At 33.1% G+C, this 59,425-nt stretch overlaps 3 protein-coding genes across 5 annotated transcripts; all 3 read left to right on the forward strand.

Moving 5' to 3' along the window:
• The first annotated feature begins 203 nt into the window (after positions 1–203).
• On the forward strand, positions 204–8,842 carry LOC131603656 (general transcription and DNA repair factor IIH helicase subunit XPB1-like). Of its 2 annotated transcripts, none has more exons than XM_058876062.1 (20): positions 204–402; positions 508–554; positions 641–701; positions 823–979; positions 1,069–1,291; positions 1,400–1,456; positions 2,546–2,686; positions 3,326–3,406; positions 3,922–4,009; positions 4,386–4,723; positions 4,819–4,894; positions 4,980–5,173; positions 5,494–5,657; positions 5,746–5,818; positions 6,130–6,243; positions 6,496–6,576; positions 6,699–6,758; positions 8,001–8,084; positions 8,157–8,299; positions 8,468–8,842. In XM_058876062.1, exons 1-20 carry the CDS (start codon positions 393–395, stop codon positions 8,556–8,558), a joined length of 2,283 nt encoding a protein of 760 aa, XP_058732045.1. In that variant the 5' UTR covers positions 204–392; the 3' UTR covers positions 8,559–8,842. The 2 variants fall into 2 exon arrangements, with proteins under 2 accessions (XP_058732045.1, XP_058732044.1); XM_058876061.1 differs by having other exon boundaries at positions 205–402; positions 820–979.
• A 24,032-nt stretch (positions 8,843–32,874) lies between these two features.
• Positions 32,875–37,054, forward strand: LOC131603657 (probable RNA 3'-terminal phosphate cyclase-like protein). 2 transcript variants are annotated; one of them, XM_058876063.1, is made up of 5 exons: positions 32,875–33,331; positions 33,577–33,665; positions 33,733–33,908; positions 34,042–34,258; positions 36,047–37,054. In XM_058876063.1, the coding sequence occupies exons 1-5, from the start codon at positions 33,295–33,297 to the stop codon at positions 36,254–36,256; spliced, it is 729 nt and encodes a 242-aa protein (XP_058732046.1). In that variant the 5' UTR covers positions 32,875–33,294; the 3' UTR covers positions 36,257–37,054. The 2 variants fall into 2 exon arrangements, with proteins under 2 accessions (XP_058732046.1, XP_058732047.1); XM_058876064.1 differs by having other exon boundaries at positions 32,876–33,331; positions 33,595–33,665.
• Positions 37,055–41,198: 4,144 nt separating this feature from the next.
• On the forward strand, positions 41,199–44,500 carry LOC131608064 (probable RNA 3'-terminal phosphate cyclase-like protein). Its single transcript, XM_058880004.1, has 6 exons — positions 41,199–41,578; positions 41,662–41,814; positions 41,965–42,143; positions 42,214–42,389; positions 42,505–42,721; positions 44,093–44,500. Exons 1-6 carry the CDS (start codon positions 41,368–41,370, stop codon positions 44,300–44,302), a joined length of 1,146 nt encoding a protein of 381 aa, XP_058735987.1. The 5' UTR covers positions 41,199–41,367; the 3' UTR covers positions 44,303–44,500.
• Positions 44,501–59,425: the final 14,925 nt, after the last annotated feature.

Below are 59,425 nucleotides of genomic sequence, written 5' to 3' on the forward strand. Positions count from 1 at the left end.
AGAAACTTCATTAAAAAATCAATGAAAGATCATAAATAACATTTAAAGATATCAAGTGAAGAAGATATAATCTAAAAAAAACAAATAATAAAAAACAGAAATTTTCAAAATCAATAATTTTAAATGTATAGATAATTAGGATAATTTGAGATTAATATATTTTGGGAGGCGGCGTGGGGGTATCAGAGAAATTCCTTAAAAAACAGTCATTGGGCCGGCCTGATTGTTAAAAGAGCATCAACGTACACAACCACCGTCATCTTCTCCCTCCCGAAGTTACTACTTTTATTCAGCATAGCAGCGTCAACAGAAACACCATCATATTTAAAGAAAAATCAAAACAAAAACAAATAAAATAGAAACACCAAACCCTAATCCAATTCATCAAAATCATGGGATACGGTACATCACCATTCCTTCCATAAACTATTATCCCAGTCCATTCATCAAGATCAAGAACAAAATCCAAAATAATTACTGTAACTTTTTTCAATTTCATTTTCGCAGGTGAAAAAGGAAGACCATTCAAAAAGCCAAAAGCCTCATCTAAATTCGTTAGTTCATAATCAATAATCGATTTCTCTTAAGTTTCATATATTGATTTTAGTTCGTTGATTACTTCGTCAATTATTTTTGACAGGAAGATTCGAGAAAAGGATTCGCTGAGGAGGACGAAGAGGATGATGCATACGATGATGACGGTAATTTTGATTTTCAATTAATTTATCATTATTTAATCACGTTATTTAGGATTAGATTATTGATTTTGTTTGAGAATCGAGGATTTAATCGGAAGGATTTAATGACATGCTTAATTAGAAGGAAGAACAAAGGATTTTAGCAAATTAGAGTTGAAACCGGATCACACCAATCGTCCTCTTTGGGCTTGTGACAATGGACGGATATTCCTTGAAACTTTCTCGCCTTTGTACAAGCAAGCTTATGATTTTCTCATTGCCATCGCGGAGCCTGTTTGCAGGTAGAAATGATATATAATGATTTTATTTGGAAATGGTTTGTTATGTGATGTTATTAGTGTGGTAATGATAACGTGTTGATGATGGGTAGGCCGGAGTCTATGCACGAATATAATCTTACTCCGCATTCGCTGTATGCTGCGGTTTCGGTTGGTTTGGAAACTGAAACGATTATATCGGTTTTGAACAAGTTGTCCAAGACCAAGCTTCCTAAAGAGATGATTAAGTTTATACATGATTCTACTGCAAATTATGGGAAAGTGAAACTTGTTCTTAAGAAGAATCGGTACTTTGTGGAATCTCCATTTCCAGAGGTGTGTGATTAATGATGGTTGTAACTATTTACGTGTCTTCTGTTATCCTTACTCCTTACCAATCGTTGCTGGTAAGATTTCATGTGGTTGTCATAACGGATTTTGCAGGTGTTGAAGACACTGCTCAGGGATGATGCTATAGCTCGAGCAAGGATCATTTCTGAGGTTAGTGAGTACATCCTTTGTTTGTGGGATTTTATTTAACATGTTTGAGTTGTGGCTAAGTAACTTAGGTCGACGTTCTTCTGGATGTCTTTTTCTATACCCATAATGATGGGTATAGAAAAATGAATGTCCTGAGTGCATGATCAGTAGTTATTCTTGGCTGCTTCGCAGTCCTTCCTCTTAGTAATTACAAATCCCAGTATTTCCTTGTGAGCTATGAAGGGCATGATTGGATTGGCCTAGATTATTGCCTCTTGATTTTTAATTTGAAATGCGTGTGCATATAAGTTACATATGCTCTTAAAATGTTACTGTTAAAATTTGATTGGAGTGTAACTCAACTCTTCAAAACTACACCCTCATGTCACTATTATAAGCAAATTTGTCTTTTTTGGTACATTTGACAGCTAACGTATCTAGTCCATATATGCAAATTTGACTTTTTTGGTCACTATTATAAGCAAATTTGACCTTTTTTAGTACATTTGACACCCTCGTCTTTATAAACTCTTTTGAGACCTACCTATTTTCGACGTGATATGAGGATTTTTTCCAATACATCCCTCAACGTCCAACACTATTCGGCTTGCTTCATGTATAATATTGTTGGGGTGTCCTTATAGATATGTTTCAACTATCTTAAAATTTGGGCGAGACATCATTCCTACAAAACCGGCTTGTAAGGGTGAGTTAGACCCAATGTTATCAAATAGCAGCGCTATGGCTACTATGGCGGTTATACATGGCGGTTTTGGGGCTCGTTGCAATGATAAGTATCAGTAGATATTCTGGGTTTTTCCGTTACAACGGTGCCGCAAAGTGCCCGATATGGCGGGATTTTGGCTCTCCGCCATCGACAACAGTGACTAGACCTATTCCAAAAACCTAAGTTACCATGTTGTATTGAATTGGTTTTTCATAGGTTTTTTCAGTTACCACCAAAATTTATAGAAAATGGTTGTGAATTGCATTTGCTTACGCTACCGTGAATATTGTAGTTGGTCCTACATTTTGCACTCTCTTGATACTCCATCCCCTATACAAGTGAAATTTAGAATCCCTCTTGCTGTTTTTTCTTTGTTTGTTTAGGGTTCACATGGAGATAAATTTACAATCAGCAAAGCAGCAGGTGAAATTGAAGGCACTCATGACGAGTTGCTAAATGAAGCAGAAGTAGCAGCTGTTGCAGAAGAGAAAGAAACTCATGCATTCGAAGTTGATCCTGCTCAGGTAGTCTAGGTTGAGCTTTTGTATAAAATTGCAGTATATTTCACTGCATTGGCCTTAATCTATTTGCTTTCCATTTAGACCACAAAGTTGAATCAATGATCCATCATTTGTCTTGTCATGAAAGAATGATGATGTTCGAGTGAGTCATTAATGTCTCAGAAAATGGAGGAATTCTATATATTGAATTTAAGAAAAACTAATTTGAATAAATATACTCTGTAATGTTGCATTCTTCTCTGTGATGCATCTCTAATGTTTCTCCATGTACTTTTTAAATGCCAGATGACAAATTTCATTATTTAAGTTGCTTTCTAAGATACATTCCTGTTTCAACTGTCATCTATGACATATTACCAAAAGTATAGTAACCCCTCTTTCCTTTTTTAGGTAAACTTTTGGTCAATTCAGTGGTGCATGGATTATATTGTAGAATTACCAATACTTAATTAATATAGTTAGTGCCAAAACATTCCTCGAGTTTCACAATAAAAAGCTTCTTAGAAGGTTATATTTATGTTGTGGGAAAATTCAACAAGCGTTTCAAAGAGTAGACCAGAGTACTATCCGAAATTACAATAGAGTAGTTGGAATTGCTTTGCATCAAACTTCTCTATTTTAATTTATGTGATTTGATTACAGGTTGAAAATGTAAAGCAACGTTGCTTGCCGAATGCCTTAAATTATCCTATGTTGGAGGAGTATGACTTCAGAAATGATACAGTGAGTAATGCTTTATATACTCGTGGTGCCTAAATCTTTGAGGATTATCTATACCTATATATAATGAGGATGATACTAACTTTTTGAGTTGATTTTTCCTTCCAATTTCACCCTTTATTTAAATTATTTTATTTACAATTGTATCATTCTTTATCGATTCAAATAACTGTTTTTGTTTTTAAATATATATACCTATACATAATTTTTTTTTCCTTTTTGTTAAGGCAAATATGCCTATATATAAAGTTGATACCAGGTTTTTCATGTAGCTTTTTCTTCAAATTTTACCCTTCATTTAAATTATTTTATTTACAATTTTATCCTTATTAGACATTTACATAAAATTTTGTTAACTAGAATTGTTTTTATCAGAAAAAGAGAACGCAGTACCCATCTCAGTCTGTGCTCTAAAATAAAAAAAATTTAAGGATGTTATCATCTTGCAAGTTTATGGTCATGGAGTTTAAACTATTTCTCTATGACTCATTTTGCACTACTCTTTTTAATTGCTACAGGTGAACCCAGACCTTGACATGGAACTAAAGCCTCAAGCACAACCACGGCCATATCAAGAGAAGAGCCTTAGTAAAATGTTTGGAAATGGTAAGTTTGGGAACTTTTGCAAGGTCATGTGTCACTGACATTGACATTGCACTCTTTCGTTGTAAAATTTTGGAGAACCCGTCAAATTTTATTTTAAATAGATTTTTACTTGTTTTTTTTATTTTATTTCCATGTCATTATTGTTTAAAAAAAAATCCTCTTAATTTTGTTGTTATAAATTTAGGACTTTACCTGCTAGTACTGTAAGTTATGTCTAAATTATTTTGTCAACTGGATTCGGATTAGCATAACTTATCGCTGGTATAGTGAAGCTCTGAGCCTTAATGACTTTAGCAACAGTGATTTGTCTACATGTAAATGCGCGTGAAACATTAAGTACTTGTTTTGAGTGCAAGTTTATCCTCTGCCCCCTCAGGTAGAGCAAGATCTGGTATCATAGTTCTACCTTGTGGTGCTGGAAAGTCCCTAGTTGGTGTTTCAGCAGCTTGCCGGGTAAAAAAGAGCTGTCTTTGTTTGGCAACTAATGCTGTCTCCGTAGATCAGTGGGCTTTTCAGTTTAAACTATGGTCAACTATTCGAGAAGAACAAATATGTCGTTTCACATCTGATAGCAAAGAGAGATTCCGAGGTAACGCTGGAGTTGTTGTGACAACATATAATATGGTTGCTTTTGGGGGAAAACGGTCTGAAGAATCTGAAAAGATCATTGAAGAAATACGAAACAGAGAATGGGGATTGCTGCTTATGGACGAGGTAATTATGTGGATTTACTGTAATATTTATATCCTTCTTTCCTGAAATCTTTATTTTTTTTGTTCTTATGCATAGTATCATGGCATGGTAAACAGGTACACGTGGTTCCTGCCCATATGTTTCGAAAAGTCATCAGTATCACTAAATCTCACTGCAAACTTGGGCTCACAGGTATGCCGTTATGCACTGATTTAATAATATCCCGACAATGATCAAAGCCTCTTCTGCTGTGAGTGAAATAGTTTTAAATTTGCAGCCACACTTGTGAGAGAGGACGAGCGAATTACAGATCTTAACTTCCTAATTGGTCCCAAATTGTACGAGGCAAATTGGTTAGATCTTGTAAAAGGTGGATTTATTGCAAATGTACAGTGTGCTGAAGTATGGTGTCCAATGACAAAAGAGTTTTTTACCGAGTATCTAAAGAAAGAGAACTCCAAGAAGAGACAGGTGAAACCTCTGGGAATTCTGTAAATCATTTTAGTAAAAATAGTAAGGAGGAGCGAATGCGGAATCTAGGTTTTTTCATGAACATCTGGTCATTATTTTCCATGAGATTGCATTTTCTGTTTAGGTTGTCTTGATTATTAAAAGCACTAAAATGTCATTGTGAAACATTTTAATTGCTCAAAAAAATTTCACAGTTCACTTGCCTGAATTCTCTCATCTTCACTGATGATCTTTACACTGGCGAAGGGCCCTTTGAGTGATGTGATGGTCTTTACTTGTTTGATTTCACTCTTTTTAATTGATAATCATTACATGTGCAGGCCCTTTATGTGATGAATCCAAATAAATTCAGAGCATGCGAGTTTCTCATAAATTACCATGAAAGGGCACGTGGCGATAAAATTATAGTTTTTGCTGATAATCTTTTTGCTCTTACCGAATATGCCATGAAACTCCGCAAACCAATGATATATGGTGCTACAAGGTGCTGTGGATATATATTGACCTCTATTGAAGCCGTGTTTTGGGGTTTTCTGTTTTGCATATTAAATTCTAATATGCTTTATGTGCAGCCATGTTGAGAGGACAAAAATTCTACATGCATTCAAAACTAGCAAAGATGTAAATACTGTTTTTCTTTCCAAGGTATGTGTTCCTGTTTTCTTTAGTTATATTTTGAGGCTTATTTGCTTTACTTTTTTATTTTTCATGAATGTGTTAAAGCACATACTGGTGTAGCATCTTGTTGAGGATGGCTTATTTAAGTTAGAATGAATATATCCTTATGCGTTTCATTAAGTTAGCTAATGTTCTGTGATGTGTAGTATTTTTTATAACTATCTGCTTTAGTACTTCTTGTTCATACTATTGATAGTGTGAACTAATTCGTATTAATATCTTAATACAAAATGTGACAATTGGTATCTTATTCCTTGCACCATTTCTGTTATTCTCAGGTTGGTGACAACTCCATCGATATTCCTGAAGCAAATGTTATAATTCAGATCTCTTCACATGCTGGTTCAAGGCGTCAAGAAGCTCAACGTCTTGGTCGTATTCTTAGGGCAAAGGTCAGTTTATAAATTCTATGTTATTATTATTATTATTTCCATGCAGTGGGTTTTGGTATTTTATTTTATTAATTTTGAAGTTCTATTTATTGCTATCCACCCACCTTACATATTGTATTCTAAATTTCATTTGTATGTTGTGGAAAGTGAGAATTTCTCTGCAGTCTGCTGCATGATATTTATGTTGTCTGTCAATGATGCTTTGTGCCAGTGGGCTCTTTGACTGATTTAAATTCATGAATTAAATGGCAGGGAAAGCTTCAGGATAGGATGGCCGGTGGCAAAGAGGAGTATAATGCATTTTTTTATTCCCTTGTGTCGACTGATACCCAAGTATACATTTATTTCACGTCGGGCCATATATTATTCTGGATCATGTCGTCACTTCAAAATAATACTTAAACTATCATGCAAGGAATTTATGATGTCACGTATTGTGTGGCTTCTGTTTGCAGGAGATGTATTACTCAACTAAGAGGCAGCAATTTCTAATCGATCAGGGTTACAGCTTTAAGGTATTTGCTTTCAATTTTAGGTTCACTCCCTACTGTACTTGTGGTTATTTACCTCAAGACAAAATTCACATGAATTTGTATATTTACTTAATTGGACCGAAAGTTGTGAACTTATTAGCTGGGTCAAGAATGGTTATTTGTCTTGTTATTTAGAGTAAGTTAGACTAATCCTAGCCAGCAAAACAATTTCAATAGTTATTGCTGCACTGGGATGCCATAATCTACTTAAAAAATCTTCTGCTCTTGAAATATACTGGAAATCAAGTAGTAAGCATTTCTAATGAGGGCAAGTTTTTATTTGGTGCGTGTGACGTTTGCTATAACCAAGTTGCTCGTTTGTTCAAATGACGTACTCTAGGAAGATATGTTTGTTGAAGGAAATCGAAGAAAAAGAAAGGAAACTGGCTAATATGTGTTAGGATCTCAAATGAGAACATGGGCTTAAATGGAGAGCTATCACATCAGCTGCCCAAGCCCATGGTGTGAGGAATTCATGTTAGGAATGATAATATGAGGAATGGAGAGAATGTTGACGTGGCAGAGGGGGGAGGGTGAGAATGTGTTAGAGCTTTAAATGAGGTGGATAAGCCTTCTATTATTCACCTATATTCTAGAAGGGTTAGAAGTGTATAAATAGTGATGGGAAGTGTTGGCGACTCATTCATTAGATTTTCATTTGTTAGTGAACTGCTTTGACAGTTGTAGAAAGGGAAGAGTCCCCCTTTGTGACCAAATACCATTCGATAGCAGAAACTGTTATTCTCTCTGTATTCTTTCTCTGCAACTGTTATTCTCTCTGTATTCTTTCTCTGCAATTATCTTAGCTCTACCAGAATGTGTCTTGGAAAAATCACATTGGTTTTGGCTATAGGCAGAGAACATTGAATTATGTAGGAGCTCAGCTCTGTGGACAGTATGATGATATTCATCCTTCTGTAGTTTGCTTTTACTTTCAGAAATAATATTTTGTTTTTCCATCATTGATCTCATTTCTCTTTAATTGCTACTGTGTGAATCTAATTTGTATCAATTTGGACTCAACTGAAGTCTTGAATACACGGTGTGCCAAATATTGCTTGAAGATAACTTTTTTTGGGTGTTCAAGGGGTTTTAAAACCTGCTGGAACTGTGGTCCAAAATTTCAATTCCATGATTGAGAAATCAAAATGTTTCTTGGCCACTAAAACTATCTGTCAAGGTTCAATCTATATATGCTCATAGTTTTTTTATGACACGTGACAGGTAATTACAAGCTTGCCTCCATCTGATGAAGGATCTCGCTTGAACTATCATCATCTCGAAGATCAATTGGCACTTCTTGGAAAGGTTTTCATCTTAACACCTGTTAACTTGGAATTGAATTGTTGATTGAAAACTAACTGATGTTTTACCTATCAGGTACTGAATGCTGGTGATGATGCAGTTGGGTTAGAGCAACTAGAAGAAGATTCCGATGAACTAGCTCTTAAGAGTGCCCGTCGTTCTCAAGGATCGATGAGTGCAATGTCAGGTGCCAAAGGGATGGTCTATATGGAGTACAGGTACATTATCCTCTTTATTTGCTTGATATAATAAAGTGTGCCTTGTGCTCTGAGCCTCTAATATGTCTCGAACTGTTGGTTTTTATTTGAGTTCTTAATAAGGACTTGATCAGTTAACTAGATACAAATTATACTTCTTTGATGGTGATTGCTTTCTTCCCTATGCAGTAATGGGCGTAAAGGCCAAATGGTCAAGAGCAAGCCGAAAGATCCAGCAAAGAGACACCACTTATTTAAAAGACGATATGGCACAACCTAAAACCTCATCTGTGACTCAGAAGTACTGCACAGTGGTTTCTGTGTAACACTGTAATAATGTGACAATGATCAAGAATGCAGGATTTAAAATGCTACACAACCTCAACATAATCAGCTAATGGATTGTATCAGTCTTATACTCAAATATAATCCCACACGTTCGATTAATTTCTTTTTGTTTTTCAGATTTTAGACAAGTTCTAATAGCAATATCAAAATATACTAGTACATTTTAGTTCCATGTAGCACCAACCAAAATATAGTACAAGCGGTCGATTATCATGATGGTGCAAGATATGTTTTAGTATTAGCTATTTTTGATTTTGAAAAATTTTTAAATTAATTTTTCTTGTTTCTGATTTTTGTCAAGTGTAATAAAAAAAGTATTATTTTAGTGAAATAAAGGAAGGGTCCATTTGTTTCATTTTAAAAAAGAAAAAAAATTTATAGTGTTACATGTTTAAAATTTTTTACAAATAACTCTTTTAAAAATTTCAAATTGGTTTATATATTTTTAAAAATATTATTTATTATATATTTTTTAAATATTAAAATTAAAAAAATCACGAAAATTTAAAACTATTTTAATTAGCTATTAATAAAAATTATTTTTGATACGCAAAGTTGTAATTTTAAACTACTGTATATTTATGATACAAGATATCAAAATTAATCTTAAATTATTAAAAAACAATTTAAAAAATTGTAACAATTTAAAAAACGTGTGTTTTCTAAATATCTTTTTTAAAATTACAAAGAAAGAAAGAAATTACAATAATTTTTAAATATTTTTTATTTTTTTAGGTGATTAATTTTTACACTGCACCATCAACTATAATAATAATAATAATTAATACCAATAAAAAAACTACAATAATAATTAACACATTATTATTATTATAATTAATTAAATTAAATTTTGATGATTGATCGTACTGTAGACAAATGATTTCAAACGGAAAGGGGCTGAATTGTCGTATTTAAAGTTTATTTTATTTTATTTTTATTTGAGTAATTTGTAGCAGAAATAAAGTATTAAATTTTTTTGTAGGAAATTAAAAGAATAAGGGGTTAAGGGGGTAGCTCCCCTTGCAAAGTTGATGGGGCAGCGTCATTTGCAGGGTTGTTGGAGGCAATGTCCTAACACAAAATTTTAATGAAAATTTCATTTTGAAACGACGCTGTTTTCCGTATCAATACTTGATATCTTTAGCAAAATCTAAGACAAATTTTACACCATCACAAATCCGAATCGTATAACTTATGACAACATAACCCTTGCACTGCTATACACCTTAATGCAACATGTTCATACCATCAAAAACATTGAGATTGTTTATATTAAATTATACATCTAATATAATAAAAAGTGAATGATATCTAGCGATACATCACTGCTATCCAAGTCACGAAAAATGTCATGTGATATGACACAACCTTTTAATGATAATGTTCATCTGGATAATTACCCTTTTGCCCTCGTGCCTATATTGAACACAAGTCATATATCGTGTCACCCATGTCTAGTTCTATATTGGACCCTTTGACATATATCTTGTTACACGAGATGAATAAATCCATTTAGGTCACCCATATTCCTAAACATAATTTGTAGAGTACCCTTTAACCATCTTTATGGTCATCTTATTACATATAATATTTGATTAATAATAAAGTACTTAAATCCACATATAGGTACATAGTAGTTTCAAATCGAAGGGTGGTATACACCATTATCACTTCGAGAATAACTTATAACACTTTCAAGAAATTTGAGTTAATCAAGATTGTTTGATAGAGGAGACCAACAATCTTCACATGTAGTCACTGGAATGGAAGCATGAATTGTTTTCAATCACACACATGTGATTAACTCAACCCAATATACTAATATAAAGAGAGTTACAACACCACTGAGTAACATCATATTTTTAATCATTTCGCCCTTAAGTCTCGTGCTTGAGGGATGTGGACCGTCATATTTTTTAAATCACTTCGCATTTACAGATTCATGTTTAGGGGAATGGATTGTGGATCGTCAGAAATGTTGTAGCGTAGACCCATATGATATCATTGACCTTGGTCAAATGTATTACAACCACATGAGGTGCACATATGTTAGGTGTCAAATATGTGTATATTTCCATATCAAACTGATATTTTCAAGTCCTTTTTATTGCATTTCATGATTCAATTTTCCTATGTTTGCTTGATAATAGTGTTTATGTACATAATTGTGGTATTTGTAATATGTTTGTTGATTTTGAAGCAAAAGCAAGCAAAGTGTCACAAGCATGTCCAAGGGAAGAAGTTTGGAAGCTAAGCAAATGAGTGTTGTTTCTACACATTCGCCAGCCGAGTGGTGGCGAGCAAGTCGGTCGAGGCTCCAGGCGAGCAAATGGCGAGCGAGGGGTGTAACACCCCATATTTTCTAATTTTAATTTAATCGGAAATTAAATTATTATTTGGAATTATTCGGTATTTTGTGGAATTATTTAGAAAGAATTATGAGATGGGCTATTGGGCCAAGTGTGGTGTTAGTAAAGAGGGGGTGCTATGTTAGTAAAGCCCTTTACTAATTAAAATGTTATTTTTCATAAATAATAAGGAAAATTGGGAGAAAGGAAAAAGGAACGTGAAAAGCAGAGCAGGGGAGATGAGAGATTGGAAAGCTGGTACGTGAAGAGGAACAAAGAGGAAAAGAACCAATCAAGAATCTTTGGCTAAGGTAAGGGGGACTCTCTGGTTATCATCTATTATCGTGTTCTTAGATAATAATATTGATTAGGGATGTTGTTGAGTCAATTGGATTATATGTTAGGTTTGGGGAGGTTATGAATTGATGAAAATTGCATGGATTATTGATTGATTTATGTGTTGTTTTGCTGTGTGATGATGAATAATGATGCAATTGATGATTAACTGCCTGTATATGATGTTTGGAGTTAGTTTTGGACTCAAATTGGGCGAGATCGCAGGATCTGACGCAGACCCGAAAGTTTGTGAAATTGCCAGTTCGCGCCGCGTCCCAGTGTTGGCGCCGCGAAGGCGTACTTATTTTCTCGTTTCGCGTCGCGTGCATATGTTGCACCGCGAACTCGTTTGTATGGTTCAGGTCGCGTCGTGAACCTTGGTTGCGCCGCGTGCTGTAGCGATGGTTGTTTTCTTGGAAAAGTTAAATGATGTGTAACTTTCGAACCGTAGGTCTGTTTTTAGTGTCGTTTCGAGCACGATGAATCTTACGAGATGGTCTACGTGTTTAAATGATGGAATGAGGTGTGAATCCAAATATTTTTAAATATGATTTTTATTTCTTGGTGAATGATGTATTGTACATATATGTGATGAGATATGTTAAATACATGCTATGTTGAAATATTAATCATGTGACGATTTGTTTAATTGGATGATGTATTGTTGACATATATGATGAAATGTGACAATATAAGATGTTGTTTTGAAAAACATTATGATGTGATGATTTGTTGAGAATTATATGATGATGATTGATTGTTGTAGAATGATGTGGATACATGTGTGCTCTTCTTATTGATGATGATGATTGATGTGGACACATGTATGTTCTTTAATGATGATGATGATTGATTGTATTTGAATTATTCTAATGTATATAAACATACTTTGATGATGATGATGATGTTGATGATGATGATGAAATGAGTATTTGACGATGTTACTCATTAGACTTGACGATGGTATAAGTATGTTCATGTATGTTTGCATTCATTCATTTTCATTGATGATACTGTATCCATAAGGGTGTGTTGGATCAGTGAAGGGCATGATTCCCATTGTGTGGAATCTGTGCTGGCAGGGCCGTATCTTGATGATGTTGGATCGGTGATGGGTTATTCCCATTTGATGAGGTTGGTACCACATGCATAGTGTCAGTTCATACATATGCATACCTTTATAACATGATTGGAAGTATTCCAGTATTATAAATATTGATGATGTGTTGGTTGTGTGTTTTGTTGAATTAATGTTGAGTATGATTGCCTATTTGAAAGATGTGTTCTGTTGCCATTTGTGTAAATGATGGACGTTCCTGATAATCTGAATATGATGAAATTGGGTGAATGATATAACTATGATGTGTTGTTATTTAAGATGCAATAACATTTGTTAACTGTGATGAGACTCACCCTTACTGTTGACATTTTCAGATTGAGGATAGCTGCTTTCGACTTGGTGAGGATTAGCTCATAAGTCAGTGTATTAGTGTAGCGTCAGGTGTCATGCTCTGATATTGTAACACTGGGGGAACGCTAGTTTAGATTTTATGATGATACTCTATCGTGTTGTTATTGTATTAATTCTGTCGGATATTGCATAGATGATGTTATGCTTATTCGTATGATGAATTTTCCGCTGTGTTAACATGAGATGTTTATGTATTATGATGAATTGTTCCTTAGTGAAAGCATGACAATGAAGTTATGATAAATTTGTTTTAATTGGAATTGTGGCACCCTTGTTTTCATGTTTTACTTTGAATTATTTTATTAATTTCCGCGGGGTTTAGAAGGGTGTTACAATAGTGGTATCAGAGCAGGTCGGTCCGTCCGGCCAATTGTCGAGTCAGTTGAGTTGCGCGACAGTTGTATACTGTCGGCGTTTTATCCCTTGGTACACGACATGTGAGTGAATCACTGTCGATACTTGTTTGTTTTGTTGCAGGTGTTAGATTGAAACATGTGAGTGAATCACTGTCGGTACTTGTTCAGTTGTAAGATGATTGATTCAGTAGGCTATTGTTGGCAACAGTGCAAGCATTGTTGGAGTTTGTTGTTTCCTGAATTGAAGGTGACTTGGAATTAAGATTTGACTGGTAATTGAGTTGGAACATCTTGAAAGAAGATGATTAGAAGTATTTCGTGATTAATTGTAGGAGAGGAAAATTAAAAAGTTGCGATGTGTCAGCTCTGCTGGTGTGCTGCGAAGTTGTCAGTTGAGTAGCCTTGCGTCTCGGAAGAGGTTCAGTTACGAGTTGCAAGGAGGATTGCTGTCGTGATGTTTCAGAAAGCGGACTTCGGCGGGGGAATGTGTCGCTTAAGTTATAAGAATGTTTGGAAGTGAAGAGATACGATGAGGGTCTGTTTGGAATGTGATCGAGTTGAAGAGAATGAGTTTTCGAGTGAGATTTTCGTAAGCAAAACGCAGGAAAATTGCTGAATAGCTGCAGAACTTCGAAAATTCATAACTGGAGTTCTGGACATCCGAATTGAGTTCCGTTTGAAGCATCGGAAAGCTAACGAGATGAACTTTGTTATAAATATAGTTGCAGAAGCTGTAACGTATTTAGTTGCGATAGAATGACGTCGCAAAGAGGTGAAGTTACAGTTACTCTTGTTCTTATAACTAGACTTGTTTATTGGTACTGCACGGGATGTCAGTGTTAGTGCTGAACGGATTGAAGGAATAATTAGAAGGTTTGTTGAGAAGTAATTTTAAGAATTGGATGTACCATTTGAAGAGTTTGGGGAATACCGTATAGAGCGTCGCTGCATGATGTCGATGTTGCATTTCGGATAACGATGGAAAATTCATATCTTGGGTTCCGAGTGTCAGATTGACGTGTCGTTTGAACCTACGAAGAGGAGATATTATGTTATACCTTATGGGAGAGTTATAAATACAGTATATTGATCCTATAAGGAGATATTGTGAAGTCGGTTAAGGAAGCGTGAAACTTGTTGAATAGGAATGCCTACTACCGTGATTGTTTGAAACATAATTGAGTGGAACATGTTGTTGATGAGATGTTCGGTAATAAAGATGGTTTGAGGGCCGATGGATTTTAGTGAGAAGTGAATTAGTAGTAAAGATGGGATAAACTTTAGAACTCTTGGAATCGTATTTGTGATGGCAAAGTAACGATAAGTATAAAAGAAGAATTTTAGAGGATTTCTGACACCTATTGATGTGAGGAAGACTTCGTTGAGATTCCGAGTGGAATGATATTTGGACGTGAAGAATGTCATGGAATTTGGATTAAAACCACGAGTTATGAATGTGGTCTTGGTCTTGCAGGTTAGTTGTATGGTTCAGGATTCGAAGTGTTTAGTGATCATAAGAGTTGAAGTACCTCTTTGGTCAGAAAGGGGCTTAATATGAGGCAGCAGAGATGGTTAGAGTATATTTTTTTTGGATTAAGATTTTGGTTTGAATTACCATCCTGGTAAGAAAAATGTTGAGCTATTGTGTTGCGTAGGATGTCTTTAAATTTGTCGGTGCTAATGGTGAAGGAGTTGGATTTAATTGGACAATTTAGAGACTTGAGTTGGTATGTGAAGGTGATCCTAATAGTGTTAGTTTGGGTATGCTATGGTTGACTAGTGGTATTCTTGACGAGATTAGAGAAGGTCAGAAAGATGATGTTGAGTTAATCGATAGGTTGACTTTGAATTACCAAGGTAAAGGCGGTGAATTCAGAATCGACGGGAATAATATAATGAGGTTGAGTGATTGTGTAATACGGTGAACTGACTTTTTATCGAAATGTCGCGGTAAGCAAGAGTCGCCACCGACTTTTATTTTATCCAAATTAATCAGAAAGGCTAAAAGAACAGGAAAAACCTTTTTAAAAGAAACTGAGTACGGGGGGTAATTTATGCAAAAGGAAGGTGTAAGGCACCCTTTGCATTCATGGTTTTCCATGGGCTCTTAATTGCTTTGCTCTTTGATTTCAGAAATGTAGAAGAAGTGAATACAGACTTTAGCTCCTAAATGAGCATAGCCATTTTGAAGGTTTATGAGAAAGAATATGAAAATGTTTTTTAGCCAGAGCAAGGCAATTAGGGGCAATTACCTTAATAATGTATAAAATCAGTTCTTTTAGCCTTTCAGGTGAAAGGGTCTATCCATGCCATAAGAGGACAGGAAGCCTTTCATTTGGAGGTTGAAGGGTCGTCGCAATGTCGATCGCCATAAGACTGTCCCATGCCATAGAGAGGCAGGTAGTCTAAGGGAAGGACCAGAATAGCCTTTCGTTTAGGCAACCAGAGGATACTTCAGCCTTTCGTAGGCAACTTCCGAGGGACGAGATCATATTAGTGTATCGAAGGCAGCATCATTAGGGACTTATGATCTTTGCATTAATAGAGGCAACATGGCTGAGGTATCCTCGTATTCGAGGGGCATCGCTATTCTGCAAAAAATACAAGGCAACAAGGCAATAAGGCAGCAGCAGGCAACATGCAGCAAAGAGGTTACCCCAAAAGTGTGCGTGGGTGCAACAATCATGTGATTAAATTCAGATATTTATCTTGTAAAATTAAGTGATTCTAATTTAATTCAGAGTTGCACTCCCTAAATTTACTAACCACATCAATTAATAAACAAACATAATTAAAGCAATACGGGGAAGGGGAAAAAGAAACCAGCGGAGGAAAGGGGAGATGAAACCAGCGTGTAATAATAAATAAATAAATAAAAGCAGAAGAATAAAGGAGATTAAAATTTAGGGTTACCGACAATTCGAGCTCTGACGGTTGGCAAACCCTAACAAGGTAAGAAAAATAGCAAGCAAAAGTAGAGTGAGTGCATTATTAGTTCAGAGGCAGACATAGCTAACCTTAATAAAAAATAAAAGGATAAAAGAAATTAAAATAAATAGATAAACACTTAGCTTTGAATTTGATCTGGTATGGTTCGTAGTCGGGGGTTGACCTAGAAAATATTTGGGAAAGGCAGAAGAAGAGGGAAGAAAGTGAATGTAGGCAAGATTTTATTTTAAAGACAAACCCTAATTAAAAGGAAACAAAATAGACTTTTTAAAATAATAATTAAATTGAATACTTAGCTTCGGATCTTGATCAGGCGCGAAGTCGGACGGTCTTTGGAAAGTCAACCCTGAAAAAAGGCACAGAAAAGAAATATTTTCAGTGTAGGGTTAATTCTCGTAAACCCTAATTCGGGCGTAAATTAAGTAAAGTGACAAATCGATTTAATTAATTATTGGTTTCGCAACCTAATTAATTGAATCGGAGAACGAAAATAAAAGCAGGCACAAAAACAAATTTTATGAATTTTAGGAATTAAAATAAAGCATATATGAATTTTTTGAAAATATATGAATAATAAATATAATTTAAAATAAATAAATATACTATTAAATAAAATAAATATCATTAACTATAAATAAATAAATAAATAAGAAAAGAAAATAAATATAAGAAAATCAATTAAGTAATATCAATAAAAGAATAAGTAAAAGAAAAGATAAATATTAAATATTAATATGAAAAGAAAATAATTAAAATAAAATAATTATTATTATTATAAAAAAAAGTTTTTTGAAACTAATATATAAAGTTTTTATAAAATAAAAAGAAAAAAAGGAAACAATTAAAGCAACATATATATATATATATATATATATATATATATATATTGATAAAAAATAAAAGGATTATGTAATTAATAAAAAAAATTAGCTATAATCCAGTGTGGCGCGCGAGGAGGGTGTATGATACACATGCAGGCTGTACGCGTTGGATTGGGAGATCCAGGTATCTGATGGTTGTGATGGCAAGGCGCATCATACGCACGTGGGCCGCGAAGCACATGATCCATCTGTTTAAAAAATTTCGCGCGCGCTGGAACTGACGAACGGGAGGGTGACACGTTATCATCTCCTACCTTGGGAAATTTCAGAAAACCTTTTTACAGCGCCTTTTTTGGAAAGCTATAAAAAGCCTTCATCTTTTACACCTGCGAAATCATAGAACACACGAAACGCGACAAAAATTTGTCGCGACCATACAAATACGATCGTCCAGAGCCCTTGAATCCATTGGTACCTGTTTCTTGACCTAATTTTATGTATTCTAAGAAACCCCAATTTTTAAGAACATGAACCCTAATATGGTGTTTGGTTAAAACACGCAAGGATACTAAATTAATTCTCCAGAAACCATCAACACAACATTATAAACACGAATATGCAAACGAAATTCAATTAAAATGCATGAATCATGGGAATCGAACTTGGTTTTGAAGTGAACAAACCGTAGTAAATTAGGCACGTTTCTGAGAGCTCTGGCTTTGGAGAACGATGGGAAAACCTTCAGCAATCTTCAGGGGACCTATTGGAATTACTCACACGCCTTGAATTTGCCTGTAGACTGAATTCGATTTTGAGATTTTTTTGCTCTTTTTGAAACTCGGGTTAGGGGTTCTTGAGGGCAGAATTTTATGAACTAGGGGTCTGAGTTTGTTGTGTTTATATAATTGAGTGAATTATGTCAACAAATTTGATCAAAATCCAATCCAATCATTCTTTGCAACTTGAAAAAAAATTTGATTCATATATGTTTCTATTTTAGACCAAATTCAATCTCTTTCAATCCAATTTCATTTATCACTAATTTAGAACTGAATATTGAGTATTTTCTCAATTAATGATAATTGAAATTGAAGAGAAATCAAATCTTTTCAATTTTCTTTCTAAACATTTGATTAAATCATGATTTAATTGAAGATTAATTCATATAAAATCAATTTTTTAATCAAAAATTCGTGGCCTTCTGATTAGAGCTTCTAGATGACTAGTGTAGCAAGATTGGATCAGAAGAATATGGGCCCCTTTGCAAAAATATTCAAGTTTCTTCACATTTTTCCCTCCAAAATAGCCCAAATTTGACAAGGTCTATCTCTCTCAATTTTTGAGGTATGGAAGTGTTCTAGGACTTTTTAGAATCCTTAGAGAGTTCTCTAACCAATGTCTTTGGTCTCATATCAAAATAATTTTCCATGCTCCTTATATGTCCTTTTGAAAAAAGTGACTTCTTGTTGACTTTTGAAAAAGACCTATAATGTTTTGGTCCATATCTCCCAAATGAAGCATTTTTAGACTTGGCATGTAAGAGACAAATTTGTAGAGAATTCAATTTCCTTCAAAATGAGCATTGGATGGAAAATTGATGATGTTCCATGTGAGAGTTATGGCTGGTCAAAGTTCAGTTGACTTTCTCCTATACAAACCCTAATTTAGAAACTTTTTGATTTGTTGATTTTTGGTCTTTCCTTGATGAACCATGATCAATTCTTGATCAAATGGTGAATGATGCTTCAATATGAGGATTTTGACAAAAAAATCAGTAGTTTTAACTGTGTTTTGACCACTGTTGACTTTTAGGTCAACCCAGTCGACTGTTGACTTTTTGAACAATTGAGTGACCAATCCTTTGAGCTGAGACTTGATAATTGTCATAGAGGTCATGTGAGATATATTGAGCCATATGGGATGCCTTAGAGCCATTGATTCATTGATTTTCCTTTGAACAAACCAAACCCTAGTTTCTGAGCCTTGTTTAGGAGAGGGTGTCTTTGAGCTTTGTACCTTGATTTGAATTTGAATAGGAGAAAAAGCATGGGCAAATTTTGGGGTATGAGAGATTGGATTTGTGTTTCTGATGTTTTGAGCTTCGGAAGAATATTCTAGAAGAAGGACACCGTAGGGGATTATTGAACTATGACGATGTTAATGAGTTTGGGTGCAAACTCGGAAATGGACACTATTATGTAGTAACGACGGTTTATGCTTAAATATGATTTTCAACTATATATTGACAAATTTAGGACTTGATCACCCTAAATCTCTTGTTGGTAGTAGATGGAATCATATAGATGAGATGAGCTTGTTTTGTTGCCTTAATGGTATAAGATGTGATGAATGTGAAGCCGTGGGAATAATCACTCACTATGTTGTGTGAATTTATGAAGAGGTGAATATGAAAGAGTGCAACATGATGGACAAATGACTTAAGACGGGTAATCAGGGTCGCACAGCGAAAGTGTGATGTGGAGTAGTGTTATGAGTACTACTCGTGGGAAGTGAGGAATTAATATGTCAGGAGCTTACATAGAGAATATGTGTTGATCTATATGTTGGATTTAGAATCCAGTGGATGTAAGGATGTCGTGTCGAAGAATTATAACTCTTTTGAATAATTGCCGAGATGATGAATATGTTATTACGGTTGTACGTAGTTAACGAGTATGTATTCGGCGAAATTAAAACGAAAAATTGATACTATATGATGCTGTAATAATTTTGTGTTGTTATTAAGGTGATATTGTAGATTCCAGATATAATGAGTAATTACACTCTATGAAGGACGAAGTGGATTTAATTCTTAAAAGAGAGTGGGACTCAGTTGGGCTATTTTGTAAGCAATGGTATATTGATGCTAATGAGTGTGACTATAATTACTTGTGTGTACTTATTCTGATGGTTAGGATGTTTAAATAGAGGAAGTAAATCAGGAATTGGTTTTCGTTGGATGCGAGTAAGGATTGCTAAGTGGAAGATTAGTACCATGAATGATGAGGAATGATTCTTGGACGAATGAGTAAAGAGAGTCGGAATCGGGTGAAACTCAGAAATCTATTTGGTATAGATGATTGTGATGAGTAATCAGAGTAGTGCGGAAAAAGCGGAATGTAACGTGTTGGATAATTGCTGGTGTGACTTAAGAGGAGTCAGATAATTGGAATTCAATGGTATAGGAATATGAGTATTGAGTTTCTTGAAGGAAGCGGTTGGTGAAAAATGTAAGTATTACCTTATCACTCAAATGGAAAAGTGTGTCTGAGGATGATAAGTTCGGTAGATGGTATGCATCCATGCAGTGTTGATCAATGTGATCACACTATGGATTGTGTAATTGTATTACTCAGTTGTTAAGCGTATTATATAGGTTGTACCTCAATGTTCTATTGTTGTTAACCTTTTGGAGATATAGCGAGTGGTATCCTTTTGGATGGTCAAATGCGACGTAAGAACTGGGATTTGAATGTATGAAACATGTTTCCTGTTGGTTATGTCAGATGGATTTTTGAGGATTGACTGATGGTAATGTTAATTGAGAGCTGGAGAGTCAGGTGAAGGACTCTTATACGAGCTAGTTACTTGAGGTATGTTTACGAGGATGAAAACTCTTTTAGTGGGGGAGAGTTGTAACACCCCATATTTTCTAATTTTAATTTAATCGGAAATTAAATTATTGTTTAGAATTATTCAGTATTTTGTGGAATTATTTAGAAAGAATTATGAGATGGTCTATTGGGCCAAGTGTGGTGTTAGTAAAGAGGGGGTTCTATGTTAGTAAAGCCCTTTACTAATTAAAATGTTATTTTTCATAAATAATAAGGAAAATTGGGAGAAAGGAAAAAGGAACGTGAAAAGCAGAGCAGAGGAGATGAGAGATTGGAAAGCTGGTACGTGAAGAGGAACAAAGAGGAAAAGAACCAATCAAGAATCTTTGGCTAAGGTAAGGGGGGACTCTCTGGTTATCATCTATTATCCCAGTGTTGGCGCCGCGAAGGCGTACTTATTTTCTCGTTTCGCGTCGCGTGCATATGTTGCACCGCGAACTCGTTTGTATGGTTCAGGTCGCGCCGCGAACCTTGGTTGCGCCGCGTGCTGTAGCGATGGTTGTTTTCTTGGAAAAGTTAAATGATGTGTAACTTTCGAACCGTAGGTCTGTTTTTAGTGTCGTTTCGAGCACGATGAATCTTACGAGATGGTCTACGTGTTTAAATGATGGAATGAGGTGTGAATCCAAATATTTTTAAATATGATTTTTATTTCTTGGTGAATGATGTATTGTACATATATGTGATGAGATGTGTTAAATACATGCTATGTTGAAATATTAATCATGTGACGATTTGTTTAATTGGATGATGTATTGTTGACATATATGATGAAATGTGACAATATAAGATGTTGTTTTGAAAAACATTATGATGTGATGATTTGTTGAGAATTATATGATGATGATTGATTGTTGTAGAATGATGTGGATACATGTGTGCTCTTCTTATTGATGATGATGATTGATGTGGACACATGTATGTTCTTTAATGATGATGATGATTGATTGTATTTGAATTATTCTAATGTATATAAACATACTTTGATGATGATGATGATGTTGATGATGATGATGAAATGAGTATTTGACGATGTTACTCATTAGACTTGACGATGGTATAAGTATGTTCATGTATGTTTGCATTCATTCATGTTCATTGATGATACTGTATCCATAAGGGTGTGTTGGATCAGTGAAGGGCATGATTCCCATTGTGTGGAATCTGTGTTGGCAGGGCCGTATCTTGATGATGTTGGATCGGTGATGGGTTATTCCCATTTGATGAGGTTGGTACCACATGCATAGTGTCAGTTCATACATATGCATACCTTTATAACATGATTGGAAGTATTCCAGTGTTATAAATATTGATGATGTGTTGGTTGCGTGTTTTGTTGAATTAATGTTGAGTATGATTGTCTATTTGAAAGATGTGTTCTGTTGGCATTTGTGTAAATGATGGACGTTCCTGATAATCTGAATATGATGAAATTGGGTGAATGATATAACTATGATGTGTTGTTATTTAAGATGCAATAACATTTGTTAACTGTGATGAGACTCACCCTTACTGTTGAGATTTTCAGATTGAGGATAGCTGCTTTCGACTTGGTGAGGATTAGCTCATAAGTCAGTGTATTAGTGTAGCGTCAGGTGTCATGCTCTGATATTGTAACACTAGGGGAACGCTAGTTTAGAGTTTAAGATGATACTCTATCGTGTTGTTATTGTATTAATTCTGTGGGATATTGCATAGATGATGTTATGCTTACCCGTATGATGAATTTTCCGTTGTGTTAACATGAGATGTTTATGTATTATGATGAATTGTTCCTTAGTGAAAGCATGACAATGAATTTATAATAAATTTGTTTTAATTGGAATTGTGGCACCCTTGTTTTCATGTTTTACTCTGAATTATTTTATTAATTTTCGCGGGGTTTAGAAGGGTGTTACAAGGGGCGAGATGAAAAGATAAAATTCCAGTAGCTACTAACTTAGGATGAATTGTGCTCGCGAGGCATTCGCCAGGCAAGTAGGTAGCGAGGAGGTTTTCCAGGTGAGTTCATGCAGCCTCAAGGCGAACATAGATATTTTGGGCTAGAATGAAGAGTCTGAGCAGCTGTCACATGGGCTTAAAATGTACTTTTGCCAGGCGACTCTGCAGGAGCGCCGTGCGATTTTGTCTGGGCATAACTTGTGTATTTAGAGTCTTTGTTAGATATGTTGCATTACATTCCATCTTTTACACTTTTATGACCTAGAAAACTTTTGGAGAGAAGAACAAAGCACAAAATTTAATCGGTTAATTGGAGCTGGATTCGTATTCTCGATTGTGCAAACATATTGGATGTTCATCCATCTCTCTTTCATTACTTGTTGAGCAAGCTAGCATTGTTATGGATAGCTAAACCTCTTTTGTATCAATATTATATGTAATCAATCTTAACTTGTATGTATTTCCTTTAATCTTTTGTGTGAGAACAACTTGATAATCAATATATATGATATTATTTGCTTTTATTGAATATTTATGATTTATAAGATTGTGAGATACATCTTTTATGTCTTAACCTAATTTTATCATCCATCAAAAACCAAGTTTAGACATGGAAGTGGAATTTAATATTCACTTTTTATCGGCTCAGAAATATTATTTGTGTTATTTAATAGGTTGAGATATCGTCGATTAAATAATACGGTAAAAATCACAATACCGTCCTAGACATAAGCGGTATAGATGAGTGATATGTGGTTGTATTGAATATTAATGAGTTCACATGCTTGATTAATCGAATACATGTAAAATAGGTTGATGAAATCTAGTCTTGATATGCCTTTTTAGAACATTAATCTTTCTAAATTTTACTCATTGCTACAAAATTTCTTGAATATTACTTTTACCAAACCAAAACCAATCGAAATCCTCACTTAAAACATAGTAAATTGTAGAACGGCAGTAATATCACTTTAATTCATGTGGATACGATAAAACAAATATCTACCGAAAATTATTCTCAACAACGCAAGACCTTAATATATGGCTCAAAGGATTTAGTTAGGAGCTCAACACGTGGCAAAGTCGTCACTTGTAAGATTTTCTCAGAAGTGAGTCACCCACCATAAATTCTAATGGAACAAGCTCAATTTAACCAAATTCGAAGAAATAATTTCCACTAGGTTAAGAATGACTATCTATACCTACTAGAATGATTAGGCTGAAGGATAATCTTCTTTACAAATCATTGATTAAAGACCCATTACTTAACACATTACAAACACTCTCACAACTATTGTAATATAAAGTACACTTTTGAATACTTTAAGACTAAATTAATCAGTCTTATATATTTTTATAAGAGAAATGCTCCTTTAACACTCAAATTTACATTTACACTGTATTTTATACCATAATGATATATTTTTCATTTTTAAAATTTTTTTTAACACTTTGAATTTATGCAAAGCTATACTTATTAAACACTTTGAATTTAAAATGGCGTATTCAACTTTTTAAATTCCAATGTTATACTTATTTAATAACTAATTTTCCCTTTTGAATTTTTTAATTGAAGACGTTCTTGTATAATTTAATGATTAATATATTTCATTTATTTATTTATTTATTATTTTTACTATTTTTATCTTTATTTTTTTTATCTTTTATAATTTAATGGTTAGCATAATTATTCATTTACTGTCTTGTTTTTTTTTTATCGAACATTTTTTGTTGCTAAAAAATGAAAAAAAAATTAATAAGGCTCTGTTTGATAAAAATAGTAGTTAAATGATAAGATAGTTGATAGTTTATAGCTTATGACTAATGACTGATGACTGATAGCTTATAATTTATGACTGATGACTTATAACTCATAAGCTAATTAGAGAGTTTGATAAAATTATCGATTCAATTTGTTAATAAATTAAAGTGGCATAAAAGATATTTAATTTATAATTATATTTTTTAAATTAAAATAAATTTTAAAGCACATTATTTGATAACATTTGAAAAAGTGGAAGAAAAAGGTTAAAAGTGGAAGAAAAAGTGATAAGCTATAAGTTAAAACATTATTTGAAATAACATTTGAAAAATAAACTTTAAACTAGTAAAATAAACTATAAATCCGTGAAGAAAAGACTGTTATCACATATGTATTTTACTGTCATATGAATTTACAAGTTATAAGTTATAAACTATAAGTTCAAAAAGTATCTTGTCAAACAGAGCCTAAATAATAGCGGGAAGACTCATTTTGGTCCTTCATAAAAACTAAATAACTCAAATTAATCCACATTAAAAATCTGATTTAATCTCTTACAAAATTTAACAGGGCATATTAGTCCTTATGTTAATATTTTTCTCAAATCAATTTTTTTTAGAAGAAATCAAAACCCAATAACCTTTAAGCTATAGATCCTACGCCCTAGCCACTAAGCCAACGTACATTGTTGATAGATAATTCTCACGATTTATAATAATAGTATTAACCAATTCTGAATTTAAAACAAAACAAAAATACTCCAATATACATTGGTGATAGATAATTCTCGTGATTTATAGTAAAATTAAAAAATTATGAATTTTAAACAAAAAATACAAAATTCATAACCATGGGTCTCGAACCCAAGTCCCTTAGGGTCCGTTTGGTTCAACGGAAGGGTGGGGAGAGAATTTAATAGAGGAGAGGGAATGGAGGGGAGATAACTTAACTAAATATATGTTTGGTTTAAAGAAGAGGAGGGGAGAGGATGTATTTTTAACAACATGTATGTTTGGTTCACAAGGAAAGGGGAGCAATTTTAAAATTAAATTACTTTTTTATCCTTATAAATATTGTTATTTGTATTTAGAAAAAATAATTTTAAATAAAAATAGCGGGTAAATTTGACCAAATAAAAACGTGTTCATTCCTAAACTATACTACAATACAATTTTCTCTTTCGAGATATTCAGACACAACAGTAAACAACAACACACATTAGTTGAATTATAGATATCTTTGATACAAATCAAACCATTATCTAATCTCGATGATTCATCTAACCCAATAAAACAATTTCTATAATTAAAAATAGATAAAATAATGTTAGAATGTTAAAAAAAAATTGGACAAATAATATTAGATTTAAAATTTTTATTTATAACGTATACATACTACATTTGCATATTGTTGTTATTATTGATATTATAATAAAAAAACCTTATTAGTATTATATATATTATAAATAATGAGTTTTTGATATAAGTATGTTATTATTATAAAAAACTTTATTATTATTATTATATATTAAAATTAAGTTATAATAGGAATATATAATTTATGTTTTTAAAAGTAAACTTTATATGTGTTACGACTTGAATTGAAGCAATAGCATACAATATTGCCAACAATGTTAAATAGCTTGATAATTAAGTATTAACAAAAATTCACTTATGACAACCATAGAATTCACTTATCATAATAATTAAATGTTAATTTACGTATAGCAACCGCATAATAGAAGAAAAATGAAACTCACTTATTATAATAATTAAATGTTAATTTACATATAGCAACCGCACAATAGAAAAAAAATGAAACGTGAATTAACATAGAGAAAAAACCTAGTCTTTAATAATTCAATAAGGGCAATCTTGGAATAAAAAAAATAATTGAGGATAAATTAAGAAAAATAATAAAATTTTAATCAATGAATTCTTTCTCCAAGAGGGATTTTACTCCCCTCCATAGGGATGACAACAGGTCGAGTCGGATGCGAGTTTCACACTACTCAAATCCACATCCGAAATCGGCACCCGAACCAAAACCCAAATGTTGTTCGGGCGAGAAAATAACACACACGCCCACACCCGTGCATTGCACGAATATGTCATATTAAATTATTATTTTATTAACATATTATTAATAATTATTGTAATGTAAACAAATAATTTAACATTAACTATTAAATTTTATAGTATAATACAAAAAATGAATTAATTCTGTCTCATAATAGGTGTTTTTTATTTGTTTTAAATTAATTATTTATTAACTAATTAATAATATTATTAATTAAATAATATTATTTTTAATGAATTAGATATTAATTAATTAATAATATTATTATTAATTTTGGGAGGAAATTTAATAGTCAAGATTATAAAACAATTTTATTAACATTCATATGTAGTTTTAATAAGATTATAATGAATTATCAAATATAGATAACATGCAAAAACACATCATAGTTGCAGAAATGGCTTAATCTTTCTCAATCATGGACATTTATTTTTAGCACAAAGAGAACCTTGTGATATTTCAACAAACAAAATCAAACACTTTACAGAAGCAAAAATTGTAGCCCAAAAAGATGGAGCAACGTGTGATTAAAGCACCCGTCAAAAAAAAGTTATTAAAGCATAATAGAGAAACAACACTCTATTAAAAGCGGTTTTGTCGGCACTTTCGGTATATTTCTTCTCTTTCTTCAAGGCTCCGTCAGGTATCATCCTAAAACTCGAATCACTTTTTAAACGGTTCTTGTGGGGAGGGAGTGAGGATGAGCGGAAAATTTGTTGGGTGAAATGGGAACAGGTGTGCAAACCTTTAAATGAGGGAGGGTTGGGCTTAAAAAACTTGAGGGCTTTTAATCTTGCACTGTTAGGTAAATGGAGCTGGAAAGTGAAACATTTAAGAAGTGGATTGTGGTATAGATCTTTAGTAAATAGATATGGATATAGAAATGGTGAGATTAGAAGAAGCGGAAACGACTGCTCTGAATGGTGGAAGGATATCTGCCAAATTGATTTGGACAGTTTAACTTCACAAAACGAGTATTCAGTGAAAGAGGCGTATAGAAATTTAGCCTCGGCTGGTCAGTCAGGATCTATCTACTCTTGGGAGAAGGTGTGGAATAAGGCAATCCCATCTAACGTGTCGTGTATGGTGTGGAGGATGCTACAAAATAGAATTCCCACAAAGGATAACTTAGTTAGGAGGGGTGTTTTATCTCAGAGCCAGATTAGGTGCATCGGTGGGTGCGGATGCGAGGAGTCCGTCTTTCATATATTCTTTGAGTGTCCTTTTTTTGCAGATACTTGGAAACTCTTGTGCAGATGGCTGGGAGTGCAGTCTGCCCTTATCAATGAAGGCTGGCAGCATTGGAATCAATTTGCTAATCTGCTGGACAACGGTAATTCTCGAATTCTGAAGATGTCGATTATCTGGTGTGCTTGTCTCTGGAATATATGGAAACATAGGAATGCTAAAGTGTTCCAAAATAAGGAAATAGAGATTGAGAACATTGCTGAAGCGGTAAAGATCTCGGCGTGGAAGTGGCTCAGACTTAAAGCTAATTTGATATCGGACGACATAACTGCTTGGTGGTCTAACCCTCTAGCTTGCCTAGGCATTAAAGGAGCGAGTTAAATGTCGAGTTACTGCTGCAGAATCCTCGGCTCAATGCCGGATTACAAATATCAGGAAATTGTCAAAGTAAATCTGAATTGAGGCGGTGAAGTATACATTCGTTTTACACTGGTCTATTTGGTGTAATTATGATAACAGTGGTTAAGGAGGTGTGGAAGCAAATCTGGAAAGCCAATCAGGAAACAACGATGCAGTCTGCATAATTTTGCCACTGGTTTATTGCTGTGTTAGGTTTAAGGAATTCAATCTGCTTTGAAAAAGAAATTTATCTACTATGGAGTACTCTGTAATAATGGGGTGGGCCTTCATGAGGGAGATCCATTATTATGTGGTGGCAAATCTTAACTTTAGTCCTGTATTGAGAAGGAATAGGTGATGTAATGTTATTGTTTTTCCATGTGCACATCTTGTGCCTGGCTTTTTTTATTAAATATAATTTTGCTTATTAAAAAAAAAACACTCTAATTTCCCTCCTACTGATATTATCTCCTGCCATAAATGCAAGCGTTGGACTACTCCGGGATATTTGAAGCAGACCACCTACAAAAATCAAACAACTATATTTATAAATATTTCTTGTCTTCCCATCCATCTGTTCCCAACTAAACGGACCTTTAAAATTAAATGGTAGTCTTATTGTTAATATTTCTAATAATAAACACTTAACTTAATAATTATGGATAAACATTTATTTTTTATTTATTTATTTCAAATAACACACATTTAAAAATAAAATTAATAAAATAATAATTCAAAAAAATAAAAATAAATTAATTTAATAGTAATTCTATTAAATATTAATTAATTGATTTCTATTTGATTAATTATATTTATATTTAATCAATTGGGATGAGGAGCTCCCTTGGATCCTTAGCATGTGTAAAGGTAAAGGTTGGAGGGTGATACTGTTCAATTTGCCATTAGAGCTTGGTACCATAGGAATAGAATTGCTTTTGGGAACACTAGTGATCATACTCAAATTATTGATGGGATCATTGAGAAAATAGTTTATAGAGGTTGGTTTTGTAAGGTTTTAAAAGCCCGCATTGCTTCCCTTATGTAGTCTTGTTGTTTTTGTTTCTTTGCTTGCTGGATCTTTTGATTGCTTTTGTTCTTCATTGTTTTTTGATCAATAAAAGTTTTTTCTTCCAAAAAAAATGATGTTTATATTTTATATTTTATTAATTTTAGTTTTATATTTGTGTATTATTTAAATTAAGTAAACAAATAAATAAATATTTATTTATTCTGAATTATTAAATTAATGATTCATTATCAAAATTATTAACAAAAGAAACTGGTTGGTCTAATTGTAAAGTAAATACCATTTAATCTAAAGAAATTTATAATATATTTTTATTTTACATTTTAAAATTGTTTAGTATTACTTCAAATTATGAGAACTATTCGTCACCATCTTACATTGGTCTAGTCATATGATATGTTTTAAAGGTCTTTTATTTGATTACTTTTAGAAAATAAAACTGAAATTAAAAATTAAAATAATTTTAGTATTTAGAAAATAAAATTCAACATGACAGTCACAATTTAAAAATATTAAAAAAAATTAATATAACTCGGTTAAATTTTATAAAAAACTAAATCATATTTTTTTTATTGTAGGATATTAATTTGGGTTCTGTATTTTTGTAAAAGAACAAAAATATATCTTCACTTTTCTAATTAATAATTCACCAATAAAAGAAATGTGCACTAACATAAAATATTTTTATACAGTGAAATATTGATTTGCACTGCACTACCTTTAAATTTTTGATATTTTACACAGGACTGTATAATCGGTCAGTTTGAATCGATATCAGACTCAAAACTTAAATCTGATGCAAATTGCGGTTTCATTTTAAAGGCCCAATTCAGATCGATAAAATTTCAGTTTTTGAAGGATTCAGTTAGATCAGATAATTTAATCAATTTAATATTTATTAAATTAAATCCATAAAAATTATTTCTTAAAAATTCAATAACATTTATTTTTTAATTAAACAAAATCATCAAAATTTTAGAATAGCACAACATAAGATTATATTTTCATTATTGAAAAAAATTAGAAAATTTCTTTGCCAACCTCCCTACCTTCTAGTCCACCTCTGGTGAAAACCCCATACTACCCCTGACTTCGAAAATGCATTTCCGAAAATGCAAGAAAAAGGTATTTTCGGAGATGCATCTCCGAAAACGCCTTTTTTCTTGAAAAAATTGTCTTATTTCGGAAGTTCATTTCCGAAAACAGTATTTCGGAAGTTCATTTCCGAAATGCTGCGCGTTATGCAGATTTATCAAAACACTCCCCCTCCCCCATTCATTTACCCTAACTCAAATCAAAAACAAGCAAAGGCGAAAATTTGTGTAAACACACTTCCAAGGCTGCATCAAGGCTCCAATCACATTGCTATACAACATTCAAAAGCCCACAAATCACTCAATTTGTAAGTTTTAAATTTGTTAGATTCATTATTCAAATGCATGTTATTTAGGGTTTCAATTGCATAAATGATATATGGACTGGTTGTTAGTAGTATTTAGGTTGTTTAGAAGCTTTTTGAATTGGTTTTATGTTTGATTTTGGGGTCTGCCATGGAAGTTGCAGAAAACTCCATCGCAGGGGTGTTTTGGAAGTTCATTTCCGAAAACACCTCCATCCCAGTTTTCGGAAATGAACTTCCGAATTGTATCGGAAGTTCAAATTTTTTAGTTTTTTATTTTGTCTCGCATATTAATCGATTTCAATTGTTTACAGGAACATGTCAGACAACCAACCAGCACGCATCAGACAGGGTAGGGAGTCCTAGACTGCGTCGGCTAGAGAGGGTAGGGAGTGTCCGTTTTAATTTGCAAGTACTTTATTTTTAACGCCTTTGTTTATTGTGCCTGTTTCTTTGAAGTTTATGTGCATGCGTTCTGACTTCTTTGACGGCGTGTCGCTGGTTTCCAACGTCTTTGTTCTTTAATGACTTGTCTGTTTCCCAAACGTTTTTGTCCCCTTTCTTCTTTTATAAAAGGAGGTCTCATGGACCTTTCTTTCTTTATTTTTACGCAGGAATGGGTGGCGCTAAGGGAAGAAAGGGTTCTTCAACCTCGTGCTCTCGCGGAGTGAATGAGGTGAAGGAGAAGAAGAAGGTTTTAACTGGTTCTTCTTCTCGTCCCCTGGGGGTCCATGGCTCGGACGTGCAGGCTCAGTCTTCAGGCGTGAGAGTCATGATCAACGCTGATGGTTCTGAGACTGAGTGGGATGAGGATTGGTATAATTATCTTCATTCAGAGGAGTTCGCTCGTCGGGCAGAATAACGTGTTTTTGTTTTGTTTGATGTGTATTTTGTAACGCTCGTCGGACAGAATAACGTGTTTTTGTTTTGTTTGACGTGTTTTGTTTTGTTTTGTTTTGATTTCGAATTGTATCTTTCGCACAGTGTTTTTGGATTGGATTTATCATCTTAGTATTTTCAGTTTATCTGTTGCTTATTTTTATTTGGCGTTTGCGTTTAATTAAAATGCGAGACAATTTAAGAAAAAACATAAAAAAAACACAGTTTCTCCATAATTCGGAAGTTCATTTCCGAATTCACCCCCATGAGGTGTTTTCGGAAGTTCATCTCCGAAGACACCCCCCATGAGGTGTTTTCGGGATGCACTTCCGAATTATGGAAATTTTTTTAAAAAAAAAAGCGCTTCGGAAGTTCATTTCCGAAGCAGGGGTATTTTGGGATTTTCGCTGGGGGTGACCCCCATAAGGAGGTGGCTAAAGAAATTTTCAAAAATTATCATTAGATGATAGTATTTTCAATATTATTTGACATTAATTTGATTATTGTCATGCTTTAAAATTTAAACGACAAAAAAAAAATAACAATCAAAATTTTATATTGCATTTTCTTGTATTCTTGTGAATAAACAATGCCATTATTATTTATAAAAATGATAATATCATAACAACATTATTGAACTCTATTTTTAAAATGGATCAATAAATAATAATAAAAATTAAATATTAGTTGTGTACAGTGGGATTCGGTTTCGGACAAATCCAAAATAATCTTTTGAGTCCGATTGACAAATCAACCATATATTATCCAAATTAATCAAATGACTCAACCGAATACCCGTTACAATCCTAACCGTTTAGACAAATTTTTGTCCACCCTTAATTTTACATAGTATACTTTCTTCCTCGCATTTTTTACTAATACAAAATAAGTTTTTAAAATTTTTTTAAAAAAATTTACTATGCTCTACCTTGAAACATAGACCTTAATTTGGAAAAAAAAAACCCCAAACTTCACCTCCCCGCGCGTGGCCACTATTCTTCCATTAATAGCAACAACTTTTGAATAATGGATGAGTTTTCACATGAAGTCCTTTGTTTTCGCCGCTTTCACGCTGCTGCCGTTAGTCAAGCTACCAAATGAAGGTGTGTCCAAGCCTCCTAAATCGTCGTTCTAGGATATTCTCACTAAAGGCCAAATAGCCACTGCTGTGAAAGAGAGTGTAGACCTAGTTGAAAGGAGAAATACAATGAAAAATTACTCAAGAAATACGATGAACAAAAAATGTACAAAATTCAAAAAACACAGATAAAATGAAATTCACTTAAACTCAAGGAAGAATCGAAAGTTTGAAATTAAGAATAAATTTTTAAATACTTTTAGTAGTATAATATTTGACATTTTTAACTAGCACAATTAGAATTTATCAAAAAATGAAATTTGACAAATATGACTAATATTATTTTGTCATATGATAAAAAATATATATAATATTCATATTCACACATTTAATATATTAATTCAATCAAAAGATACATATACATATAAATTGAACAGAAAGTGTTGCACTATTTCTGCAATGATTCAACACTTAGCTATGTTCACAATAATAACGATGTATGTTAAATGACTGGAAGTCTGGAAGGAAACTATACCATTCTTAATGAAATAAAAAACTGGTACATTTGTTTTGTATTTTATTTTATCAATTACCACTATACATCAACAAGTCGTTGTAGTATAGTGGTAAGTATTCCCGCCTGTCACGCGGGTGACCCGGGTTCGATCCCCGGCAACGGTGATTTTTTTCACGCGATTTTTCTTCCTCTGAACCAAACCCATTTTGATTTTTTTCTTCTTTCGTTTCTCGAAAATTAGGGTTTTTTTTCTAAATTTCACGCGATTTTTCTTCCTCTGAACCAAACCCATTTTGATTTTTTTTTCTTTCGTTTCTCGAAAATTAGGGTTTTCATTTCTGAATGATGGAACGTTGCAACTTGTTCGATGTTACGGTTCCAGTTTCCAATCCGGAACTTCACAAAACCCCTGAGTTACTTTGATTCAGACTCTGTTTTGATTAATTCAGGTGGGATTTGAGATGGTTGATGCTATAGCTGAAGCCTGAAGCTGAAGGGATATCCATGAGTAGTGTTTCCTTCAAAGCTCTATTTGGAAAAGGTTCAAACTTTCATAATTAATTTGGGTTTTTGGTTTTTGTGTTTTTTATTTGATTATTACGTGTAATCAAGGTTAAGATGTTTGAATTTTGATTGTTAAGATGGTATTAGAGAAGTCAGTTTTTCATATCAATATCTATTAGAGTAGTTTAACACTTCATTAGGGTTTTGAAATAAACCTTAATCTTGTTGTGTGAAACTGGGGATTGATTTTGTCAGGATTTTAAACTATTCAATATTTTATAGCCTTGATTCTTAAAACAGAGAGTTGTGGACTGCCTCCTAATGGTGGTGGCCAAGTTATTTTGTCACTTTCTATTGTTCAGAGCCTAACTGTAAGTTTCTGAATTTTATATGCTTCATTTCATTTTATTTTGGTAGCTTATATATTCTTCCGAGCAGGCAGTTAATTGGATCGATGAGGGATTTGTTAAGAGGATACGAGGAGATACGTTTTCAAACAAAGTATCTGATCAATTTGAAAATAGTATGATTACAGCTGCGCGTGGAGTCATCAATAAACTAGTTTGTGATGTGTCCATTTCTACTGATCACAGAACGGGTCCACTGGCTGGAAAGTATGCTCTTTCTTTTGGTAGATGTTTTGGAATTTTCATTTGATTTTTTGAATGTATATTTGATTGAAGCCCAGAAAATCATATTGCGTAAAGCCATACTAACTTTTATTTAACTGGTTGTTTGCTGGCACAGCTCTCCCGGATATGGAATTTTACTAGTTGCAGAGACTACTTCTGGTTGCTACATCTCTGTCGATACTGTCGCTTCTCATGGGAGGAATGAAGATACTTCCGGCCTTGTAGATGATGTGAAAAAGGATCTGATGCCTCCAGAGGATATTGGTAAGGGGATTGCTAATGCTTTACTAGAGGAGATAGGACAATCTGGAGTGGTAGATTCAACATATCAGGTTAGTAAGTTGATAGGTTTAGCCTGCTCTAATCTTTGTTTATCTAATGATAGATACTGCTATCAAACAAGTAGAATGATTTCTACTTGTTTGATATTTAGAAGGGGATAATGATTTCTACTTTGTTAATCTATTATTCTATATTTTTACTAATTTCTACTTCTTTTTTCGTTTTAGTTAGAATGATTTCCCTGGTTACCCTTTATTGTCCTTTCTATGCTGTGCACTCCACATTTCTGGGTGTGCATGTTTTGGATTTTCTTAAAACCTAATCATATTCAAATTTAAATCAATAATCAATAATATAAGTTAAATTTCTAAACCAAACCAAAATTCCCCCAAACCTGGTTTCAAAAAAGGTTTTCAACTTCAAAAATCTATTTACAAAACCACTTCTGCTTCAAAGTTAGTTTTAGTTGAAGCCTATTCAAAACCTGTTGCAGTTCCAATTCTGTAGCCAGATTTTTGAAATAAATGGAGCACAAGTGCCACAATTTTATAAACCCACATCAAAGTACTACCCAAGTGCATCATAAACCATCAAATTCAAGTTGGGTGGCTGAAATGGAGGAGGGCCTTCATGGGTTTTATGTGACGTAAAGGTATCGCTCAAGCCGAAGGGGGAAATTTTATCGGATTGCGGTAAAACCTGCGATGTTGTACGAGACAGAATGTTGAACGGTTAAGAATCAACACGAGAATAAAGTAAGTGTAACAAAGATGAGGATGTTGCGTTGGATGAGTGGTAAGACTAGACATGATAGGATTAGAAATGAAAAAAATTAGAGAGTAGACATGATGGGATTAGAAATGAAAATGTTAGTGTTGCCGTAGCACCTATAGTAGAGAAGATGGGAGAAAATAGACTTAGTGATTTGGGCATGTAGAGAGAAGACCGATAGATTTTGTAGTAAAGATAGTAGATCAAATGGAGAGAAGTCAAACAACTAGAGGAAGAGGAATACCTTGAAAAACTATGAGTGTATATACTAAGAAAGATCTTGAGATTATCGATTTGTGTAGAAGCATGGTCTTGGATAGAACATTAGGTGAAAGTTGATCCATGTCGCGAACCCCACATAGTGGGATACGACTTGGTTGTTGTCTCTCTAATTTATCTGAAACTAAGAATTTCTTAATCAACTGTTGCATGGATGGAGTTATCCATCCAATACTTAATCCTTCAGAGAATGTGATAGCACTCATTTCAGAATGCATAAAACATTATTGATATTGCCTTTGGTCTGTGTCATTTTTCTAATACATTGTTAATAAAAAAGTTAATCATCACATTCTCAAAAAAATCTTAGTTGCATAAAGCAGCTATGTTTCTGTTCCTATAAATATCAATATTCAAATGCATTTTCAACCTTGTAATTGAAACAGAAATTAGATAGAAGAATAGAGAGAGGGGGAGAGAACTGCATTTCTAACTGTTTATATTTCTGTTATGCAACGTGTCTTTTCTCACTTAACTAACCAAGATATATTCTGATTACAATTTTTACTTAACAAATAAATCGACTTAACTACACAAGGTTGGAGTTCCCACCGTCTCCCCAATATTTAATTTAAAAACACCACAATCAAACCTTTGTAGGCACAAACAAACAATACTCTTATCTTTTTATGAGTTACCTAATTTTGGGTTGTATCCTTTTGCACTTCATTGTCAATTACCAACACATGTTCAATTTGGTATGCTTAAAGATTGTGCATAGCAAGAAATTTGTTTCTATTTTAAGGGAGATATCTAATTTTTCTTTTCTATATTTCTGGTTTATAAAGGGTCTGCTATTTCTTCTTTGTGCTCTATGTCCTCAAGATGTTTCCAAGGTTCGCGTTGGAAAGCTTTCCCAAGACGGGGTTAAAACTCTTAGAAACATAAGGGATCTTCTTGATGTGAAGTTTATTATCAAACCAGATCCGGATACACAGTCAGTTATCCTCAAATGTGTTGGCTGTGGCATGAGGAACCTTTCTCGAAAGATCTCATGAAGACAGTGTAGTCTAGTGAATTGAGTTTTCGCTTGCCAATTTTGTTAGTTATTATGTATAGTTTTGAGCAATATTTCAATATTTTTCTTTGTTTAATACGTAGAGCTTTCTTCTATATGTTACTCACTCTGATTCTTCTATTTATAATAAAAAGTTTATATTTTAGGTTTATTAAATAAACATTGTATATGATCTATAGATTGTCTAGGTCCATTGTATATGATCTTTCTTCATCATGTTTTTTCCCAAGTAAAAGGTTTTAAAAGTTGAATGCATACTGCTTTCATAATAATATAAGAGAAAACTAGTCTCTAATTTTTTTCTTGGAGTAAGAATATACCAAAAACAGTTACAAGCAAGTGATCTAACTGATCCAGGATCCAGCTACACAAGGACTAATTAACTCCTAGCAACCTTAAACAATTAAGGAAGCATAAGTTTACCTACATGACTCCTAAGTTTGGGTTTCTACCAACACCTGTACACAATGTTGTCAATTTTTTAGTGCTGATAATGTCACTCTTCGTATTCTTCCCAAAACACTTCTTACTACGGTAGCTCCAGGTTTCATAGACCGTTTCTCCAACATCAGAATCATAATAAAGAATCTAAAAAGAACCGGTAGACTATAAAGAATCTCATAAGATATTTAGTTGATTATCTTATGATTTGTGTTACAATACCACCTTTCCTAATGCCTTATTTTCAACTACAAGGCCTTCACCTTCTAGAGTGATATTTACTTTTCTACACATCTCACAATGGAGTTAAGTGATATTTACTTTTCTACACATCTCACAATGGAGCTAAGTGATATTTACTTTTCTGCAATGGGATTTCCTCTTCTAACTTCCATCCTATTTTTATATGTTTACATTTATAGTTCCATGGACTTTTGTGATTGAAATCCAGTTTGGAACTTGGTAAATAAGATTGTACATAATTTGTGGGGTGTAGTAAAGTTAAAAAGATATGGGCTTTAAGTTCATAAAAATACTTTTAAAATTTATATTAAATAATTTCAAAATATATTAACAAAAAAATTAAATAATAAAATAGACACTTGAATTTGTTTATATTAAATAATTTCAAAATATATTAACAAAACAATTAAATGATAAAATAGACACCTGAATTTGTTTAATTGCTTAAATTTAAATTAAAAAAATTCCATGCCAGCAACGTTACAATTAAGATAAATGATCAAATCGTTACAATTAAATAACTTAAAGGACCCTAAAGATAATTTAGCCATTATCCCTTTGTTCTAAATTATGAGACGTTTTGACCATCTTACGAAAATTAAGAAATATTATTAATGTTGTATAGGAAAGATAAATTATGAATGACTTACATTATCTTTCATCTTTTACATATGAAAGAGAAATTTAAAGTATAAATAATAATAATGATAGAAGGTATATTGTGAAAGATATCACGTTGTCTTGAAATTGTAAGGTTAATTATAATTTGGGATAAATTTTTCTTACAATGTAACTTATAATTTGGGACAAAAAGAGTATTATCTGATTCTGGATTTGAGAACTCCAACTTCTACCAATAAATTTAAATAAGCTTATAACTACTTATATTAATAAATAAGATTTCATAATTAGTTCTATTAATCTTCATGTCAAACAATCGCTCTATCAAATGCCAAAATTATAATAACTCCCAAATAAACTGGTTTTGTTCCGGGACGAAATATTCATGAAAACATCATAATTACGCAAGAAATGATCCACAACATGGAAAAGTGAAACTAGAAAGAGCTTTTTTGCCATTAAAGTGGATTTATCGAAAGCCTACGATAAACTAAATTGGAACTTTATATGGCGTATCCTTATGGAAGTCCAAATTTCTGAAGAGATGATCAAGTTTATTATACATTTCGTGACAAGTGTGGAGACCAATGTTAAATGAAATGGTGCGAGAGGAAAGTTCATTCGTCCTCAACGAGGCATTCGACAGGGAGATCCAATATCTCCATATTTATTTGTCATGTGCATTGGTAAGCTCTCTCATTTAATTCGGGACGTTGTTGCTAAAGGCACGTGGAAGGCTCTAAAAGTTGGAAGGAATGGTCTGACTGTCTCCCATCTAATGCTTGCAGACGATTTGTTAATTTTTGGTGAAACCACGGAAAATCAAATGACTTGTGTTACTGGAATCTTGAACACTTTTTGTGAGATATCGGGACAACAAGTGAGCAACGACAAAACCAGTATTATGTTTTCCCCTAAAACGGATAGAAGGACTACAGACAAGCTTACTAGAATGTCTGGCTACAAAGAAACAAATAGCTTAGGCAGATACTTGGGGATTCCTTTAACGGGGAAAACTCCAAAGAAGAATGCATAAAACATTCCTTAGCGGCATACTTGAAGCTATTCCCACTTATCCTATGATGACAAATCTCATTCCTAAGCGGTGTATTGATGAGATTCATCGTATTCAACGTCGTTTTATTTGAGGGGATACTGAGCAAAGACACATATATCATGCTGTGGGGTGGGACACGGTTTCCAGACCACGAAAGAATGGAGGTCTTGGTATTACAAGACTGAAAGAGATGAATGAAGCTTGTATTCTAAAGATTGGTAGGAACCTCCAAGTGGGCACTAAGGATTTGTGGTGCGAAGTGCTGGGAGGGAAATACAACTGTGATACTACGGCGGCTGTGATCGAAGCAAAGACGACAGGTTCACATCTTTGGAAATCTGTTGTTAAGTTGTGGCCTATTCTTCAGGAGTGCAGTTGGTGGAGTGTTAGAAATGGGCGGAAGACAAATTTGTGCAAGGATGCATGGATTGCTGAAGGATTGAGGCTGGTGGATTGTAACATTCAAATTCTGGATCAGATGATAAATGCTAAGGCGTGAGAGGTTGTAAATGATGAAGGGAACTAGAATTGGCCTTTGTTGGCAAAATTGGATCCCGATGGATATCCTCACTAGGATTGTTGTGATTATTCCCCCTGCGGAAGAGAATGAGCCAGATGCTTTAATATGTAAATATAATAAAGAGGGAGATTTCTCTATTGCAGCCATGTACCATGAGTTATGTGGTTACAATGATGAGAAGAATGATGAGGTTTGGCACGAAATTTGGAAACTCCATGTTAGAGAATGTTACAATGGTTGAGGATGTAATTCAGGTGAACAATAAGAATCATCAAGCTGTTTTACAGGTTGGTAGGCAAACTCCAAAGGAGGGGTGGGTGTGCTTAAATGTGGATGAAGCTTGTAGGGATGGTGTCATTGGGTGTGGCGGCGTTATTAGAGGTAGTGAGGGAGAGTGGTTAACGGGGTTTTTGAAGCTTGTGGGCAAAGTAGATGCGCAGGAGGCGGAGTTGTGGGCGCTACTAGAAGGTCTCAGTTTGGCTCGAAGGTTGAATTTTTCCAAAGTGGATGTGCGTACAGATTTCTTGGAAGTTATGCAGGATATTGTTAACAGGGTGTGTGGTTTGCGCGGTAGGACCATTATGGAAAAAATCTGAAGGCTTATGGATCAGGACTGAAAAGTTGTAGTGACTCATTCGTATCGGGAAGCTAATCGTGTGGCAGACGCTCTTGCGCATCATTGCTACTCCATGAATGAAGCAAGTGTTTCCTTGTTGATGGCCCAATAAATTATAAGAAGTTTTTAGATATGGATGTTATGGGGATTGTTAGTTTGTTACCCCTAAGTTTGTTGCGGTGTAGTTTTTGGTCGGACGTTTTCGCCCTCTCAGTAAAAAAAAGTCAAAATTATAAAGTATACATGTAAATAAAAAATAAATGGTATGCAGTTTCTACATCATTATTGTAAAGAGCACTTCGAAACGATACACATTTTCTTTCAAATTAAATTGTCTTTTTATTCTAATAATAACATTGTGCATTACTTTCCAATAATTTACTAATGACTTAATATGAAATATGTGTAGGGATGCCCAAATGATTTTTTTTCCAAAGAAGGTTAAATGTGATCTCCATGATACAATTTTTTGCTGTTAAAACATATTATCCGTACACTAATACAAAATAATTTAAGAGCGAAGACCCATTTTGGTCCTTCACAAAAATCACATAATCTAAATTAGTCCCTCACAAAAAAATGACTCAATTTAATCCCTTACAAAATTTAACCGTACCATATTAGTCCTTCTGTTAATATTTTTTTTTAAATCGGTTTTTTTCATACTTTTAAACCGTGACTGAACTACTACGTTGCTTTTATTTTTTATTTTTCATTTTTTAAATACTAATTATAATTTCATTTTTAAACAATTCAGAATTAATAATATAAAAAAAAGCTAAAATTATTTTTTATATGAAATTGAACCAATGACCTTTAACCAATTTCTGAAGTCCTTACCACTAATTCAATGTACATCCATGACAAATAATTCCTATAATTTTTAGAAATATTAAATGATTCTGAATTTAAAAAAAAAAATTAAGACTTGTACCAACGAGGTATTATTTGAAATTAGTAAATCAATGAGGTTCGAAACCCCATTGATATAAATTTTATAATTTTTGTTGTAAATTCATAATTATTTAATATTGAAAATCTTAGAAATTATTTGTCGTGAATGCATATTGGCCTAGTGGTAAAGACTTAGATATTGTTTAAAAGTCTTGAATTAATTTTTTAAATTATTGGCCTAGTGGTAAAGACTTAGATATTGTTTAAAAGTCTTGAATTAATTTAGTATTTAAAAAATGAAAAATAAAAAATAAAAGCCAACGTGGTAGTTCACTCACGGTTTAAAAGTATGAAAAAACCGATTTGATAAAAATATTAACAGGGACTAATAAGATCCGATAAAATTTTGTATTTAGCATTTAAAAAATGAAAAATAAACCCTAATTTAATTTGAATTGTGTGATTTTTGTGAGGGACCAAAATGAGTCTTGGTCGTAATTTAAAAAAAAATTATTCTAGGAAGCATTACCCCGAAACATAAACCCTAATTTAATTTGTACCAAAAAACCTAAACCCCAACTTCATCTCCCCAACCCGCGGCCACCGTCCCCTCCCTCCGCTCTTCTCTCAACTCCACTCTCCCTATCCACTCCGCCCAGTCCTGCTCAGTCACTTTTGTTGCACTTCAGTTCCATCATAATGGTGAAAACGGAAAAAACCTACAAGAGACTCAAAGGAAGCCAAAGCTTCAGACAAAGGTTACTTCTCTCCACACTCTCTTCCACTCCCATTATCATTGAAGACATACGCACCAACGAAACATGGCCCGGTCTTCTCAGCCACGAGATTTCACTTCTCCGATTATTCGAAACCGTCTCCGATGACTGCCGTGTCGTTATCAACCAAACCGGTAACTTATTTTATTTTATTTTATTTCTTCTGGTTATACTTTTTATTGAAATTTTATAACTATATTGTGTTTGCGTTTTGCAGGTACCAAATTGAAGTATGAACCGGGAACTATTATGGGTGGCAGAATTAACCGTCCCCACGATTGCGGTCTTTCGCGGTCCATTGGTTATTTTCTTGAACCACTGGTTGTGTTATGTTTGTTTGCCAAGGAGCCCCTCACCATTACCCTCAAAGGTTCTACATTTTTGCTTAAATTTAATTAAGCGCGCTTATAGACTAAACATTTACTATCATTTAAGTGCTTATGAAGAAGAGAAGGACTATTAAGTAGATATTTTATTGGTGTTGATCGGGAGTTGAAATGGTTGGATGTATTGTTTTCAGGGATTACAAATGATTCTAAAGACCCATCGGTTGATACCTTTAAGTCCGCTGCTTTTCACATACTAAAGCGGTTTGGAGTGGACTTTGAAGCCTTGAGTCTTAAAATAGAGAGTCGTGGACTGCCTCCTAATGGTGGTGGCGAAGTTATTTTGTCACTTCCTATTGTTCAGAGCCTGAATGTAAGTTTGGTCATTTTTATATGCTTCGTTTCATTTTATTTTGGTAGTTTATATATATTCTTCATAGCAGGCTGTTAATTGGATCGATGAGGGATTTGTTAAGAAGATACGAGGAGTAACGTTTTCTACTAAAGTATCTTCTCAATTTGAAAATAGTATGATTAGAGCTGCGCGTGGGATCATCAATCCACTAGTTTCTGATGTGCACATTTTTACCGATCACAGAACGGGTCCACCGGCTGGAAAGTATGATCTCTTTCTTTTGGTTGATATTTTGAATGTATATGTGATAGAAACCAAGAAAATCATATGGCATAAAGCCATAATTCCTTTTTATTTAACTGGTTGTTTGCTGGCACAGCTCTCCCGGATATGGAATTTTACTAGTTGCAGAGACGACTACTGGTTGCTACATCTCTATCGACACTGCCGCTTCTCATGGTAGGGATGAAGATACTCCGGACCTTGCAGATGATGTGAAGAAGGATCTGATGCCTCCAGAGGATATTGGTGAGGGGATTGCTAATGCTTTACTAGAGGAGATAGGTCAATCTGGAGTGGTAGATTCATCATATCAGGTTAGCAAGTTGAATCATTGTTTAACTAATGGTAGGCTTATTATTTTACCTATTTGAATACCTAGCACAAGAATGAAGAGGGAAAAATAGTGTTCAATGTTTAAAAATCCTAAAAGTAGTAAAATAAAAGAGAACCCAATAAATTTATGATTTGTATGCTTCTGCAATGCCAATATTGCCTTTGGTCGTCTGTGTCATTTTTCATATACATTGTTAGTAATGAAGTTAGCTATAGAGGAATGGTAATCAACACATTCTCAAAGAAAATCTTAGCTGCATAAAACAGCCATGTTTCTTTTCATATAAATATCAGTCTTCAAAGGCATTTTCAATCTTGTAATAGAAACAGAGAAATTGAAGAAGAAGAGGAGAGAATGAGAGAGAACTGCATTTCTAACTGTTTATAATACTGTTATGCAAAGTTGGTTACAAGGAGGTGAGAGCTGAGTATTTATAGCTCAGCTTGACTGTGCTGACTCTGCACAGTCAGTTAGATGTTTGTTATTCATAAGGTTTTTTTGTTTGTTTTTGTAATCGAAAGTTTAAATGAGTTGGATTCCGGTAGTTTATTAGGGTTAGGGCAGACCTTATAGTTCAAAGAGCGTTGATATACATACTTACAAATCACCCACCAACAAGGTCCTTATGTTTAGGGCAGACCTTAGTTCAAAGAGCGTTGATATACGTACTTACAAATCACCCACCAACGCGGTCCTAATGTTTAGGGAAGACCTCACTTCAAAGAGCGTTGACATATGTACTTACAAATCGCCCACCAACAAGGTCCCTACGTTTAGGGTAAACCTCAGTTCAAAGAGCGTTGACATACATACTTACAAATCACCCACCAAGGTCCTTTCATCAGCAACGAGAGTTGAATCCATGCCCTTGTGTGCTTTGAGTCAACTTACCAACTAAGCCAACATGTTTTGATTTATGTGAGAACTCAAAGCTTTGCATTGATTGCCATTCTCACTTAACTAACCTAGATAGATTCTGGTAACAATTTTTAGTTAATAAATCAACAAAAGTAACTACACAAGTTTAGATTTCACACCATTTTCCCAATATTTTGTTCAAAAACACCACAATCAAACCCTTGTAGGCACAAATTTGAAACAACACTCTTCTCTTTTTATGAGTTACCTAATTTTAGATTGTATCATTTTGTACTTCATTGTCAATTACCAACATATGTTGGATTTTGAATGCACAAAGGTTATTATTTGAAAGATTGTGCATACCATGACATTTGTTTCTATTTTTTATAAGGGAGATATCTAATTTTTCTTTTCTATATCATGACATATGTTTCTATTTTTTATAAGGGAGATATCTAATTTTTCTTTTCTATATTTCTGGTTTATACAGGGTCTGCTATTTCTTCTTTGTGCTCTATGTCCTCAAGATTTTTCCAAGGTTCGTGTTGGAAAGCTTACCCAATATGGGGTTAAAACTCTTAGAAACATCAGGGATCTTCTTGATGTGAAGTTTATTATCAAACCAGATCCGGATACACAGTCAGTTGTCCTCAAATGTATTGGCTGTGGCATGAAGAACCTTTCTCGAAAGATCTCATGAAGACGGTTTAGTCTAGTGAATTGAGTTTTTGTTCGCCAATTTTGTTAGTTATAATGTATAATTTTGAGCATTATTTCAATATTTTTCTTTGTGTAATTGTTCTTTGGATTGTCTTTAACATGTTTTTTTTTCCCAATCAAAAGCTTTAAAAGATGAACGCATACTGATTTATCAATATAAGTGGAAACTAGTCTCTAATTTTTCTCTTTACAAGAATTTTCAATATCTTTTAAACTTTGATTTGTGTAGAATCTATCATTTTGTTATTGTTAGTTTTTTATCATTTTTTTTTTTTTTGGATTACTTGTAAAGTTGGATAACAAACTGTCATAAGGGAATTGAATTCACAATTTTATATTACAAAAAATAAAATTAAAATTAAGTACAACAAAACAAAGTAAAGAGGGTTTATGAGATAAATAAAGTTTGCAAATGTCTCTACGGTTTAATTGTGAGTTAAAATAATTTGAACAAATAGCAAGATATACTCTTTACTAAATTTTGAGTAAAAGAGGTATTATACATCGATAGATTTATGTAGTTGTCCTAAATAATTTTGTTATAACACCATTTTGTTATGTTTTAAAAATATTTATTTGCTCAAGGGGTTGGTGAAGGGTGTGCATGTAAAACATAAACACAATGGGGGGTATAGAGTAGGGGTGGCAAAACGGGCCGCCCGCCCCGCCTTATGCCCGCCAAAAAACGAGCGGGGCGGGCATGCCCGCCAAGTAAAATGGGCATAAAAGTCATGCCCGCCCCGCCAAGATGCCGTGTTGGCGGGCGGCGGGCTTACCCGCCTATTCTTATTTATATTTTTTTAATAGATTAATAGACTTTTTTTTACCTTTTAATTAAATTTTTTACTTATTTTTTAAAATAATTTTTTATAAAAGCAACTTTTTAACAAATTTACTTAAAAAAAATATTACATATATTTATAAATAAATGTATAAAATAAACCATCAAGAATTAAAATTATTAGAATTAACTAAAAAAAGAGTGAATTTTGGAGGAGAGGCGGGTTTTGGCGGGGCGGGTATGGCGGGCGGCGGGTTTTTGCGGAGCGAGCTTTGGCGAGCGGCGGGCCTAAAATCCCAACCCAACCCGCCATTTTTTGGCGGGTGGCGGGCCGGCCCCGCGGGCCACGACCCGTTTTGCCACCCCTAGTATAAAGTACAATTCTCGGAAATAAATAGGGTTTTTTTTAAACAAAAAAAATTCCATTTTTGAACAAAAGATTAATTAATTATGAATAATTGGATCCATATTTGCTCAATTGATTACATAAAGTTACAAGTCTAGTCGTTAGTGAGTCGTTCAATATACTCTATGACTTACTCACTTGGGAATTTGAATTTTAAAATTTAGATGCATTAAAAACACAATAAACTCTCTTTGAAACATGCCAAATAAAATGTTAAAAATAATTCAAATATTAAAATCTAGGCTATACTATGGAGATTGGACTCCGAAGACGCCTCAATAGTCAAGACATCTATCCCAATATCAGAATTATGCAAACACATTAAAAAAAATTGAATTTCAATGCCCAAAATTCATATAGAGATTGAAATTCGAACACTTCTATTTAAGTGTTCACATCTCTCTCTCTCTCTCTCTCTCTCTCTCTCTCTCTCTCTCTCTCTCTCTCTCTCTCTCTCTCTCTCTCTCTCTCTCTCTCTCTCTCTCTCTCTCTCTCTCATTTCAGCAGATTGAGCAAACATACAAAATAGGGAACGCGAGCTTACTCTTGTTCAAGCATTTTTCAAGCTTCCTTGAAATTTATACTCTATTACATTCAAGCTTAACACATATATGAAGTTCTACTCCCCTACAGTCAATCCAAGATCAAACATCTGGCTTGCTTTGAAATTTTGAATCTTTGTATGCCCTATTAGATTACTCAAGAATCAATAGACTTGATGCACTGAACATGATGGTTATATATTTTGGAGATAACCCGAGTAAAGTCCAATAGGAGATAAATGACATTAGAGGATGTCATGCTAGATTTTCATTTCTGCTGAAGTTGTATGAAGACCACCTGGCTGCATTTGTAGATGTCGCAGATGATGATGTACAAGTTGCATACCATAAAGCATATGCATTGAGGTTATAGTTTATGGTTTTGGTCGGCACATGCATATTTGTGGATAAGAGTATGACCCATGTCAACATTGTTTAAATTAGATAATTTTTTTATTTGAAGGGGATTCATGAGTACATTTTAGGGGTAACTTCTTTGATTTACCTATACTCCAAGTTAGTAAAAGGTATTCATTGGAAGACGAGATAGATGACAACAATCAACTGTCTATTTACGATGATTTTTATCAACCTTACTGATATTAATTACATAATACTTGTGTTGCACTCTTAATGATATTTCATCTGAACTATTTTTGACATGGATCCATAAACATTTTCCACGTCTCTCCATTTAGGAATATTTTAAAGACTTCTTTGAGGAATTTCCACATACTTGCTCAACTATCCTACTTAAGGGGAATCTGGAGACCCAGCTGTTCTGAGTTTCTCTTGGCCGCATCATGTTAGATAATATCTATTTTACACCGTACGGTGAGAACTGTGAGACACGACATTTAAAGGTGTTAGTCTTGTACTATGGGTGGTTGACTTGTAGGTATCAACTTTATGTACCATATCTACATGAGCGAGTACTGAGGCAGTTAGAGTATTTGTAGGGTATATCATGAAACTCCTCAATTACTGCTATGTCATTGTCCTCCGTATAGATGTTGATGAGATATTTGTGTAGTACTATGAATATATAGTCCCAGAGGATGTACATAGTGTCCCAGTTTCTCGTCCATAGAGTACGATATACAATTACATCTAATTACTATAGAGCGTCACATACTTACATAACACCAAATGCAGAAGAAGATATCCTAAGACTAACTCATTAGGAAATCCTATAAGAGGAGCATGCAAGGGTGGACCATGTTATGGACGTGTTGCTAATATGTTATCATATTATAGCTATTTGGAGAGAAGCCTTAACTAGGGACGAGTTTCAGGAAGGCAATTTTGAGAGGGTCACTCTACATGCCATCTTAGTAGAGGCATGACACAATAGTTATCTTTTACTTTGTATTTTGATATTAACATTTATACTTGTATTATATAAAAAATGATGCATATTTTACCAACATTTTTGTTTAAATATTTGATCTTATCATAAAATGAAAAAATGTGTATGGTTTATTATAGGATTGGTTTATAAATGACTTATAATGTAAGGTTCATTAATAAATGTAAAATTTATTCTAACTTACTGGCTATGTGTGAAAAATTTGTCATGGATTATTCTTATCGATAGAAAAAAAACACAGGAAACAAACTCTATTATAAGGAAACACATGAAATACGCAGGTAAGCTTAATCCAAAGGTTAAATTTCAGACTTTTTTTTTTTTTGACAAAAATGGGGGTGCCTATTTGATTAAGTGAGTTGATGTATTATAGGAGCGTCAGTGTTTTGAAATTCGGACAATATGAAGGACATTTGGAGTTTTCATAGGGTGTAGTGAATATACCATACTTTTATTAGGGTAAAAGATGACCATTTTGGCCATCAAATGGGTTGGAATATTAAAAGTGGTTGCTTATTACACCATATATTTCTCACAAACCTTTCAAACTTTCAAACATTTTAGGGGCCTTTGTAGTCAAGGAACAGCTTGCCGATCCTGATAGGTGTTACACCTGTTTATGTACCATATCTCCTTCTTTATCTTCCCTGATACTTATTATGAGTTATATCTCTTTGTTGTTCCCTATTTTGCTGCAAACTCCTGAATCAGGGTCAATTCTCAAACTTCACCAAGCAGATTGGCGACACACTTAAAACATATCGAATTCTCTTCCTCATTGTAGTGTTCACGTTACCATATGGGCGTGTGGATTTCCACATGTAGCATGACATCAATGTCATATACCATTTTGAAAGGGCTTTCATTGGTGGAAGAATGTGGTCTCGTGTGGTATGACCATAAAACATGTAAATGTTATGGCCATAATTTTATTGGCTTGTTGAACTTCTTTTTGATTCATTAGAGAATAATATTCGCAAATTCATCTTGATCATTGACTTGGAGATTCTCCACCAAGATAAATTTAGTTTGTATTCCTATATGTTGGCAGAATTCGACCACTCTAAAATTGGAAAATTGAGTACTATTGTCAGAGACAACGCATTTAGAAGTCTAAATATGAAAATTATCATCTTCCAATAAAAAAGTATTTCTCTTTCTGCTATATCCTTGACATTAATCTTGTGACGCTACTGTTGTATACACCATCCAATCACTATTATAAACAAATTTTACTTTTTATGATACATTTGACTGTTAATATATCTAGTCCATACATAGACTAGATACATTAACAGTAAAATATAAAAAAAATTGCTTTATAACAGTGACATGTACTATTTTGATTCTTTCGATGTTGAGTATTACAATGCATTTGTTGATGCGAGTAGTTTCTATCTTGTCCACTTCAATAATTTTTGCTCTTTCAAAGAAAAACTTAAGTGCAAAGAGGTAGGGTTACAAACGCAGTAAAACATCACTATCTCTGAGTGTGTGTGACTTTCTGAAATTTGGTTAGAGCCCACATGCACACTTTTGAGAGGAAACGAATTGATAGTTGCCTTTTGTGGAGACTTTTTTAAACGTAAGTAAAGGAATCTCCTGCTGTGGACACCTAAAGAGATCTCCTACCATTTGACTACTACTTTTTTGGGATATTCTCTTTGCTTAAGCATATATTGTATTTGATTAATACTACTAATTACTTTGAATAATGTGAATCTTATTCCAAATATAAGCACTCATTACACCTATGCTATGCATAAAATATAGGAAAAAATGGAGGCCAACTTTCCTCACCATTTTTTCCTAACCGTTGCATTATTGGTTTCTTGATGCTTGAAACATACATGGTTACATGAATTATTTATTGCAGAATGTTTATACACACAAAATGACAAAACTAAGGTAAGGTTCTTGGATTCATTTTAATTATGAAATTACACATCCAAACATAGAAAATATAACGATGATATTTACAAAAGTCTTTTAAACCACGCCCTTCTCCTACAAATAAGAGTTTTTTTAATTTCACCTAAGAAAAATAATCCACAAATAATAGTGAGAGATATAGTTCTAATAATTATTTTTGAGAGTTGAGCTAAATTTGAATCACATAGAAATATGGTATATCATTTAGTTTTAGGGTGGGGTCTTCTGAGTTGATGGTCTCTCATCTTCGATATGCGGATGAGTCTTTAATCTTGTTCGGGCCTTTCGTTGAGCTCGATATTTGTGAATTTAGCTAATAATTTTCTCCATTGCAAGCTCGAAACTCTTATTTAGGTATTATGGTTTTCCTGTGGGAGGTAACCCCTGTCTTGAGTCTATGTAGGATTTGCTAGCTAATCTATTATCTAAATGGTAACTTTCATAAAAAAATATGTATGTTAGCCTGGAGGTAGGGTGATTTTACTCAACTCGGTACTTAATGATATACCTATTTTCTTCTTGTATTTCTTAAAAGTGCCTATTAAGGTTTGAAAGAAGATAATTAATAGTCAAAGAATGTTCTTTTAGTGTCGTCTGAAGGGTGCTCATTTCAGGAGAATCCGAACCAAACCATGGTGTTTGGGTTGGACATTGTTTTAGTTTGAGAAAAAATTGAACCAAACCAATGAAATTCAATTTAATTGATTTGTGCAATAGATTTCTAAAACTCTACTCGAACCAACCATAATTAATTCGTATAATTACCACTATCATGAAAATTAGTATAAATTATTCAACTTCAAGAAGAAAAAAAAATGAAACTCTATTTGTTACATTCACAACCTATATTGAGAAACGAAAAAAATTAGAGATATTATATATCATGGAAAATTAGTTGATGTAAGTTACATCTTTTTAAAAATATTTTTGCACAATTGTTTCTAATATATCCGATGAATCTAACCCAAACCAATTAGTTGTTTCTCGGTTTGGTTCGGAACTTTATCACAAAAATGTTCAAATCCAATTCAAACCAATCTATATATTTTTGATCGATTTGGACATTGAATTTTCGTAAAACCGAACCAATCCGGCCTACGAACACCCTTATGTGTGGATGCAATTTGTAAGTTAGATGGTGGTGGTATGGAATCTGAGATTGAGGATGCAATGGACGAGGATTTTTTTATAGCCTCGACTTATTTTTCCTTTTTTGATCTTAACAATCATATTGCCCAGTCTCCCTACTACGTGGTCTTGATCCTACAACTTATTTGGGTTTGTTGGGCTCTTTCTAAACTGGTGGCTTTTTATTGGAAACTTCTGTAAAATAAGATCCTTACTAAAGAGAATTTTCTTAAACATATGACTTTACTTAATCCAAATGAGATTTCTTGTCCTTTATGTAGGAGAGATGGAGCAGGGGGTTAAGAGCAGTCGATTTCTAATTTGTTTGTAACGTGTGAGGTGGCTTCACTGGTGTAGTAGATGATATTTAAGTGGTTAGTTTGGGTGTTCGTTTTACCTAGAGATCTTCTGCCCCTTCATACGTTATTTATTTTCTAGTTGGTAGGTCTAGGATTAGATATGGGCTTGCCAAGATTTGACATAATGTTGTTTGGTTAATTTAGACTTCTCGAAATAATATAATATTTTTGGATGCATCTACGAATGTGAAGGACGTGGAAGAAAAGAATAATTTTAAATCTAAAAATTATATCTGGGTAGGTCTATGGGCCTCTTTTATACTTTTTCTGTCAGTCTTGAAAATTCTATTCTGTGTCTAAATCAATAATGAGTTGAGAGTCTTTGTATTTTTTCTTATTGTTGAAATCAATAATTTTTGTTCTATTCTATGTCTAAAATATATGTAATTTTTCTCTTTAATTATGTTCTTATTGATGAGTCTTGAGAATCCTATTGCTTGTCTAAATCAATAATTTTGAAATATATTATTTTGTATTAAAAAGAATAATAATATTTTTTTAACTAAATATATTTTAATAGATTGAGTTATGTAGTTTTTCTCTTTTAACATTTAGAGAACTTTTTACATAAAAATTCATAGTATACTCTTTTACTATTTTTTTCTTTTTATTTTTATTTCCACTTAATGCAAAATTTAATAAGATAAGATATTGTTGTTAATGCAACATTTGAAATTTACAGCAGCGAAAAATTATGGTCTCCCAACCATAACCTTGCTTGATTTCTCCACTCAAACCACAAAGGTCCTCAAAGCTTTCAGAGTTTTACCAGTCTTACCAGAGACAAAAGTTCCATGACCAATAACATGTGCACTTTTCTTGTCTGCCAGATCACATAAATTATTAATTATTCCTTAGAACAATTCTCATGTCTAATAAAAGCTTCATTCGTGTGCAAAGCAAAACAATAAAACTATTTATAGTACTATTTTTTTTTATTTTAATAATCCATCAAATCCTTATAAAAATATTCCAAAGGACATGGACCGAACAATGGAATCTATTGTGAAATGAAACCAATCAAAAGTATGTTATTGGATTAAACAAAAATACAAATCATATTGTGGTCAACTTTCCATCTCAAGCACCCATCATCCCTATGAAGAAAATTCTCTCTAAAGTTTCAATGCGAATAAGCCTAGGCTAAGGGAACAAGAGGCTAATCATCTTATAATAATATATAGGATTGCAATCATAGAATGTTGAACTAAGTTTTTTAATATCCATTCTTGCCATGTAGTAATTTTTTGGTCAAAAGTGGAGGTTTGGAATCATTTGGGTGCTTAACATAAATTTTATTTAACAAATTTTTTTCCTTTACTGCTTTCTCCATTAAGAGCATTGTCTCCCTCTATCTTTTAACACAATCTTATCGTAATAATAAGAAGTTAGTTAGTTTATGATTTATTTTTTACAAGGCAAAGACAAATAAAAAAGAGAAAAAAAAAACTAAAATCTTTTAAAAAAAAGTTTTTGAAGCATCGCTGGTTAGGAGGTGTTTAATGCATATATATGAGACAAGAAATGTAGGTTAAGAGGTTTTGATTAGAGGATGCATGAAAATTGCACATTAATTTCATTTGCAGTGAGTGCGGGCGATTATGAATTAACCGGTCTCCTGTAACATGTCTCTAATATATTGAATCAAAGCAATATACTTGTGACGCTTGTTAGTAAAGTCTCTATAAGAGTGATACAAATAGATGAATAAGTGTAGAAAACAAGATCATTGAAGCATATATCCTTCATAATGAAAAAGCCTCAATGAATGGCATTGAGCTCCGCCTGAAGCATAAAGTTCCTCTTCCAAGCATCATAAGAGTTATAGATGATTGCATTTTAACTTGCACGAGTAGGGGTTATGAGGAAACTTCCATCAACATTTATGATAATGCAAGGAAGCTTGAGGGGTTTCCACTTGATGTATCTCTTGTTTGTACGCCCGTGGTGGGTTTGTTGAAGTACAAGGAGAATGATTCTAGCATGTTACGAACAACTAAGGTAAGGAGTATAAAGAGATATTTTCATGAGTGATGCGAGAAAAATTTATATTCCTCCACACCCACTAGATTCTTGCAGATAAAAAGATGTATCGAGTGTTGACATGCTATTTTTAACCCAATGTTATTATCCTAGGTTGTGAAAAAACTGCATTAGAAAATCCAAGATTATGCCACATGTTTTGGAGTCAATGTAGTCTAAAAAATATTAGAGAAAGATCTTATCTTCTAAAATGCAACAGTTGCACAAATCTAGGGTGCCCTTATTGTGAAGGCGGGGCAAGAAAAAAGTAGGGATCGAGTTGTGGCTGGTGAGGCAAAACAAAAACTTGATCTTTTGTGGAAACTTGAGTTTCCAAGTCAAAAACCAACAATAGGGAGGAGCAATGTAAGGATTAATGGGACCCTATTTTTTTGTTAAGGAGCTATACTTAGCCCATTTTAATGGTGTAGTTTCCGTCGGACAAATGACTTCAAGAGCACAAGGAAGGGGGTGAATTATGGTATTCAAAATTCGCAATTAAATTTAAGTTTCTGTTACTTAAAAGGAAAATTGCGTTAGTATTAAGATTAGAGTGAAAATGCAGCGAAAAGTAAATGTAGTAAAATAAACGACAAAAGATAAAAGATAAGGGTTAGAGAGATGTCACCAGTGATTTATCCAAGTCCGGTCGAACCTTGGAATACTCCTTTCCTAAGAGATCTTCTTGAGATTTTAACTAAACTTGAGCTTTAACAGGTTATGCCCTCGAACCTTCAATACAAACAAATCTAGAGATTTTACAATGGCTTATTCCCAACCAAAAGAAAGCTTTTTCACGGACTAAGTGTAGCAACCGGCTTGAAATTTTATAAAACAGAGTCGCCATCTTAATTTTATTTTAAAGGGAAAATAAAGGGAAAAACCATTTACGGGTGAAATTCGGGCCAATAGGTAAATTAGGCAAAAGGAAGGTGTTAGACACCCTTTGCCTCTCTTGTACTCAAAGGGACCCATTTAGCCTTTAGGTTTTAAAATGAGGTTTTAGGGTAACTTTGGCGTTGTTCGTACGAACAACTACCTATGAAGGGTGATTCAAATATTATTGACTAATAGATTTTAAAAAAGGGGAAAAGGTCTCATGTAGCATCATTGGCCCCAAAAAGGTTTGAAAGCAACACCAATAAAAAAATAAAAGAAATGTTTGAAAAAGGTTTGTGAGAAAGTGCGAAGTTGCAAAATCGTGGATTTTTTTGGATGATTGTTGGTCTCCAAACTCTCAAAATAGAGTGTTATTTATAAAGTTAAAAAATAGGTTAAAGGGCAAAAGTGAAATTAATTTAACAACTCATATCTTCCTTGGTCAATAAGCTGACCAATCAGAAGCTGAGTATGACTCATACTGACACTAATTAACCAAAAGAGAAATATTTTTTTTGTATTTATTATGATTTTTGCACTATTTGTTTGATAAAAAGTGCATAAAATCAAATAAATTCTTATTTTTAAAAATACATTAATTAAAAATACGAAAATTCAAATTAAAATAGTAAAAATGTAATTTTGTGATTTTTGAAAATAAATTCAAAAGGAAAAGAAAGTTAGTAACTAATAACAGAAAAATATCCAAAAAATGTAACGTGTGAGATTCAAAGCCATGATCTTATATATACAAGCTTTTACTCCTTACCAATTATGCTATGCTTATTTATTCAAAATAGGGAGCAAGTTGAAAGTGTATAAGGAGGAGCAAACATTATTTTAAAATATAAATAATTTTAAATAAACTATCATATTTTTAAATAGACTTGAAAAAATGAATATTTATAAAACCCAAGATGTCATATGTAAATAAACCAAAGAAGAAAAAAAAACCAAAATATTAGTGTAAAAAACTCAATGTAAATAAACCAAAGAATTTTATAAAACTCAATTTTAAGATTTTTTTTGAAAGGGGTGGGCAAATTTGGAGTATGACACTAAGATAACCAACCGATTAGAGATTTTTGATGCTGATCTCAATAATCAAACATAACATTTTCAGGCTAAGTTATTCATCCAAATAAAGATTTTAAGATTGATTAATCTCAAGAACTAAACTCTATTCTTCAAGAGTATTGCACTCTTGAAAGTATCACAATTACACAATACCAATACAACTTCTTCCTCACAAGTAATTTTCACTCATAAGGCATTAAGGAAACTTTGATGAAAAGAAAATATTTTAGAGAGAGAAATAAGGGAGATAAATTCCAAAGAAATAGATAAATTTGGAATTCTTGTGTGTAATGAAGAGGAGAGACGTATATTTTATTTAGGATAAGAATTGGCTAAAAAAGAAAACGATTCAGGGGCCAATTTAATCATCTAATTGATTATGTCCTAATCATAATCAATTAGATATCTCAAATAATCGATTATTTGAGACCATTTTGGAAAGTTTGGGTAGAGATTCATTACCAATCATTAATATATTGTCATAATCGATTATATAGTTGATTTGATTCTTCTAATAGATTAGCTTTAGAATCTAATCAATTAAATAGTTTTAAAAATTGCATTTAATGAAGCCAATAGTTTCCTAATCAATTGACTAAGGCTTATAAACATTTTTAAGTGTTTTGATAGGTAAAAAAAGTTTCAAAAGATCTTTTAAGTGCGTGTGTGAGTTGCCTTAGTATCTTGGGAGTTACTCTCCTACTTTCCCAAGACTCTGATCACTTAGACATACATGACCATCCAAGCTTTCATACATTCTATCTTACATAACTTTGAAGAATTCAAGTTCCTTTGCTAGATACACCTTCTATATAAGAACTTTAATGGAACCTTGAGTCTCCGTCTTGATGAGGACTGAGGTCAATTTAATCACCATCAGCAAGGAGTTGGAAATATGTTATCACTGACTTGAACAATTATTAGTGTTGTAGCCATTGAAATACTTCTGAGGGTTGTCAACATAGATCCACATTCTAAAGGTGAAAAAAATATACAAGAAAGGGGGATTGAATTGTGTATAGTGAATTATTTTTCACTTCTGAAAACCAACTTCAAAATCTTAACAAGTTTAGAATCCGAACTCAGAGTTATTACTAGTGGAATGAATAAAATTCAGAAGCAAGATGTAAAACAACACACAGAGTTATCTTGGTTCCTCTCACAAACTGAGAGTAGTCCAGTCCTCTTGTCCAACAAGATATTTTCACTATAATCAAACAGATTAAAATTTGCTCAAGCAAACAACAAAAGACTTCAACTGCTCAATCACACTAGAAAGAGACTTCTGCTCAAGCACACATGAAAGAAGTTTCCACTAATCAAGCAAACTAGCAAGAGCCTTCTACTGCTCAAGCAAACTAGCAAAATACTTCCTATAATCTAAACAAATATTTTAGGAGAATAGATAACAGCTATACTTAATGTAAAATTAGAAGTATAGAGGTGATACAACACATAAACAAAGATTCTTAACCATTTAAGATTTCTAAGATATACAAAGATAAGAAATATCAATAACTTGTGCAGTAAACAGATATAACGACTTTAGCTCAATGTCGTGTTCAATATTGTTCTTATTGGATGGTTAGTTATTTTCCTTCAAATCTTCAACTCCTTGTATAGAAGCGGAAAAGAGATATTGTAAGATAACTTGCACAAGTGAACATTGTTGAGAAGCAGTTTCAAAAGAGACGTTGGAAGTTGATCCTGTTAATATCTTCAACCTCTGTTTAATAACTTTATTCAAGGTGTATTTCTAATACTAGGTATCTACCAAGATGTTGGAGCAGACTTAAGAAGTCATGTCAAATTTTCTTGAGCCTTGCACTAAGGAACTCTAGTTGACTTTCTCCATAATATGTTTTTGACAAGATAGATTTGCTTTGGAGACAGAGTACAGATCAAAAGCTGAGTACCTTTAGCCTAGGTCTTTAGAGTGTGAGCTATCTCCAGAAGTTGAGATACCAACTTTCGAGTCATCAGATTCTGATCCTTCAGAATCTTAGTCCTTTAGCTTCTCTTCATATGCTCTTAACAAGGTCAGAACCAAGTTAATTTTTAAGCTTATGATCACGCATACTTAAAAATATGTTAGTATAACCATTTGTTCTTTAAGTTCTTTGTTATCATTAAAATCCAAGGGATATGAACAATTTTGTTGCAACACATTCTCTCATATTTTCATAATGAAAACACATCTCTCAGGGAGGTGGTTAGAAAAAAACTGGTAGATAAAAATTGGTGTTTAAACCCCCTCTCATATGAATATGATAACTTGGTATATGTTAAATTTATTTACAACTATTATACTATATGTTTCATGATATATAATCAATTTGTTTTTAGGACTATCTTTTTCAGTATGTTTTTAAAGAAGTCTTTGACTATTATTTTCTAAACATGGAGATCTCTAATATAGATCTTGTTAATGAAGACGATCAAGACATTTACCACAATTGCAAAATCATTTGCACATCAAATGATTATCACAAATTCATGAGAGAATGCAACTTGAAAGTTGGTGATCAACTTAATTTTGCAGTTGATGAATCTGAGTGTTTATATATATTAATGTAAAAGATTACCGAAAATAATTTTATTTTATTTATATTCTTCTTTAATAATTTTATTATCTACAACTATATTTTATTCAATAAAAAAATTGTTTTATAATAATTTATATTATAATTACAAAAGTGCGTATCAGATCAGAACTCGTGCGTAGGCTCTGATATCCTACTAGTTTTTGTTAAAATTATAAGACAATCCTTTAACCACTCATCTAACATCTCATAATTTTTAATACGCGAACTCAATGTAAATTGTTTCAACTTAGATTTTTTCTTTCAATTTTTTCACTCCAATTATTTGTTTTGCAATTTTATCTCAATTGCTCTCACATTTCCTCATCTAATTTTTATAATTTTGTCTTAATTTCACTTATTCTATTATGCTTCTTTTAATTGAAGAAGAAGGAAGGATAAAAGAAAAGGATCCATGGTCCATTTTTTATTTCTTTTCCTCAAAAGAATGTGATGATCATTTAATGAAAATCGTACAAGAAAAGTTGAAAAGCTTGATGAAGGTTGAGCTATGAAAATGAATAGTTTAACAAAGAAACATGTTGTAAGCTTTATAATCAAAGGCATCTCTACTTTAATTATTTATAGAAATATTATTTTATAAAGGAATACCATTCTCCATGTCCTCACTGTATTGTTCTGTCTTCACAATGTCTTTTCTTATAAGTGATACTTTGTTAAGGCATAAAGTATATATTGGAGATTTTTCCTTCCATTTTTTCACATATATATTTGTTTGTCTCTGTTTGGGAGTATTGCTGCCAAAGTGGCAGCTTAACACTTGTTACTTATCTCACTTTAATTATGCCAGCATTAGGCATATAATTCGAAGATTAAAAATTTAAGCATTTTTAGTTGGCAATCAATTTGTGTCTTTATGCAAGAATGCAAATCTTTATGCTTTTCAAATTCAAAACTAAAGAAATTAAAAGACAAGATTTGTACCTTTTAATTGAATAATTAGTTATTTTAATTTCATACACCATTTGGTTTACGATACAAAAACATTTCCAGTGAGATACATAGTAAGAATAAGTAAGCAATTCGAAATTGTCATACATGATACATTATCTATTATCAATTTAGCATAAAATAAGTAGGGAATATTAAGATGATGGATAAAGTTAGAAGTATTATTATTCTATGTTTTGGGGAAAAAGTATTGAGAAAAGTTACAATAGAGGAAGACTAGAGTGGAAATACGGTTGAAGTTCAAATTGTTGTATATGATCAAATTATTGATTTATAGATTATGCTTGAAATCAACAACTCTACTTACTTATTTATGATCGCGGAGTAAAAGTCCATTGTGAAACAAATAACAAATTTTAACAACATTACTTGCAAAACATTGAAGTAAAGTTTGATGACAAGGACAACTCGGACATTAAAGTAAAGTTTGATGATGAGGACAACACTTTAATGTTGTTTAGTTAGTTACTTAGATCATTTGATCTTTTCAAAGATGTTTTCTTTATCATTGAATAGGTACAATCGACTATTAGAATTAGGAGTGTTTAAAACTAAATCTGTCCAATACAAAATTGTAAAATCAAACCGAATCGAACCACATATGGTTCGGATGTGTTTGGATCATCTTTAATAAAACCGCGCAGTTCGATTTGTGATTTGTAATTTACAAACCGAACCAAACCAAACTAAACTGCATTACGTTACAACTAACATTCACTTAACCCACGTCCAAGTCAAACTCAAACATATTATGCCTTAACCTTACGATTACGGATGATTTTCCCTTCCTCACACTTAAGGTTTTAGTTTAAGTCTTCTCAAATTTCGCCTAGCGGTGTCACGCCTTCTTCTCATCTTCTTTTTCAAGTACATATCATATATACTTCTCTAGACTCTCATCTCTTAAGTTATTTTTTTTTTCATCTTATTATTTTTTATTCTACTGTTCTATCTTCCAATTACATTTTTAATGCTCCTCTTATTCTCTAATCTCTCATCTCTTTTACCCTTTCTTTTTCATCTTCTCTAATATTTCACTCCTTTTTCTTCTATT

The sequence above is a fragment of the Vicia villosa genome, linkage group LG5, assembly GCF_029867415.1.
Source record: "Vicia villosa cultivar HV-30 ecotype Madison, WI linkage group LG5, Vvil1.0, whole genome shotgun sequence".
NCBI classification, from domain to species: domain Eukaryota; kingdom Viridiplantae; phylum Streptophyta; class Magnoliopsida; order Fabales; family Fabaceae; genus Vicia; species Vicia villosa.

What these genes read in the sequence shown, in the direction of transcription:
- LOC131603656 (XM_058876061.1), top strand. An exon ending in TGATGCATACGATGATGACG is followed by an intron (nt 702 to 819) that starts GTAATTTTGATT and finishes ATGCTTAATTAG; the next exon opens with AAGGAAGAACAAAGGATTTT. An exon ending in TCGAAGTTGATCCTGCTCAG is followed by an intron (nt 2,687 to 3,325) that starts GTAGTCTAGGTT and finishes ATTTGATTACAG; the next exon opens with GTTGAAAATGTAAAGCAACG.
- LOC131603657 (XM_058876063.1), top strand. Translation starts at nt 33,295, where the DNA reads ATGAGTAGTGTTTCCTTCAAAGCTCTATTTGGAAAAG. An exon ending in CTATTGTTCAGAGCCTAACT is followed by an intron (nt 33,666 to 33,732) that starts GTAAGTTTCTGA and finishes TCTTCCGAGCAG; the next exon opens with GCAGTTAATTGGATCGATGA. An exon ending in ACGGGTCCACTGGCTGGAAA is followed by an intron (nt 33,909 to 34,041) that starts GTATGCTCTTTC and finishes TTGCTGGCACAG; the next exon opens with CTCTCCCGGATATGGAATTT.
- LOC131608064 (XM_058880004.1), top strand. Translation starts at nt 41,368, where the DNA reads ATGGTGAAAACGGAAAAAACCTACAAGAGACTCAAAGGAAGCCAAAGC. An exon ending in TGTCGTTATCAACCAAACCG is followed by an intron (nt 41,579 to 41,661) that starts GTAACTTATTTT and finishes TGCGTTTTGCAG; the next exon opens with GTACCAAATTGAAGTATGAA. An exon ending in ACGGGTCCACCGGCTGGAAA is followed by an intron (nt 42,390 to 42,504) that starts GTATGATCTCTT and finishes TTGCTGGCACAG; the next exon opens with CTCTCCCGGATATGGAATTT.